Here is a 72,089-nt window from a genome sequence, read left to right as displayed (position 1 = left end):
GAGTGAAATGAGTTTCTTCACCATGAGGAGCATGCTGAATTGGATAAACAGCCATCATAGTCATTCAGTATCCTAGAGGCTGACCCTAGGTGGGTCCTCTCCATGATCTCGTGGACATGGGGGTAAACATGCTCTGCACTAAATCCTTCACTGTAGACCACAGCGGCTTCCAGGTCACCAAGCCTTGTCTTCATTCTTCACTGAAAACATGAACTAAGATTCAAGAAAACAATGTCTGTCTTTTTAACAAATATGGGCAATAGAATCATCCAGAGGATTTACTCATTAAAGAACTTGTTTGCCAAGTCTCAGCCTGGTCTTTGGAGCATCCCATAATTTCCTTTCATCATTGCCTTCGGACATTCCTTAGCCACAGAGGACCGCTTAGAGTTCTTAAGTGCAGAAAGCACATTACCCTCACAGTTATTCACTGTATCGTTTATCTAGAGAGGCATCCCCTCCTCTTCACTCCCCCTTCCTAGTCAGCTTCCTAAATTCCCTTGCTGTTGTTTTGTGCACTCCCTTAATTAAGCCTATTGGGGAATCATTTCTCTAAGTTTACTTTTTGGGCACTGATTGAGATCCCATTTCTCATGCATTTGGCCAGGCCTGGGGATACAAAGGAGAATATGGCGAACCTTGGTTGCAAAGAGCTAAACATATAGAAATGGATAGAAGACAAAGAACTATCAGGCTGACACTAAGCAGGGAAATGAGCATCCCCTGGGGCACAGAGGTGTCTAACCAAGACTCAGAGCAGCAGGGAGACTTCCCAGGGTCAGTAGGGCTAAGTATAGTTTTCACAAGGCATGAAAAATTGTCTAGGGTAGAAGGTATGAGTTAAAGCTGCACTTCCAGTCAGGGGATGGTGAACACAGCCCTCACCAGTGATGTGTTTCAAACTCATTAACTTCCCACAATTATCATGATGCTTGCATCGTTCTCTGTGTGTGGCTTAGAGGTTATGTGAACTCATTTTCTTCTTGCACATGAGTTCGACTCTTTCCATGAGGGAGCTGCTTGGGAAAGCGTGTTCCCCTCTATTACCAGTCAAATGCTGTATTGGGAAGTGATTGATTTATCTCCAAGGGGACAGGGCAAATCCAGGGTATGTTCTCCAAGCAAAGTCCACTGTCCTTGATGTCCTTTGATGAGATCTGCCCTTTGCCAGAAAAAGCGAGGCGGCCAGAAAGCCTTCACTGTAAGGCTTTCTCCTTGCTCTTAGCTCTTCACTTTCTCAAGCCTGCGAGGCTGGAAGAGAAAGTATGTGGTTGTAAGCCACAGAGCCCAGAAGCCCCAGGAAGGGGGAGGTTCTCTTCATCCAGAATCTATCATGCTGCTTCATCCCTCTACCTGCGAGGATACCTTCAAGTTACATAATGGGGAAAAGCATCAGTAAAGACTGGTGTTTTCATGCTTCCAGGAAAGACAGGTGCGGTGCAGGTGGATTTCCGGTGCCAGGAACTCTGCTCAGGATAAGGGGTGGTCACTGGAGGCTCCTGGTCTAGCAGGTTCTTTCTCTCATTCCGTGAATTGAAGAACACAGGTTGTTGTGAAAAGTGTGGTAAGACAGAGAACAGAGCTGGTGACTGTGTACTCACACACAGATTTTGCACAGACCCAGAGCCAGAAGTGATGTGTTCAGTCTATTGATTACGTTTATGTGGGAACCACGGGAGAGCCTTCCTCTCAGCATGGGTGCAAGTGAGGGATTCGGCAAACATCGGAAGCTTGATGAAGGCTCTCTGGCTGTCAGGAAGGCTAATTGGCTGGTATTTTTCAATCCTGGCAGGGATGGCTTTTTTTTTTTTTTAAACAAAGTAGAAATATCACAATAATTCAGCCAATAGCATTTTTACAAGGCTCTGGAAGGCTCTCTTGGGGACTTCTATTTCTTCTCTTCCAAAATCCCTTAAAGGTTATCTTTTTATCAATAGAATGCTCATACTTCATTTTTCAAAGGTCTCCAGTGCCTGTACAAGAGTTGAAATAACATAAGCCTGGAAAAATATGCTTTAGGGACAATGGTGACATTTCTTGGCAAACAATTGGCAATTTCCGATGTTCAGTTTGCCTTTGATTGGTAATTAGTTCACAGCGTTCAACTCGGTTCACCTTTGAGGAAGTTGGGGAGATAATACCGTTCTATTGCCTTTTAATTATTTTAGTCATTAAAACTTCGCACAGACACTTGCTGCTCTCATTTTGTGGGAGTTGAAGCTTGTCAACTCAGAGAGGGAAGCCAATTTGAAGCTAGCAGAAGCAGATCAGTAAGCTCCATTGTTAATTGAACAAACCCTCATTGGGCACCTCCCATGTGCCAGGCCCTGTGCTTGAAGCTGGGGAGATATAAAAAGGAATTAGGCACACTGAGTACCCTCCAGAGGCCTGCAGGCACACACAAGCCACCATAAACCACTCGCTAAAGACCCAGTTCTGCTATCTATCCAGAAGGCATGGTGATGATGTGGAGACTGAAGTATTCCATCCCGCCTGGAAGAGCTGGCAAGGCGCATCACTCCATACCTTCTCTCGGTGGAAGATGCCCCGAAGCACAGCACACACCGGATTATAGAGTCCAAGAATGTTTCTGTAATTGGGGTGCCGAGACGACCAGGGGTGGGGCTGCACTCAGGGGCTGAGCCGACCTCAGCAGCCTCTGCTCGTGCTCCATGTTTGTTTCCCAGGTGAGAGTTTGCTTCCTTCTCGGGTCCTAGGCTGAGACAAGGTGGAAGCAACAGCTACAGGGCTGCACTCCTGTAGTGAGAACCGTGTGTGTGTGTGTGTGTGTGTGTGTGTGTGTGTGTGTGTGTGTGTTTCAAATTAGGCCAGTGAGAGCCAGCAGTCGGGCTGAAGGACGTGTCTACTCTATCCAGACCTTCTGAGCTAAAAACCTTAGAAGATCAATTCCCTCGCACACTAAGACAAACAAATACATAAACGAAATCTCACTACTGTCACATTTGAATAGGTGTGTGTGTGTGTGTGTGTGTGTGTGTAAGAGAGAAGAAAAATGAAATGTATGCTTGGTGTAGAAGTACAAAGAGAGTGTGAAGCAGGCATGCACAGAGAGAGACAAATACAGGCGAAAGTACACACACACACACACACACACACACACACACACACGACGTTTTTATTATTTCCATATGCAAATTCATGTACAAACCCAAAGCAAAAGAGTGAGGATAACAGTTCGTGGGTGGAAACGAAGGCATCTTGAGAAAGCAGCCATCATTCCAGGACTGGGGTTATCGAGAGGAGAGTTTTGAAGGAAAACCAAAGTGCCAGAGGGTTGATCATCATCTTACGGTCAAGACATCTGTGAAAGGGTTGGACTTCAGAGTACATAGGTTGTTTGTTCAGGGACCAGCGCACAGGATTGGGGACTGGGCTCTTGGAAGAAACTCCTAGCAAACACCTGGAAAGGAAGACACACAAACGTGGTAGAATAAAGGGCCTGAGTTGCTCTGCGTGGTGGCAGATGTGGTGTTTCATCTTGATGATGAGAACCAACTAAGAGACACACGTCTGTCTGGGTGAGTGTGTGAAGGCATTTTAGAAGGATTAAGTGGGAGGGGAAAACCCTCCTAGAAAAATGGGGTGCACCTTCTGTTGGTTGCTCAGATACACAGAGGTCTCAGGAAAAGGTCATACTACTTACTGCTTGCCTGTCTGCTGGCCCTTACCTCCCGATGGCCATGCGTCTGTCCAGGCAGCCACCTTCCAGTGCTATCAGAACCAGTTTCTGTGGTCTTCCAAGATGGACTGGAGATAAGGGCTCTTCAGGGACCCTGTACTATGTGCTGAGAAGCCCCAGGGTTCTCTACCATGAACAGGTGACCGTTGTTGGTCTATCCATCCTGTATCATGTGAGATAACTTAATTAACTCCCTGTTAGTCATACATACATACTCTTTTTACTGGGTCGGTTCTTCTGGAGAACACTGATTAATATAACATGTTCAAGTAAATATTCCCAAAGCCATGTTCGGTGCCTTTCTCTCTGTCATTTCAAGGTGAAGGGGTAGTTTGTTGCCCCAGTGAGGTTTTCAGTGGACTAGGAGTGATTCTCCATAGTGCAGTACTCCCAAACATGAGTAAACCTTACCCTTTCTGAGTCAACAGTAGAATCCACTCTGCAGCTCACACTTGTTTCAGTCAAACACAGATGTGTGTGAGTGAGCTGTGTGTGTGGACATATGCATGTTGCATCCCTACTGGGTCTATACAATCCTTGTCATCATTGTACACAATATCATATAACTGCCTTTATATTGTGTGTGTGTGTGTGTGTGTGTGTGTGTGTGTGTGTGTGTGTGTGCCTACTTGTCTATATGTTTGTGAACCACATGCATGCAGGGCCCATAGAGGCCAGAAGAAAGCACCAGAGTGTCCTGAAACTGGAGTGACAGATACTTGTGAGCCCCCTGACATGAGTGCTGAGAACTGAGGCCAGGTCCTCTGCAAGAACAGCAAGTGCTCTCAACTGCACAACAGTTTCTGCAGCCCCTAGGAGTACAGGTATTGTCAGTCATCTAGAGGTGATTTGACTCACACAGGATTGTGGGCAAAGGTCCCATGGAGAAAACACCCCACAATGTCCACGGTGGGACAACTGTCCTGGTGATAGAGAATGGGTAAGCTTTATACGTGTTTATTTCTGCCGCTTGCAGACTTCACACCTTAAACATTATCGGGAAACTGTGAGTGTGAAGACAGGTTCTAAAGGCAAACTGTGGTTTAGGGAGTTAAAAAAATAAGGCATGGTGATTCTAATGTAATGTTAGAACAAGAGAAGTGTGTGTGTGTGTGTGTGTGTGTGTGTGTGTGTGTGAGAGAGAGAGAGAGAGAGAGAGAGAGAGAGAGAGAGAGAGAGAGAGAGAGAGAGAGAGAGAGAGAGAGTGCTAGGTTTACCTATGGTTACAATCTTCCAAATGTGAATGAATTATTTTTCTACCTTGAGCCTTGATGTTCATGTAGAGAAAGCAAGACTGGTGACCAAGAATACAGCTCATCTCTGGCAGGGGAAAGCTTCCACCTAGGTCTCTTAGCTGATCAGATCAAATAAGGTTATGGGTCCTGAGCTGCATGCAGCATTCTACCACCACCACCGTCATTGCCACCAACAATGCTTCAAATTTGTCTTTCTGATTCTTTCTTACATATGAGGTCTCAACTTTGACCTGCCAGCTGGTCCTTCTCTAGAAAGCAGAGATCCCACCAACACTGATGGTGTCGCATATTCCTGGGCTGCCCTGGGACCCATGGATACCTGCTGAGGGAGGAACCGAGAGGAGTTCCTGGCCTCCTGGTCAGTGCTCCAGCTTCACATTGGGGACAGAGGTTGACTATGGTCAGTTTCAACTTGACTGGAGAAACATTGGTGAGTGTCTGCATGATGCAGGCTCCTTTAGCTCTCCTGGGGTTCTTCCCTATCAGTCAGCCAGGGACTTAGCTAATTCAAGACAGTTCTGGCATCAAAAAGAGAACACCAGGCTTGGGGAAAGCAGGTTCTAACTATACACATGTGCTAAGATATCATGTCTCAGCACAATAAGGCATAAAACAATTGGTGAAAGACATCAGTGTTGACCTCTGATGTCCGTATACATACAAATACACATGCGCCTGAACACACACATACACATGCATGAACACAAATGAAAATTTTCAGTACAGCTCAGATATGTTTATTATAGGATATATTAATAGTTGAGTATGTATTTACACACACACACACACACACACACACACACACACACACACACACATATATATATATACTTATACATATATTATATGCCTGGTAGAATTATTGTGAAAGTCACATGAAGAAATAAGCAAGCAAAAAGCTCTGTAAAATAGGAAATGCATTTAAACATGAAAAATTACTACTATGTCCAGCAAGCAAGTAATACAACCCTTAGACACAGTCTAGACACAGGCAGTAAGACATGGTCAGCTTTCAAAAGAGGGATCACTACCACCTCTGTCTACCTTCTGGGCCCTCTTCAGTGACAGGGGTCTTTGGTAGCAACACAACTTAGCTGTGCATGATTTCCTTCCTGTCCATTATACAAAACAGCCTGTCTCGGGCAGTGATTCCAGGAGGGTCAATTTCACCGTGGAGAGACACTTCCCTTTGTTCCTTTATTTGTAAGCTGGCACAAAACTTAAAGAAAACTCCATTGCTTCTTCTGATTTCTGCTCTGCTGTCACAAAACTGTTTCCACAAGCAATTTCATGTCCAGAATCCCCATGGGCTCATTTTCTAGGTCCTGTTACATTTTTTTTTTTATTCAGAAGCAGAAGAAATAGTACTACATTCCCCCTCTCCCTCAGTGCACACTTAAACAAACCCCCACAGACTTGAGATTGGTTTGACATTTAGATTTCAGCATCCATGCTGATTCTAAATGCAGTGAAGAGCACCCTTCTCTCTTTCAGTAAATGAATTTTCAATTTTACCAATAAGAAAATCACAGTATTGGACTCGGAGAACCTGTCTCAACTTCGCATTTGTTGTATAATTAATATTAATTGAATATGCATTGATTTTGTTCTTTGGACTAATGGAGTAATTTTAAAAGAAAAGCCTGTTTCAGTAATTAAGCAGATTAAAATAGATAACATATATTTCTTACTTAATCAGTCCAATAATTGAGTTCCACTAGTTTAAATTCGCATCTACTTTTTATTTAATCAAAGCTAAACGCTCTGTATATTCTAAAGCTAAATAATACGTGGACAGTCGACTTAATTCACAGAACAGCATTCCAAAACCATGGCTAGCACATTTGTGCCACTCTTAAAATTTATCAGAACTTCATTTTTCTGTTCAGTGTTTCTATTTAATTAAAATAGAACTATATCAGCCCCCCTCCTCCAACACCTCCCAGGACTTCCCACCTCCACTCCCTCTCAAATGCCTCTTTTTTTTTAAATTATTATCCTCGCATGCATATGTAAGTTTATACATATATAAACGCAGCCTGCTGAATCAGTTTAGTATTGCTTACATATTTTTAGGGCTGACACTGTGGTGTTGGATAACCATTTAGGGAGCTTATCTCTGTAGAAGACTCATTTTCCCTCTTTCAACTGTCTGGTTTCCTATGGTTTTTCATCTAGGGATGGGCCTCTGTGAGATGTGCTCCACCCATGCACACTGGCCTGTGAATGAGCATTGTCACTGTGTGGGTCTTGTCCAGGCACCCACACTGCTGAGATTTCCTAGGCTCAGCTTCTCTGTCAGACATAAGAAGCTATCTCACAGCCAGCTTTCTGGGGTTCTGACTCCTACCATCTTCTGAATTCTGCCATCCCTTCTGAAATGTCTTCCTAGGCTTAGGTGCAGAAGGTGTGTTGGAGATTTATCATCATAAATGCTGAGCACCCCATAGTCAGTTGTCCTTTGTATTTTGACACAACTGTGGCTTCTGTCTGCTGCAAAAAGAAACTTCTTTGATGAAAAGTGAGAGCTGCTCTCCCTGGACTTCCATGCCAAGCAGGTAGTCTGGTGTTTTCTTTGAAATGTTCAACATGGTCTGCCATGCTTAACAAAGTGACCCTAGGCAAGTCATTGAGCCCTTTTCTGTGCCTCAGTATCCCTGTTTGTGAAACAGAATCACAATGGTACCTGACCCACTAGCTTTTGTGAAGATTTAACAAGGGAGCAGTCCTCAGAGTCAGTGTCAGGTAAGAATTCAGCTAGTATTTCATTCTCTCTTTTCTCATCTTTTCATTGTTGAATACCGTTGGAAATTCTGCAGAACATCATTGAAGTCAGGAGCCACAGAAGCCATGGGCCTCCATTTTTCTGGAGAAGTTTGCCTTGCTCGGAGGCATAGGTCCAGAGAGAAGTTGTCACCCATGTGTGACTTCTCTCCCAGAATTATCTCTTTGGGAGCAAGTTCCTGTATCCTGGATCAGCATGACTCTCATTTGACATGGCAACTGCCATGCACAGATCATTTCAATCTAACTGTGGAGTCTGATATTGCTCAGTTTTACATGGGTGGAATAACCCTGAAGTCCCATCCATCCCCTCACATATGGAAAAAGTGAACAGACTTCCAGACCTTGCACAGTACAACTCAGATCTCCATCTTGTTGTCAGATCTGCATACTGTACAGTGGCTCAGTGTGTTTTCTGATATTTAACTGGTAGAAATGAAATATAATTTAATTTTTCTTTTACTGTGAGAATTTTATTATAAAACCTAGCAAATTGTGCAGTTCTCACTGGGGAAGAAAACCTTTTTAGCATCTAAAATTCATGAGAGAAGACACTGTTTACTGTTGCTCTAGGCTGCAATAACCATGGCTCTCTAGAAGGAGAGCAGAAGAACCTGGTCCAGTGTTGCATACATGTTTTCTGTCCATACTTCATGTCCAAAAGGTTGTTAGATGATCTTTCCTTTAAACTTGAATGTAAAATGTTATGAAATGTTAAAAGTCAGTACTTTAAAAAGCGAGTAGGTGAAACTACCAGAAAATATTTCACACATGCACACACACATTACATACTGTGGGTGACTGAGGGAAGATACTTTCCAAGTGCACCATGAGAGTGTTTCAGGATGGGTTTGTTCAATTACCAGCACGAGGAAGGCCAAAGACTAGACAGAAGGTGAGTATTCTTCCTACCGACTACAGTCAGATAATACTTTCAGAAATGAAAACTCTATATTCTTAGTCTAGTGGCCAAGTGAATGGATGAGCTCTGATCCCATTCTACAGCTGAACTAACTGCACAGGGACCAGTGAGTCCCAATGGGACTCAGCCCTCAGCACAGTCCAAGGACCTTCATGCTCAGAGCAGCCCAGTGTGGTTTATGTCGGGGAACTCAGAAGTGTGGGCAGAAACAGGGCATGCTCCATCCTGTTCCTTTCAAACATTTTGATTAGAACAATAATGGGCGTCGTCGGTAGGCAGTGGTTCTCTGCTTCATTGATGTGGGTTTTTACCCTGACTCGGAGCAGAAGGCTGTCTTGGGCACTAGACCGACTAGGGCACTAGACTGATTGGGGCACTAGGCTGTCTGACCCATTCACATTTGACTTGTATGCCTTCAAGGTATCTTAAATTGTGGTTAGTAATACAGAACACAAAATGGGGGTATTAGGTTCACCTACAGATGCAGGTGTGTGTGTGTGTGTGTGTGTGTGTGTGTGTGTGTGTGTGTGTATTACAGAGAATAAGTCCACTCCAGAGGAGGAGCAGTATAAACTACAGTCTGAGTTTTACAATATTCCAGACAGAAGATTAAATAAAGGGTATTATCTTCTTCAGCCTTGTATCCTGTTGATGCCTGAACAGGTGGGACTAGGCTAGCTCACACTTAGTCTAACCAAATGCAAACCTTCTTACAACTGTGCATATCTAGATAATGCCCAGTCAGATACCTTGAACCTGCGAGGTTCAGCCATGTGGATACATAAAATTAACCATGATAACTAACCTATGTGAACAGAGATTCAGAGATCCCCAAACCAAACCCAGGACGCAGGGAGCCTCCGGAGTACAGGGAATGACAGATATGGTGACTCATGGGCACACAGAGCCTTGACAGAAGGGGCCAGCGAAGTGCTGCATTTGATTGGAGGGGAGAAGAAAATAACAGCTCTGCAGTTTACTGACGTTGGGTGAAAAGCTGAATCTGAGGTCTCGATATGCCCTTCACTCAGATATGAGGAGAATTCGGCATGTTAAGTCATTCAAAGGTAGAAGTCAGTCTATTGTCATTACCATGTACATTTCTCATGTTTGCCTATGAAAACTGATTGTAATGCAGCCATCTTCCTGTTCACAACATCAGGTATTACCTTAAAACCGGCCACTTAGAAGCCCATGACACTGCACTGTTTGTAAGGATTCAACCAGAGGAGAGGTGCCTGCCATTGTCAGCGTTTTCCTTGAGAACATGACAGCGATGTGTCCAGATCACCTTTGTCCATTTTTATTACTCAGCAGACAATTATAACTTTCACTTTTTTAAAATGGACCATGGAGCTTAACTGAGGTTGCTTGCATGTGCGTGGATGTGACGTTACTCACAGGAACACAGGCAACTTACCAGTAAGTACATCACTAAACAAAAGGCCTTCCCCTACCCAAGCACAATTAACTGCTTCAGATGGGGTGAGGCTTCATGAAACCCACAAACACCCATGAGAGAATGTTGACAGCAGGTGGCACCATCTTGTACAGGTCTTAAGCAAACCACCACAGTGACTGAGAGTTCATGAGTGGAACTACCATGTCCCATATTTTTTCACACTCTTTCTGGCTCCCACACCCTCTCGACCCCCAACCTCCACCCTTGGTAATAAGGAAGTCACGTGACTGATGTAATACATGTGCCCTGACTGTCAAATACTATAGTGCCTAATGCTTGACTTTTTCAGGATCTGACCAATTCAGGGTGTTCTGGCTCTCTCATTACCCACAACACCCTCTGAGGATATCAGAACACCTGTTCTCAATGCTGCAATTAGTCACTCCTAAACTTAGACTCTGCTTCTCATCTTGCCTGGCAATGGAATTTTACTTGCAAGTAAATGCCTTTCCACTTAATCCTAAGAAACAATGACTAAATAAAAATTAGAGAAATCTATGAGGGACGGGAGTACACAGAAAAGTGGTAACAAGAGGAAATCACCACATAGAAAACTGGGAACTATACTAAGATCACATAATTGAGGGACAAGGGTTTTCTGGAACACCCCACACCCTGTGTCTTAGCAGGCTTTGTGACTTAATCGCCAGCAGAGCATGGAGGAATTGACACTTGAGATCAACTGAGAACTATGTCTTAACAGACTGACACTCTCTTCTTCTTGGCTGTTGCAATTTTTGCTCTTTAAATATCATCGCCATGCTGTGAACAAGTCAGAGGAGAGGCCCACGGGCAGAGGTGATGAGCCCCAGGCCAGCTCCCTTCATAGCTGTTACTGGCTCCTTTGTCTGGGTTGGGGAAGCATCTTGGAACAGACCATCCAGCTTTGGCTGCGCTTGCCATAAGTAGACAATCCATACTGGCCCAAGCTGGGCTCACAGGAAACATAAATGGTTGCTGCGCTATGAGCCACAGAATTCTGGGGTGGTTTTTTATACCACAACAGATCAGGGACCAGGAGCAGTGGGGGAGGGCTCTTGCTTCAACTCCAACAAGAAGCCATGTGGAATCTTGTGATGCCATAGAGCTATTTCCACTTTCAACTAAACTACACAGCCGGCTTCAGATCCTTAGACCAACCAAGCAACGGCCACACATTTCCCTTGCTGGTAGAAACCTGCAGCCCAGCCACGCCCCTGCCCGAACCCCTTTCCTCTTCTTCATGGTATATGCGAAGTACAGGCAAACACGAGGAAATGAGGAACAGATTTCTCATCCAGGAAACCCAGAGCTTTACATAATAACAAACATCTAGCTTCCTGCTTCGTGTGCCCTGGGGGACCGGTGGAGATTGCACACGTGCTCATTCAAGTCAAACATTCTGGAACTCATTCTGCTGTCTATGTGTGACAGATTGGCATCTGGACACCTTCCTCTGGGAGCCGTCTCTCCCTACTTCCTGCAGGGGTCCACATGTGTGTGTAGCTGTACGCAGATGTGGGTGCTGGGCCTTCCAGGGAGGCCTCTCTGCCAGGCTGGATGTCACCTTAGCTGTCGCCAGGTGACTCTAAGGACTCTGTAGTGTTGAAGAAGCAGGTCGACTGCAGAGTAAGTCACAGGGCAGGGATGAGACGGTCAGGACAGATGAGCCCCTGGGGTTCATCTCAGTGAAAGCAAAAGAAGAGGCCAATCTGAGGATGATGCTACAGAGGAAGAAGTAACTTCTTCAATCCTTTGCGCCCAGGCCTAGAATAACCAATGTCATGGGTTTTCTTTAAAGTTACATCCATTTAAGATCAACCACCCCTACCCCAGTTACTACTTCTCTGGTCGCCAATCTAGAAAGATCTATTTGGAGACAAGTGCCACTGGAGGATTCCCCTCTGTGCCTTTTACAGGATGCATCACTATTGACCATTAAACACATCGCGTTCTGGGATTCTATCTAACTCGGGCAATTCAAGGATCTGATTTCAAAGAAAACTATTCTGTTAATTCTTCAAAATTAGAACCAATGATCATGTTCTTTTTCTTTCGGGAAGCCAGAATAGGTCACAACATTAGGATAGAATCTGACCTTCTGGTCTTGACAGAAGGATCAACAGTCCTGACCACCTAGTGGCCGTGCTCTCCCGTGTTGGTGTGAGAGAATAGCCTGCTGCTCCTAGACCAGGCTGTGAGCATCAGACCCCCCAAATGGAAAAGAGCAGAGTCCCACTGACTGGGATTCTCACCAACCAGCAGATGTGGAACATGGCTCCTGGATGTTTCTCCCCTTCCTGATAGACTCTGAATCTAGGGCAAGAATCTAACTGAACCAGACTAATCCTGTCACCTTCCCACTCAAGATGTGTCCCTTTGTCCCTGTGGCATCCCGTTAACTCCTGCCAGGATCGGCCCCTGGGCTACCTGAGGTCCTTCTCTGCAGGAAGAGAAGTCTCTTGTCTCTTTCCTTTGACTTTGGAAACTCACTCTGACTGCACAGATACTAGCACCTGGGCTTCCAAACGCCTAACTGTGGCAGCTTCATGTTTCAGCTCACAGAACCTGCCAGCACACATCTCAGTTGCCTCGCAAGCTACCTAGAACTTCCCAGTGAGATTGAGACCATTGGCATCTGTACCAGGAAGACTTGAGTGCATCTGTCTCTCAGGAGTTCTGATGGTTGGCAGAACCAGTATTCACAGTGTTCTCCAGACTGTATGTTCTATGTATTTTTTCCATAACAGCAGCTACACAGTGACAGGGGTTGGAAGTGCAATGTCCCCTCAAAGGCGCACATGCTTGAAAGCTTAGTTCTCAGCTGCTGCTGTTTAGGAAGGGAGGTTGTGGAAACTTTTGGGAGTGGGGCCTAGCTGGAAGAAGTAGATTACTGGGAGAACAGGCCTCAGATTTATAGTCTGTCCGCTCTTCTTGCCTGTTGTTGTAGAATATTTGTTTACACTGTGTGAAGATGTGTCACTGTGATTGGTTTAATAAAGAGCTGAGTGGCCAATAGCTAGGCAGGAGAGAAGAGGCCAAATTTCTGGGGAGAGAGAAGACTCTGGGAAGAAGAGGGGTGAGGAGATGCCCCAAGATGAGGAAGAAGTCAGATGTACAGTACAGAGGAGAGGTAACCGAGGCATGTGACAAAATGTAGATTAATAGAAGCAGGTTAATTTAAGTTATAAGAGCTAGTTGGGAAACAACCTAAGCTAAGGCCAAGCTCTCATAATTAACAAGTCTCTGTGTCATTATCTGCAGACTGGTGGTCCAAGAATATCCGATGAGAAAACTTGCCATAATCTGTCATCTGCTTCCTTATCTGTCCGGCTACTAGTAAGGTCCCATCACCATGCCCACACACCTTCCTACAGCCTTGCCTCCCCTGCCAGGATGGACCATACACCCTTCAACTATGGGCGAGGAGGATCTTTGCTCCTTTAAGTTGCCCTGACCAAGTGTTTTATCACAGCAACGAGAAAAGTAGCTAAGATGTTAGTCAATCCTATTATAAAGTCATCGAGAAGTCCCTTTCTCCTACTCTTTGTTCTTCAGGCCTGTGCTCTGAAGATTCACTGTGTACTCATACAGGGAGAGGGAGTGTTTGTTGTCTTTATATAGAAAATGTAGTCAGAACTCAGGAAGTGCCCAGCACACATGCATCCAGTATTAACATTAGAGAACTAACACCATGTGCAACAGATGGCAGACTTCTGTAGGTTAGATCAATTCATGAATTTAAAAGATAGCTAGATTAACCTTGCACAGGGTGGCTCACCTTCACTGTTGAGCACTATGTAGGAAGAGATAAGACCTGGTTTTCTAGATACTTGATGAAGAAGTTATCCAAAGCAAACATCTCCAGTTCATTTAAACTGGGGGTATTAATGTGAGTGAAGTTGAAGGCATTAGGGAAGACAGTCAGACTAAGTTTTAAAAACATTTAAAACAAAGCAAAGCAGTAACAACAAAATCTACAGATATAAGGAGGTCCAGAGAGAACTTGTTGAAATGTATAGATTAGAGTGATTTGCATAAGTATGGGCATTGTTTTCATGCAAATAAATGTCAACTGTCAATTTTTTAAATCTATAGAAGAGCTTTTAAAATTCCTCTCAAATGCTGTTTATTCTTTAAAAGAAGAACTTTACATTAATTTCTGCAAATAATGCAATAAAGTCTGTCTGAGTTGGAGTTTCTACTGCTATGATCAAACAATGACCAAAAGCAGCATGGGGAGGAAAGGGTTTCTTTTAGCTTTCACTTCTGCATCGCAGCCCATCATCAAGGGAGGTCAGAGCAGAAGCCTGGAGGTAGGAACAGAAGCAGAAGCTGTGAAGAGTGCTGCTTACTGGCTTTCTCTCTATGGCTTTCTAAGCCTGATTTCTTACACAACACAGGACCACTGCCCAGGAGTGGCACCAGCCAAAGTGGGCTGGGTCTTCTCACATCAACAATCAAGAAAACATCTGGTAGACCTGCCTTCAGGCAATCTGATGGAGGAATTTTCTAATTTATTTTTCCAGATAACTCTAGCATATGTCAAGTAATCAAAACAAAACAAAAACAACAACAACAACAATGAAAAACAACCAGGACAAATTCCAAGTCAGCAGAGTCTAACCCATGATGGTTAAATCCCACAATGAAGTCTGAGAAGTATCAAATTTGCAAAGTTGTCAGTTGCTACATGGTCTGATCTGGTACCCCAGTGAGCCAGATGTGAAGACACATCATCCAAGGAGGACTTGTTTTAGGGTCTGTCCATTGCCTTTGACTCTTAGAGTTCACAAACTTTTGAAATGTGCATTCTCATGAAGTAAACACCACTCTGCCATCCTACAAAGCAACAAACACTATTTCTTATGTATGAAAAGCTCACTTCCATCTTCTACTGCACAATCCACCTTAGTAAATTTCCAAACCAAGAGTGTGCCTTGGCAATGTCTTTATGTCCAACAGCAGCATTCCTCCAGATTGCATTCTAAGACTGTGGAGCAGGAGTTCGGGTCTGGAGAACTGTGAAGAGGTCAACGTTTGATTTCAGAGAGTTAAAATGATCCAAAGATTTTCAAATGAATTCTTGGGTCGGCTAATATTATTCTGGTCACTAAAAAAGCAAAAAGAAAACTCTTGGGTTTTTTCCTTTTGCTCTTAGTTTTAGAAAAAAAAAATCTATGGGTAGGGTTTAGGAAGTCTTACTATAACTATATTTGATACTTATATAGATCTATAGAGATAATGCAGGCATATGTATAACACAAATATGTAACATATATGACACACATACATGCATGTACACACACATGCAAAAAAAGAGGGTTAGAGAACATAAAGTCTAGTACCCAGATGTCCAGGTTTCATCTCCAGCCTTCTGCCTAACTGCAACTGTAGGTAGTTCTCCTCTTTCCTTTTTCCTCTCTGAATGTTGGAAATCCTTCAGCCATTCTTGAAAAGACTTCTGTCGTTGTTGCTTTGCAAAGATTTCTGACACTTCAGGATGATGGCATTTCTGCCATCAGGAAAGCCAGGCTTTGGCAGCAATCAAGCATCTCAGGGCTCAGGTGGCCTTGAGTGATCCTGAATACACCCAGCTTTATTGACATGCAGTTTACTGTATGTTCTCTCCATGTTGCGAAGAGTTAGTGAGCGTCCCTGGTGCAGAGGGCATGTTTGTGAGAGGTGCCGCTCTGTGTCTCTCTTATGATGTTCTCCAACACCAAGACTTCTCCTAGACATCATTTGGGTGAATATATCAATTATAAAGCCCAAACCATGCTGGTCAACTTGAAGCTACTTGATCAAATATTATTCTCACATAAATAAATTCACTAAATTCATAGCATATATACACTACTTCCATGTAGTTCTCTTCAAGACTTTCTGACAAGTGTTCCATTTTTTTCTCCTCATCTCACTGCTCTCCTTCCCTCTTTCTGTCCTCCAGGGAAAGCTTCCTGATCAGGTGAGCGACTAGCCACAAGCTAGCCCTTCTTGCCATCAGGGAGAAGAAAAGGCTGCAAGCTTAAGACTCTGAGTACTATGTCAGCATGGTGATGTGGTGAGCCCTGAGTGGTGCTCTGTTGTATGATATTTTGGTTTTTACTCTGACAAATAAAGCTTGCCTGGAGATCAGAGGTCAGAGTTAGCCACTAGTCAATCACAGAAGCCAGGCAGTGGTGGCTCACACTTTTAATCCTAGTGCTCGGTAGGTAGAGACAGGAATATAAGGTGGGTAGAGACAGGATCTCCCCCCTCTTCTGGTCAGAGCATCAGTAGAGGTAAGAAGTGACTATGGCTGCTTTTTGCTTCTCTGATCTTTCAGCTTTCACCCTCCATAGCTGACTCTGGGTCTTTATTGATAAGACTTATTAGGATCACACTTCACTGTTCTCTGAGTCTTTACGCAGAACCATCTCAAATGACCAGAAATAAGTCCTCTGTTGGCTGTCTAAAGGAACCAAAATAAGTGATGTAATGTAGCTGCCTCCTTCCAAAGGACTCTCTGAAAACTTTGTTGAAATGTTCCCTCTGCATAGTTTCTCTTATCTTAAGAGGGGTTTTACTCATGGATATTAAAAGTTTTTATCAGCTTTATTGAGTATCCTGCTCTTTCCCATATGACCTGGCTTCTTTGACAGTGGGCTGACGGCTTTTCCAATGGTTTTCCTTTTATTTACCATGAATGATCAGAAAACATGAAAAAGTTGAAAGGATGGACTGTTCCTCTTTGCTAGCTCTTCTTGAAGAGCACAGCACTGTGTGTATTGTCCTAGATGACATCTAACCTCATTATTTCCGTGTATTAAATAATAGCAGCAAGCCATATAATTGGCTCATGCTTACCATCCCATTATAAGAGAGGATGAAGAAAGAGGATTTGAGTTCAGTTTATAGCATGTAATGAGCTCCAGAACAGCCTGTGTGAGACCCTTTCTCAAACAGGACAAACCAAGTTAAACAAAAGAAATAATAATTAATAACATTTGTAGATAGTCTAGAAAGATGTACCATCTCATCTGCTTAGCTGGTGTGTAGTGGATTGCTCTTCTGTCTATGACCTTGAAGCACCACCCCTAGAGATGCGGCAGGTAGCTGCTCTTCCTGCCTATGACCTTGAAGTACATGCCCCTGGGGCGTGGCCTCTCGGCTACCCTTAAGACCGAGACACATGTAGGCACTCTCCTCTTCCCTCTCTCATGGACTTGGATGCGGAACTGATTCAGATGGCCAGAATCGTGTGAGACTTTGCCCCAGCATTCCAGAATCTGTGACAGTTCTGTTCTGTACAGTGAGTTTTTCTCCTCTAATAAATTCCTTTGCCCTTTAAGCAGACTCCATGGATTTCTCGCATTACGGGTGCTTAAGTAGCTCTGGCAGGAAGACTGAGGGTTTGCATGACCAACCTTTAGCTTCCACCCAAGGAGCTTTATTTATCAGATTCACATTTAAGATACTTAAATGTGCATTCCAAATTCCATGGAGACATTAAATCTTGTCCCCTATTTTTCTGCAAGAGGTCAACAGCAGAGTTCCAGGGTGCCCCATGACAGAATTGATGGTTACTCTCTGCAGCTAGTGGAACCACCTACCCATTCAGGTCAGCACCAAGCTAAGCTCTAACTTCAATTCAACCTTCATGATGCACTGAACTCATGGATTAAAAGAGGGAGCTTCCTATGACGTCAGTGTCTTCCCTGAGTGCTTCCATCCATTCAAGTCCATTCCACACCCTAACTTGGGCTTCCACCCTTCCCAAGTTGGTTTTCCTTCAGCTGAACCCTATCTATGTCTATGAAGAGGCTAGACATAATACAGTTTCTCTTGTACCTGTGTTCTTGTTATCATAGAATTATTTTAAGAAAACAGAGCCTGCTTTTCTACAGTACAGATGCTTTGTTGCTATATTTAATTTGTTGTAATGACCACAGTAGAGGCACATTCCATACCATGTTAAAGTCAGAGCAAAGAAAACATTGTTACAAATGGTTTTGTGCTCAGTATATGCACAAGACACCACTGTGCTCTGCGTGACAGGCTGACCGTCAGTACCTGGTGAATACTGATTATTTTAACGACAGCTCTAATGTAGAAGCATTTGTAGACACCTTCAAATATAGAGTGATGCTGTGAGGGGAATGCTAGTTTTACATAATGTAAATATAAGCACAAATCAGTGCCTTAGAGCTGGGGTTTAAACCAAGCTCTGCCAACGTGTGCATCCCTGGCCTCTATACACCTGGCTCTCTGTCTTGCATGTAGGCAAGGAGGATTGTGTTAAACATTCATTCTCAGATCCGGTAAACCCAAACTCAAGGGTCTGCACACGGGCTGAGTCCCGGGCACCATTCTCAAATCATACTTACAGTGGCAAGGCTGCATGCTCATTGTTAAATCAAGCATCCCAGAAATGTCTTTCTTAATGCTTTCTTTTTCCAATAGTATTTTCAGATCCTCTAGGATAACATCTAGAAATCTGGGAAGCAGGTTGTATACCTTTTTGCTTCATGAGGCAACTGAGGGGGCTTCAGTGAAAATCAGTTCTCTGAATTTCAACACACACAAAATCACTAGCAAATCAAAACCTAGCTTCTAATGTCGCAGGGTCCAAGCTTTGTGCTTCCAATTGCTGTTTGTCTACCTGATATTTGTATGAGTTTATATGACTTCCAGGTTCAATGAGACTCTGTCACAAAAAATAATGTGGAGAAGCATGGAAGAATACATTCAACATCAACCTTTGGCCTACACAGAGAAACACACACCAACACATACAAGAATACACTCTGTCACTGTGCTAATGTGATTTTGTCTCCTGGAAGTACTTTGTGTCTGTTTCTGGGTGGGTGATCACTTTGCAGTTGTTGGTTTTAGGTTTTATATATTGCAGAGAGTCTGACACTACGCTACACTTGTAGCAGAAAAAAACATTCTTGTTCACTTTAATTTTTCATTTATTTTATTTTGTGGGAGAGGCACCTCTGTGCCTCAGCAAGTATGCGGAAGTAAGACAACAACTTTCAGGAGTTGGTTCTTTCCTTCCACATGTGGGTTCTGAGTATCAACTCTTATCTTCAAGTTTGGTGGCAGAGGTTTGGATACCCACTGAGTCAGGCTCAATTTCCATACTTTTAAGAATTTTCACAGCTTAGACTCTCTAGCCATGAGTATTTTTGAAGCAACACACTTCTAGCTAACTCTCAGGTTGGAAGATGAGGAAGGTACTGACCAAGAAGTTTAAAGGGACCATGAAGAATCTTGGCAGCTTTCATATTCTCCCCCTACCCTTCTGTCTTGCTGTGTAACCCTGGCTAACTAGGAACTTGTGATCCTATTGCCTCTGGCTCTCGAGTGCTGGAATTCCAGATGTGCATCACCATGCTTTGCAACTTTTAGATTTGTAAGTTTTATTTCTTATTCTAGCCAATAACAAAAGCAATTTTAAAGATATTAAGGAGACAACACACACACACAAATGCGCACAGGCACACATACATGCACACACACACACACACACACACACACACCACACACACACCACACACAAGCACCAGCAATCTGATGGAAAGGCATGGAATTTTGCAGAGGTCTCTTAGAGCAAATGGCCTCCAAACAGGAAATCTGATGCCATCAAACACTAAAAGATGTATAAAAAGGGGATTTTTATGGTAGTTCTTAGCAGCTCAAGTCCTGATTCTGAAAATTTACTTGTAGATAATGGTCCATTATCATAGTTGGATTCTGAGTGAAGAGGAATCAGAGCTGTGTGGAACTGTTTATTAAAGAGAAGTCTTTTGTATCCAGATAATGAGACAGAGTTGTGGACAAGCTGGGCCTTAATGAATGCTTGCTCTTTTAAAGCCTTCAACTTGTAATGGAAAAGAGGAGAAGAAGACTTAGTTTTTAATTTCCCAAAATATCAGGAATAAAAATCTATTTCTGATCAATAACTAAGCTGTTCATTGCAGAGTGTTGCACTGGTTTCTTTAAGGTTTGAACAAATATTTGCACTGTACAGGATAGTACTTGTTTGTTTGAAAAGAGTTCCCAATACATACTTTTCAATTAAAAAATAAAACAAGCAAAAGATTGTAAACAAGTGTGATTACTGCTTCGACTCATGCCGTTTGGTATTTACAGCCTTAATAAGCATGTGTACTAACAAGACTCCTTCCGGGTGAGGGTGAAGTGGGTGCCATGAGCTGTATCAGATACTTGAAGAAATACAAGATATTCGATACTCAAAGCAAGGCCTGCTTTGCCCAATACTGACAAAATGAGTGAAAGTCCACATCATAGAACAACTGCAACCCAGACCCAGAAAGACAAACAGACTATGTATTCTAGTGTCTACTTATAAGTAGATACTAGCTGTAAAGTAAAGGATAGCCATGCTACAATCCATAGACACAGAGAAACTAAGTAACTATGAGGGCTCAAGCATTAATTTCTCTGGGAAGGGGAAATAGAATAGTAAAGTGGGGGGGGGGTAGGGATGGGAACAGGAGAGATCAGGTTGAGGGAGGATATAGGAAGAGAGTACTGAGAGAGATAATTGGAATAGGGATTGGAATCCAGGGCACAGTAGAAACCTAGTGCAATGGAAACTTCCAGGAATCTATAACGATGACCCTAGCTAAGACTCCTTATCCCCTAGTAATGGGGGATAAGGAGCTTGAACCAGCCATCTCCCGTAACCAGAAAAAATTTGCAGTGGAGGGATTGAGACACACCACAAACCTTCGACCTACAAGTTGCTCCCCCTGCAAGATGTGCTGGGGTAAAGGTGGCACAGAGATTGTGAGAGGAGCCAACCAATGACTGGACCAGTCTGAGATCCATGCCATGAGTGTGAGCCCACCCCTGACACTGCCTGGAGGGCCAGGACCCAAAGGCTGGATGGCCCAGACACCTAGGATAGATCCAAACAGGATTGGGGGTGGGGGAAAGTCAATGTAATGTTGGCCAATAATATTCCACTTTTCTCATAGATTGGTGCCTAGCCCAACTGTCATCAGAGAGGCTTTATCCAGCAACTGATGGAAACAGATGCAGAGACCCAAAGCCAAACATTAGACAGAGCTCAGAGAATCCTGCAGAAGGGGAGGAAGAAGGGTTGTAGGAGCCAGACAGGTCAAGGACATCTGTAAATAAAACCCACAGAATCAACTAACCTGGGCTCACAGAGACTGAACTGACAACCAGGGAGTCTGCCTAGGACAACTTAAGCCCTCTGCATATATGCTACAGTGGTGTAGCTTGGTCTTCTTGTGGAACTCCTAACAGTGGGAACAGGTGCTGACTCTGACTCTTTTACCTGCTTTTGGGACCCTGTTCCTCATACTGGGCTGCCTTCCCCAGCCTTAATATGAGGAGAGATGGATGCCTAGTCTAACTGCAACTTGATATGCCATGTTTGGTTGACATCCATGGGAGGCCTGCCCTTTTCTGGAAAGAAATGAAAGAGGAGTGGATGGGGGCAGGGAGCTGAGGGGAGGTAGGGAGGAACTGACAGGAAAGGAAGGAAGGGAAACAGCAGTCAGACTGTAAAAAGAAAGAAAGAAAGAGAGAGAGAGAAGAGAGAGAAGAGAGAGAGAGAGAGAGAGAGAAAGAGAGAGAGAAAGTGAGAAAGAGAGAAGAAAGAAAGAGAGAGAGAAAGTGAGAAAGAGAGAAAGAAAGAGAAAACCTGTCACACCTGCACACGTGCAATGCTCTCAAATGTATATGCTCCATGCCTCCATGTCAACACAGACATCAAGACCGGACTCATTTCGATAGCTTTTGAGAACTGGACACTGAAATTTTTGAATCATGGCTAAAACATGATTTTCATCTTGTTTCAATAAAGTCAGGTAAGAACTTTGTTTTAAACTTACAATTCTTTTCCTTCTGGATATCAGATTTTGGATTTTTTTTTTTTTTGATACACACCTTTTTGGAAAAAGGGTGTGGTTGTTGTCTTTTTTAAAGTGGGGGGGGGCATGTGGGCATGGGTGACACAAAGCAGATATGGAGGTCAGAAGACATCTTGCAAGAGTTGTCTCTCTCCTGCTAGCATATGGAACTCAGGGATCAAACCTACATCATCAAGCTAGGCAGGACAGACTCTTACCACTGAGCCATCTTACCAGCCTATGCTTTTGTATTTTCAGTGGCATACTTTGAAAAGCAGAAAATTTTAACTGAGAAAGGTGAGTATATTTCTTCATGCTTTGTGCCCTTTTGTCTTATCTGAGAGAGATTTGCGTTCTTCAGAATTACAGTCTTTCTCTGTACAGTGTTTTCTACAAGAAATTTTAATTTCTATGTTTGGGTATATGTGAACGCAAGCCTTTTAAGTCAGTTGAATTTGTCTGCTGACTTTCTCAGCTCCTCAGGATAGCTGGGTACTCTATGCTCTGAGCATTTACAAGTTGTAAGTATAGTTTACCAACTGCCTCAAAAAACTTTGCTTAAGTTTTGATTAGGAACATATTTAGACCGCAGCCCTACGTATCCAGAGTGGGCAATAGACAACATTTCATGCTTCACTGTATAAACATGACCTGTCTCTTCTTTTGTAGGCTTTTCCATCTTCTCTTGGCAATATTCACCATCATCTTTGAGGTTTTGTTTTTGTTTTCTGAGGCAGGGTCTAGTTACATGTGTCTGCCTGGAACTGACCTGAATCCCTCAATCTTTTGACCTCTGCCTGCCCAGTTCTGGGATTTCCTGCGAGGCAGCACCTTGCCAGCTAATAATCATTGCTATAGTTTTGTGTATTCCTCACAAAACATGTTCCTGGGTATTACTGCGTCGTCTGTGATTATATGCTGTGATTGTTTCTTCACGATTTGAGTTTTATGTGAAATGTTATCTTACAGTCTTGTGAAATCCATTTAACTTCCTCAATATGAGACTTATATTCCTTAGAGTGCTGCTCATAGACAGCTTGACCATCTGTGAAAAGAAACACTAGCTACTTCTTCCTTTCCCTTAGTTATGTGCATCCTCTTTCCCTGCTAGCGCCCTAACTATAACCTCTGCTGCACCCTTCCACATCTCAGCTGGGAGACCTAGCACCTCACTTCATTGGTTGTTGCTGTTTTTGTTTGCTTTTTCTTGTATGTCTGTGTGATAAATATGGTGACCAAAAGCAACTTGGAAGAGGAAAGGGTTTATTTCAGGGTATGGTCCCTCATGAAGGGAAGTCAGGGCAGGTACTAATGTAGTGGGAGAATTGTTTCTACAGCCACCCCGCTGTGCCAATAAAGCCACCTTGAATCAAAGGGCAGAGTCAGTGACTAGTTGATCAGGATTAGCCATTGAGTTCACTAAGGACTGAGGAGGTCTGCTAGAGAGGATAGGAAAAGAGAAGAGAGGATTTCTGAGGGATTTCTGAGTGCTGGTGGTTAGGGAAAAACATGGAGAGAGGATCAGCTAATTGACTCTCCACTGTCCTTGGATTTGTTGGGTCTTTATCTCAATTTCTGACTCCCGAGTTTTTATTATACTGGAACAACTTAGCTATTCACTACAAACTGAAGCAGGAGCTGTGGAGGGGCTGCTTACTGTCTCTCTCTGCATGGCTTGCTCAGCCTGCTTTCTTAAACAGTCCAAGACCACCTACCCAGAATGAGCTGTCCCCTCCCACATCAATCAGTAACCCAGAAAATGACCCCACAGTCCTGACTGCAGGCCAATCTGAAGGAAGCATCTTTTTTTCTTTAATTAAGATTTCCTGGCCGGGCGGTGGTGGCGCACGCCTTTAACCCCAGCACTCGGGAGGCAGAGCCAGGTGGATCTCTATGAGTTCGAGGCTAGCCTGGGCTACCAAGTGAGTCCCATGAAAGGCGCAAAGGCTACACAGAGAAACCCTGTCTTGGGAAAAAAAAATATTTCCTCTTCCTGGATGAATATAGCTTGTGTTAAGTTGACAAAAACTGGCCAGCACAATTACTGAAAGTGAATCGGAAGCTACTTTACCCTCCCCTCTGCACCGAAGCAGGTTTTTTTTCTTATTGCTTTGATGAGAGTTTTTTTTTTTTTTCAAATTTTATCAGGAGTGGCTAAGCCCTAGATATTAGTGAGTTTGCAAACATATGGAGAACCTTCACAATTCAATGTGGGCAGTAATAAATAGGAAATAATATTTAAAAAAAATAAGCATCAATCCCTCTAACTAAATAATATGTGCATATCTAGATTTATTTGAATTTACAAAACAGTGATAAGTGACTTTACTCTGGAGCTCTGCCATACAATGAAAGAAGTGACCAATACACCTGTGTGTGTGTTCCTTGATCACGACTGGGAAAAAATAAGAGGCCTCAAACCTGGATGCAAGTCCCTCATCTCATGAGGGAGTCCCTCTTGGCACCTGGTAAGGGAACCAGCATGGCTAGGGGATGCTGAGTCAGGGTTGTGGCTGTTGCAGTGACTCCCACGGGGTCGTATCCCTCTCTGATGACCCACAACTCCTACCCTGCAAGCCCAGTCATGAAGCAAGCTTGGCTGGGATTCCCCCATGGGTGGCACACAGATCACTGCCTGCCCAGCAGCTCCAGGGAGGGCAGAGACAGCGCCCGTGTCTTCAGGAGATGGCCTCCTGTGGAACGGTGCCATCCGAGGACAGGCCTCTGTTCCTCCCTAGCTACTTCCGTCCTTGGGCTTCAAACAAGAACAACTATTGTGCATGTGCCAATGTGAGTGCAGCCCACCTCATGTCCTCATTGTATGTGGTGTCCCTCTGCTTCAGCCAACTGGGACAGGAGGTTAAGACAGGACGGCCACCGCTGGATGGCTACACAAGGGTGAGAAAACTACCTGTGTCAGTCACCATGACTAGCACACGGGACTACACTTCTAGGAACTTGAGAGGAGGCCGGCAGGGAGAAAAGGGATGAGTATGTATTGGATCTTTGTGGGCATGTGGGCTGGCTAGATTTATGTCAGCTTGACACAAGCTATAATCATCTGAGAGGAAGGAATCTCAGTTGAGAAAATGCCTCCATAAGATTGGACTGTGGGCCAGCTTGTAAGACATTTTCTTAATTAGTGATTGATGGGAAAGTGCACAGCCCACTGTGTACCATCTTTGGGCTGGTGGTCCTGGGTTCTATAAGAAAGCAGGCTGAGCAAGCCATGGCGAGCAAGCCAGTAAGCAGCACCTCGCCATGGCCTCTGCATCAGCTCCTGCCTCCAGGTTCCTGCCCTGTTTGAGTTTCTATCCTGACTTCCTCAGATGATGAATGGTAGGTGATATGGAAGTGTGAGCCAAGTAAACCCTTCCCTCCTCAACTTGGGTTTTGGTTATGGAGTAGAAGCAATAGAAACCCTGACTAAGACAGTATGAAACTTTCTGTGGCCACAAAGCCCTGTCCAATGGCTGACAGCGTCTAAACTCTGCTGCATGTGATAAGGAGGTCCACCCGGAAACTCAGAAAAGTCTACACGGAGATAGTTGAGGGTAGAGCTGCAGTGCAAGTTTAGAGTATTTCTGGCTGTGCATGGAAGATCAAGGCTACAAGGCCACCCAAGGATGCCATAGTATGCCCCAGCCCCCAACCCAGGGATGCAGGACCTTCCCTGAGTGTGGCCTGCTGAAATGTCTGCAGCAGAATTAAACTCTGGAGATCTGTATCATGGTTTGCTGTGGTGGTGTAGCCCCACAGCCTCCTGCTCAGAGCACAGGCATGGAGCACTCTGCAGCCAAGACCTAGCTATTCTCAGTGAAGCTGGTGTGTGCATTTGCAGTTTTGTGATTGCAAGACTGAAATAAATGAATGAATGAATGAATGAATGAATGAATAAACAAATAAACAAACAAACAAAACCAACTCTGACCCAAATCAAAGAACTTCAGTGTGGGTGAAAAGCCTTGCCTCTAGATGTGGTGAGCTGGTTGGGCTTTCCGGGAATGACCTAACACTGACCCTCAGTACTAAGAATCGCTGGTTCTCTCTACAACAGCTGTTCTGGGCTGGGCATAAGAATGTGAGCAGAGTGTGTGCAGGACAGCAAGGAAGGGTGTCTTTGGGTCATACTTAGCAGATCAACAAGCTGCTTTCATGACTGAATATAACCCCTACCATGATGCATGAGGGTACACCTTTCTCTTAACATCCATTGCTTTAACACAGTCATAAAATGGAAATTATCTGAAAACCTGAATGCTACAGGTTAAAGATCTTTAGAGGTAGGGGGCCAAACTCTTTATGGATAAAGTGTTTTTGAGATCCCTGGATGAGACCAGAAACCTGACAAAGGTAATTTCCTAACTCAGCCTCAGCTGCTGTGGGCAAAGTTATTGTGTTTTGTTGGGCCATATCACATGAAGGCTGATGACCTGAAGTCATCTGTGTTAGTGAATGGGTGAGTGGGGAAGCAATTGGCCCCCCATTGGCACTATGGGTCTTCAAGGAGGGCAGCTTCCAGAGACATAGTCCATTTTTCCCTGAGACCTGGATATCCTTAAAGCCACTCTACCCCTCAAAGTCTCTGTCCTTGTATCATAGCTGCCTGATCTCCAGGATTCCTGATTCAGGAAGGAGCAAGGAGGGGATGTGGGAGGGAAAAAAAGCAGAGGAATGAGGACACAGCAGCCCCTCAGCTTCACATTTCCTTCTTGTCCAAAGCCTACAGACCTCTCAACGTTTTCCTATTCCTGGCTGAGGCAGCACTCAGGGTGCCACACCCGGGATTTTCCAGGGATCATGAGCAATTAAAGAGCACACATTTCTTTCCACTTTCAGCAGCAGGTCCCCAGGAAATCCCCGGAAGGCCAGAAAGACACCTCCACAAGAATGCAGCGACATCCTTCCTAGAAGGAAGCATTAGACCCCATGTGGCAGCTGTGCCCTGGGCCCACCCTTGTCCATTCACTTCATCACGTGGTGGCCTTGGAACCTGTGGATGTCACTGTGTATGGACACAGATGCCTGTGGTCATAGCCAGCAGAGTCTTCGGAAGAGTGGTTCATAGTATTTATAGCTGTTTGTCAGCCACCCTTTCCCCCCTTTGTCCAACAAAGATCTGTCAGAACGTGAATTCTTTTTTTTTTTTTTTTTTTTTTTTTTTTTTTTTTTTTTTTTTCGAGACGGTTTCTTGCGTAGCTTTGCGCCTTTCTGGAGCTCATTGTAGCCAGCTAGCCTCGAACTCACAGAGATCGCTGCTCTGCTCCGAGTGCTGGGATTAAAGGCGTGCGCCACCACCGCCCGGCCCCAGACGTGAATTCTTACCTGCCCCTCAAACACAAACAGAGAACACAACTGTCCTACACAGCTTTACCCTGCTCACTGCAGGTTCACCTGTTTCTACTGTCTTTCCCATCCCTGGGAAGGAAGAAAAACAAACAAACAAAAACAAACAAACAAAAAACAAAAACTGGAGGTGCCCCAGTGTCCTGCCCAATGGCTGTACACTCTACAGTGTAGTGAGGCCAGGCCAGGCGGTCTGGGGACCCTTGAGGGGGACTTCCTTGCTCCACTCCTGTATTAGCTACCATTCTGATGCTGTCACCAAGTCCCTGGAATGAAGCAAGCTAAGGAAGGATTATGGCTCTCAGATGGAGGGCACAATCCATCTGGGCAAGCAAGGCATGGCGGCAGGAGTGTGGGGCAACTGGTCACATGAAAGCCACAGTTAGGAAGTGGAAAGGGAGAAACAAGATGTTCAGCTCACTTTCTCCTTTGTATTCAGTCTGGGATCTTAGTCCAAGGAATGGTGTCCCCTGTATTGGAGGTGGGTCTTCCTACCTCCATCAAACCAATCCAGAAAACAGGCCCAGAGGTCTGTCTCTTTGTGTTTCTAGATCCAGACAGCTGACAATCACCATTAACGATCCAAGTTTCTCATCCCTATATCCAGGAGATGGCTGCCCCCAGGCAGCCCCTCTGTACAGGGCAGTAAAGGGAGCTCAGTCAAGACGTCTTTCTCACAGAAGAGCAAAGCGGACTCCCCAGGTTCAAAGATGGCTGGCGCTGATGGGACTTCCATGAGTCATGCAGAGAATTAGGTACACTCAGCCATGCATTTCAGAAGAGGTGGGTCCAAGAATCAAAGTCTTCACTGGATGTACTACCACAGTGGGTCATCACTATGTTTTGCAAGCTCTGGATGATAGCTCTGGGAGCTGAACCTGGTGCCCAGCCTCGAGAACTTGGGGATGACCATTCTGCGCTTAGTCTCCGCTTTCAAGAGAAGTTGAAAAAAATTCTAAATGATTTCTTCAGCAAGTCAATAGACAGAGGACTCAGGTCGATGTACAGTTGTTATGAAAGGTGGATGGAAACACTGATCTTCGTAGAAGAGAGGGTTTAACCGTGATATCTGTTGTCTGAACCAAGACGATCTTGTTTGGAGCCCATGATGAGTTAAGTTTTAACACTTTCATCTGATCCAAACAAGGTGTCTTTAGCGGGTGACAAACTTGTCATTCTTCTGCGTGAAGGTCTAAGAAAAGAAGAGGGAGTGTGGGGGGTGATTCTCAAAAGTGGTGTTGTTATAAAGAAAAGCTCTAAGAATTGTGTGTTTTTTAGGCAGATCTCAGAGTTCCGCTTTCAGCACTGTGAGAAGCAGGCAACTCCCACCACCACCACCACCTCATTCTGCAGGAATCCCCATCATGTGGTCATAGACAGCTGTTCCAGGGCATCAACACAGGGAGCTGAAGAAGAGGAGCGAAGGGGAAAAAATGTCTCCGTGAAACTGGATGCTGATTCACAAGACGACAGGACTATGGATCTGGGGTACCTAGGCTTATGGACAGTCGTGATAAAAACGACTCCGGCTTGAGGACAGAGTCCAATTCCATGCGTCAGTCGTGGCGGCACAAGGGGAGGGTGGCCGGTTCATTCTCGGTGTGTCTCTGCCTGAGTGAGGGTGAGGGGTCTACACCAGCAGTGGGCCTCAGCTCCACCGCAGCGCAGCTCTCAGGGCAGGCACGGCTGTAGGTTGTCGTAGGCACCGACACCGGCTCTGCCTTCTTTGCTGCCTCCCACACAGCAGACGGATCGACTACAGAACACACAGGGTGCCTGCCAGGAGAAGGCTCGGCCTTTGGATTCCAGCTACTTCCATGCTGGATCTGCCCACACAGGCCGTCTTGGCAGGGTACAGGGTGTCACATCTGCAGCTGCCACCACAGCCCTGTGCCCTGCTGAAGTCTCTTGAGAGTGCCCGACAGCCAGCATGTGCCCCCAGGACAGAGGACCCTGCCGCCCAATGCCTGCCTTCCTGCTCTTTGACACACACTGTTTAAAGAGTCTGCCTCGGAACTGGGCTGTGAAGTATTGAGGAAAGAAAAGGTGAGGTTACGAAGAACATGAAGGTTATCAAGGAACCCCTGAAGTGGGAGATGGCCTAGGCCGGGGGAAGGAAGATGATGGGACCATGCTGTGAATACTTCCTGTGAGTATCGACAGTTGCTGACTGAGGGCAGATCTCAGTCACGATGAAACCCTCTGGCTTTCTGAAATCGGGGCACAAGAGTGCTCTGCACAGCAGGCTGAGGATGAAGATGAATTAGGCCCCTCCCCTTTTCTCCACTGTCAGCAAATGGTGACTCTTTGTCCTGGGACAGCCAGGGAGGCAAGGGGTGAGCAGGCATCAATAGCCCACTTATTTCTAATCTTATGTGTATTTATGTATTTTGTGTGGGTATGTGCACATGAGTGCAGGTATCTGTGAGGGCAGAGGTGCCAGATCCCTTGGAAATGGAATTAGAGCTAGCTGTGAGACACCAGACGTGGGTGCGGTGTACTGAATTTGAACTGGCTGCCCAAGCAGTGCATGCTCATAAGTACTAAGCCATCTCTCCAGTCCTAAGAGTCCCATTTTATGGCAAGTAAATATTTATCACCCACTGTAGTATATCATTATATCATTCAACGCTTACAAAGAGCACTTCGGAGCCTGTCTAGGGATTCCAGAGTGTTGCCTAAGCCTATCAGTGCATGGACTCATAATAGTCCTGTTCTACTTGTGGTAAATCAGAAACACAGGTTTTCCCAAGGTCAGAAAGGTGGTAAGGGGACATTCAAAGATGACTTGGGGCCACCAGACTCAATGTGTTTAGAGCCCAGATTCTCCCTCAACACACCACAGCCACCCAAGCATCTGCAATTACAGAATCCAGGAAGCAAGCCAATGAAAAGGAATAAAAGAGATGACGTCTACCCACAGGACCACGGCACTCATTCCAGATAATGGAGGGTTTCCTCCCGTGTACCAGACTAAAGTTATCAGATGAAGAATGACCCGAAGCCAGCCGGGTGGGCTAGCATGTGCTTGCAGCTTAGGAAACAATGGAGACAGTATACTTGCAGAATCCAGCAGGCAAAGGTGTGTCCCCTGCACCACACCTGTAGACGCTGCAATGTCACCTCCATCACCGCATGGTGTGAAAACCCACGGGTATCTTTACAGTGTATGTCTTCTGATCACACTACAAGTGTCTGGCTGCCTCTCATCTTAGGACGAAACTAAAGACCTGGTCCTGAGCATCACTCAATAAATAGGAGCTGATCAACCGAGAATTGCTTCATTTCTCTTTTTCTGAAGGCTTCGGATGTGGATGGGTTGGTTTTTTTCCTGGTGTAGTAATATCATCATTGAAAAAAACAGTCAACACACAGGGTGGGTGTGTCATACAGATGTGTTGTTCTCTTGTTTGGAAATGCAAACAGCTCCACTCAAGAAAAAGCACTCGAGTTAGCTTTCCTTACTCACTACAAGTACCATGTGACAGAAATAAACAAAACTCAGTGCTTTCCTTCTAAGGAATTTATAGTTGAAAGAAGAAACACAAATTTGAATGAAGAGAGGAACACAGGCAAAACTACTAGAGAAGATATCTGAAGGGGTGAAGGTGTCTGGAATGTAGCCAGCCTTGGGGCTCTGCATGCACAGGGAGATCTGTCATGGTACAGAAGGACAGAGTGTTGTTGACACCCGGTGTCCATGCTGGCTTGGAGGGTGCTAGCACCCCATTCTGCAGAATTTCCTAAAGGAGCTTCATCTGAGCCAGAGTTTACCAGTTAGGCTTCCTGGGAATAGGGTGAGCTCTCAGAGAGAGAAGCCCCTCCCCACTGGTGCACAGGACTTGGTAGCTCAAGGACCCAGAGAATCCTGCTGTGTGTGGCTGACAGTCAACATAATTTCCCTCATAGATATACAGTTCTTTATACCATATTAGTATAACCACTCAGAGTCATTTTAGAAAATGCTGGAGATGAAGGGACAGTGATGGAATGAGCCCAAGGAGGACCATGAGGTGGAATGCAGCCAATCCACCTCATGGTCTCTTTCTGTTGCTGATTTCCCTGAAAGCTTCAGCCTAACATAAGGACCAAGCTTCTGGGCATGGGAAGCAGAAATCTTCCTGACCGTGGCTATATCTCTCTGTTCCTCCACTGCTCCCCCTAAATTTTCTGTAATAGCCATGGAGCCTTTCTTAATAACCTTTCAGCTTCTCCTACAAAACAACTTCATCCACGCCACTGCAAGGTAAGTGCCAGAGTCCTGCATGCCACCCATGAACATCTGTCTGGTCATCTAACCTATAGCATCCGTTTTTCTTCATTTCTTATGGGTGCCACACAACGCACTGTAAGCTAAATGACTCAACCCAACAGAAACTGATCGCCTCTCAGTTCTCAGTGCTAGAGGCCCAGCTGTGTCAGGCAGACTGTGTGCCCTTTCCAGCCTCCGGTGGCTCTGTATCCCAAAGATTGTTCACACACATCTCACTCTGTCTCTTGACTGTCTTCCCATGGTGTTTCTCATATCATTTCCCCTCAATATCATCTGTCTCTATATTCATATGTCCCCTTCTTATAAGGACAGTAGTCATATGGGGCAGAGCCCACCCTACTGTGGACTTCATACTTCCTAAGGATGCTGTGTCTATCTAACTTTACATCACACTTCTAATGGACTTTGGACAAAGCTTAGTTAAATGCTTAACACCATTCTTCACACCTTTCACATATTTGATTTTCTTTAAATTATCCTAAAACTCTGTGAGTTTGATATCATTGTGTCCCCTTTACACAGGATAAGAGCAAGCTGTAAGGAGGCTTGATGGTGCCAGGCTTGCTGGTATGCGCTGTTAATCTTAGCAGATGGACCCCTGTGAGCTCAAGACTAGCCTAATCTACACAGAGAATTCCAGGACAGCTGGAGCTACACAGAGAGACTGGATCTTGAAAACAAACAAGAAGACTTGGTGCTGTCAAGCCCAACTCTTAGAGAATGCTAAAAGATGCCATTAATCTGAATCTCAATGACTCTATTTTGTCGACTATTCTATAGCCTGGTAAACGTCTATCATTCTTCAAGACACAATCCAAATGTCATGTCTTTCATAAACTGTGCCCAGGAAGCTGAGGAATAACTGACAGGCACGTTAGCATCGCTTTATTTCTGCTCTTCTCAAGCCTTTCCCATGGGAATTGCCAGTGACACGTCCATATGTTCCCAGGCTCCAGGCCTCCTCACCTGTGTGTCTCTGCCTACAGGAACCACACACCTGACAGGCATGCCAGGGTTCACGAAGCAATCACCACCCTGTTCTTATTTAACTTGGCCACTGTACAAAGTGATTTTGCTTGTACATGACAAAGTTCAGTGAAGTACGGCTTGTCCTATTCCTGAAGTCAACTTGATTTCTTCCCATTGATGCTATGAAGACAATACTGTCAGTGAGAAACACATGCATGTGTGCACACACAACATATGTGTGTGTGTGTGTGTGTGTGTGTGTGTGTGTGTATGTGTGAACTTTAAATTAATGTTGTTCTTGGGTCCTAAACAGAAGACCCCTAACACTTGCATTAGCAGATATAGGAACTGGGTACCCCCCAAACAAGCAGCCACCACAATTTACAGACATCTGGATTCAAATTCCACCTATGTTGCCTCTGTAGACTCAGACCATTGAGTTTATAGGTTTATAAACCCTATAGATTTATAGGGTTGTCCCTCTATGAAGAAATGGCCCAGAGTATTGCTGTTGGTAAAGGTCATCTTAACAGCTCACATTTCCTGGCATACCAGGTGCATTGATCCTCGAGACAGAACAGAAAACTTGGAACGCAATCTGGGCAGTGAGATAGTCACTGCAGAATTGGGAATGGGCTCAGCAGCCCACCTGGAAAGGCAGGAATGTGAAGGTTTCTTTGCTCCTAGAGAAGTTGCCATTGTTTTCCGAGGGAGATGAATAAGTCCAACCGATGTACTAATATTCTTTAAAATCAGTCTATTGAGACATACCATCATACCTGCACCCTCAGGGACGTCACAGAGTCAAGAAGCAGAGGAAAGGCACAGAAGAGTGGCAGGGAAGGAGGTTGAAGGACAGAAGTGTGATGTGCACAGCCACAGCAGGACTCCCAGGCTCTTCTCCAGTGTGCCCTTACACCCTCATTCTGAAGGAAGTCTGCTGTCTAGGAAGGGTGTCTCCCATCAGACAGGAGAGCCTGCTGTGGGAAGGCTGAGGGAGAGATGGCGAGTCTCCCAGAAAGAGATGAGGGAGGTTTAATCAAGTCTTACTGTAGGATCCTAGGAGTAGGGTGGGAGCGACAGAGTCTTGCTCTCCTGGAACGTTAATTCACACACAGCATCCTTGAATTCACTATAATTCTCTCACCTCAGCCTGCTGAGTGCTGGGACTATTGGCGTGTGTGGTGAAGACAGGCTTCCTGCCATTTTTTATTTATTAGCTTTACATTTGTGTGTGTGTGTGTGTGTGTGTGTGTGTGTGTGTGTGTGTGTGTGTAACAGTCTTGCTACTGTACTTAGTCTGACCTCTGATTTGCAATCCTCCCATCCCAGCCTCCAGAGTGCTGCAATTACAGCTGTGCTCTGCTAGACCAAGTTTTTCCAATTGTTTCAAAACAATGAAAACATCCAAAAGTCAGGTCAGGAACAACAAACCCGAAGGAATAAACTAGCTTTGATGTAAATGTCTCCTCTTCAGAGTTTCTCCATCAGAATTGCCTGGGATCGTGGGTGGAAATGAGGTGGCAAACCTCCCTCGGGTCCTGACTTGAAATGGGAACTGGGAGCCTGTAATGTTGTTTATGAGTCTCATACACTCAGGACAGTCCTTTCCACCTTGACATCCAAGCAGATGGTGAAAGAAAAACCATGAGCCAGGTAGTGAACTCCACTTTGATCTCTGAGACAAGGGACATGAACCAGGTGTCTCTCAAGGCACTGCTTGCTCCCTGGGTCAGATCTCTGTGCAAGGGGAGATCTGCAACCACAGCTCAGCCTCCTCCCTGCTCTAAACAGGTAGAAATGGGAAAGAAGGAAGCCCATGCCTCTGGATCAAGGAACAGTACACTGGGTGGAGAAGAGTGAGACACAGCAGAAGCCCTGCAGCGCTCTCGCTCTCTCTCTCTCTCTCTCTCTCTCTCTCTCTCTCTCTCTCTCTCTCTCTCTGGTGAGTCCCTACATGGTGTGAAGGAGAAATTGCCCACACTCAGGGAATGACCATCCATAGGCAGTAGGCAAGTCACAGGAGAGTGGGTGACCACACTCTCTAGGAAGAAAAGATGTAACAATATGTGGGGTTCCTGGGAGATCTTGGGGTACTACCTTAGTAGAGAGACCGAGTCAGCACTAATCTAAAAGCTGCTAGGGCCCTTCCCACAAACGCCCCGAGAAATCTTTTAAATGACCCACTAGTCACACAAAGTCACCTCTCTGGGTCCAAGAACACTACGCACAGAACACAGCAGAATCTGGGAATCAGAAGTGTCACCGTGTCTTCTACGTCTGTGGTCAGTAGAAATGGGTCTGGGATGTAAAGATGAAAAGTGGGTGTCTCACAAACAGGAGGAAAAAGGATTTATAGGAACAGACCCAGAAGGCCACAGGGATGGAACCAAAGGAGAAAAATATTGAAACCCCAGGGGTATTCCCCACACGAGTGTCAAGCAGGCAAGTGCTGAGAGCCACCAGCAGCCCTTCCTGCACACTGCTTCTCTGAGCCACGGGCAATCGCTGTCACCTTCTGTGATTTAAAAAAAAAAAACAAGTCCACACAGGCTACATCCTAGGCCTTGTTGAGAACGGTGTAGTAAGTGACGACTGCTCTGGTATGTAATTCATGTGCTCTATTTTAGATTTGATGGGCCTTTGACCAGCTGATTTTATCTTGTTTTTGGTGTAGAAAATGCAGACGGTATATACCCCTACAACTATCAACAACAGTACAACTAGATTTATCCAGGTTTGGCTAATGTTGAGAATGTGATCTACAAATGGAACCAGCCTACTTAATCTGCATAAGAAACGCATATATTATTATTATCATATGAGAGCATTTTCTCCAGATGCGCTGATTGTTTGATCTACACTGATATTTCCAGTCTTGTTTGCATGACATCAAAATTTTAATGTTAGTTGCAATATTCATTTTTTTTCCTTCTGAGCATTTTTTCCCCTTCACTTACTTCCTTTTGTTTTTTTTCCCTTGTCATTCCAGAAGATCTCAGAATTTATCACTAAGTGGTAAATTTCAATTTTATGATGCAGAATATGTTCAGTGCCTGCCCTAAAGACTGTTTTTTGTTTCTGTTTCACTGTTACCTTTTCATATTCCATTCCTTGTGTCTCATTCACTAGATGCCCGTCAAAGGTTGCCTGGACTAATAGAGGACTTTGATGTCCTCTACCTGATAAATCCTTCTTAGTATACACATGCAGGCAGTTTGTTATGAGTAGATCTGATAAATCCTTTTTGTTGTTGTTGCTTGTTTGTTTGGGACAGGGTTTCTCTGTGTAGTTTTGGTGCCTGTCCCGGATCTCACTCTGTATACCAGGCTGGCCTCGAACTCACAGAGATCTGCCTGGCTCTGCCTCCTGAGTGCTGAGACTAAAGGACGTGCACCACTACCGCCAGGCCTGATAAATCCTTTTTAATGCACACACACTTGCAGCAAGTTTGTTATGAGCAGATTTTTTTTAAAGGAATTTGTGGTTTCAGAAACCTTCTAAGGATACAAAAAAAACCTAAAAATCTTCCTGTGTGCCTAGAACTTATATTCTGATGCCAAAAGATGCACATTATACAAGCAAGTTAGCAAACTGAGTATATCCACTTATGTCCAGTCATCGAAACTGCTGAGCTTTGCAAACAGGAGAGAGGATCTGCTGATGGGGAAAGTGTGTGAGAGAGAACCCCAGAAATCCCAGAAGACAATGAATGACCTTAAAGTTGGACCTTGCCTGGCCTGCCTGAGGATGAAGAAGGTTGATGTGGGCTGTGGAAGAGGGGCCCACTTAGGAGAAGAGGCATAAGGCAGAACTATACAGATGGGCAAAGCCCTGCAGCACACTGTGTTCCCCTCTGTGTAAGTCTGGAATCCAAGAGTGATGGCAGCTTAGACAGCGATAAGGAAGGAGTCGAGGTGATGGGAACGTGAACTCAAGGAAATGAGGTGACAGGCTTCTGTGGAGAGAAATCGAGCAGAGGAAAATGGAGACTCCAAGAATTTCTGCTCGAGCCATTGGAAGAGTAGGGCGGCTTCTTAGATGTGATGGTGAGGTAGGCAGAGGTGGTGAACAAGGTGTCACCACCTTGGGAAACGGTGAACTTCTCATGTGCAGTAGAGCACATGACTGACCTATCATTGGCATGTAAGTAGATACACACAGATGAAGTCACAGGCATGAGAAGCCCAAGGATGGGGTCAGAGGATGAGGCTACAGATTCTGTACTGGATAGTCCTTGTCAAGATGACACCAATACAAGCTAGAGTCATCTGGGAAGAGTAGACCTCATCTGAGAAAAACGCCTCTATCAGATTGACTTATAGCCAAGTCTGTAGGGTATTTTCTTGATTAATGGCTGATAAGGGAGAGCTCAGCCCAGTGTGAAGAGTGCCATCCCTGGGAAGGTTGCATAGGAAAGCAGTTTGAGAAAGGCATAGAGAGCAAGCCAATCAGAAGCCTGGCCTCTGGCTCCATGCTTGCCTCTGGATCCCTGCTTTGACTTCATGGTAGACTATCAGATGTAACAAACCTTTTCCTCTCTGAGGTGCTTTTTGCCATTGTGTTTTATCACAACAAGAGAGAAATAAACTAAGACATATCTTGAGTCTACAGATGGAGTCCAGCCTAGAGAAATTAGCTGGAGGTTGGTTTATATGCAGATAATATTTAAAATCATGAGAATAAGTGAGATCATCAAGAGAATGAGTTGGAAGAAAACAAGTCCAAAGATTAAGTTCTTGAAGATTTCAAATGTTGAGGGTCAGAGGAATGAGGAGAAACCGCTGAAGAGGACTAAGGAGGAATGTCTAAGGAGTAGGAGGTCCAGCAGACTTGCCTGTCTGGAAGGTGCAGTCATGAGCCCCTGGACTGAAGGCTGTGTGAGGCTCAAGCAGCTCACTACTGTCCTCTTCTCTTTTCCTTTGACACAAGTTTCTGTTTGCTCTCAACGGGAAACATATTTTCTTGTGTCCCACTGAGGATGCTCAGCAGATTTTTCAAATTTTACTCATATTTCATCCCAATGACGAGTGGTAATGCCTCCTTTTCCTGGATCTTTATTTTTTCACTCAAACCCTGTAGATGTAACCAACCGTCTTATTAAATAAGAAACACAGAACCAATGCAAAGAAGAAAGCCAAGAGGTCAGAACTAAGAGCTAAAACCTTACCCTTCCTCCTGCGGTGGTCCTACCTCTCCGAACCAGAGCTACTTCCTGTGTTAAAGTCTTTATATAGAGTTTCTGTTCTGCCTTCTCATTGGTTGTAAACCCAACCACATGACTGCCTTGTCACGGCCTGTCTGTATAGACCTCCAGGTTTTCTATGGTTGGTACTGAGATTAAAGGCATGTGTATCCAATACTGGCTGTATCCCTGAACACACAGAGACTTACCTAGCTCTGTCTACCAAGTGCTGGGATTACAAGCGTACGCCACCACTGCCCTGCTTTCCTATGGCTTGCTAATAGCTCTGAACCCCAGGCAACTTTATTTATTAACATACAAATAACATTTTAATACAAATAAAATATCACCATAAAACTCAGTCTGGGCATTTTCCTGACTTTGAGCATGAGCTGTGCCTCAGACTTCAACCACAGCCCTCTTGGTTAATGATCCAATCCCTTTCACAGACCCACAGCTGCATGTGAGTTAATAACATCTGGTCCAATTTTGAAGGTCTAGTAAGATTTCCCCTGGTGAACTGCGATTCTACCGAGGCGAGATTTTCTCTAGCTGTCATTGCCTCACTCCGCAGTCTGGATGGTAAATTAAATTTAATCTCTGTGGACAATTCTGCCTTGTTTGTTAGTCACTGCCTGTGGTAGACACAGAGGAGATGTGTGACGCCATGAGTGAAGGCCAGCCTAGGAAGAGCAGTGTACAGTGAGAACAGTTAGTACATCTTGCCATTGGTGAGGGGTAGATGCCTGCTGACCTTGCTGTGGCCAGCTTCTTCCTGCTCCTGGCTGGGGAGCAGATGTGGAGGTAGAAACTGGAAGAATTCAAGGGGAGGATGACCTGTAGTTAGGTCCCCAAGAAGTCATTTCTTTCCCTTCTCCAAGATTTAATTTATGTTTATTTACGTCTGTGTGCCCATGCATATGTACACATGTGTCCACGTGCCTTTCGAGGCTTTATGAGCCCCCTGACATGGGTGCTGGGGATCATGCTTGGGTTCTCTGGAAGAGCAAGAAGTGCTCTTAACTGCTGGGCTACCTACCTCTCAAGGGCCGACCTGGAATCTCAAAATTGTAGGGACTGCTCCAGACATATATGTTCTTTCTTTCTTCCCCTCTATAATGTTATCCCCCTTACACCACACGCAGAAACTGCAGGTTTGAGAATAGATGTATACAGAAGGCAAAACAATAAGTGTGTCAATGACCTTGCCTGTACTTAAGTATGGCAGACTTTCTGGGGAATGTCCCTAAATAGACAAGGCTCAAGGATGCATGTTCCACCCATGTCCACCGGCCAATTAGACTCGATGAATTTCAGCATGATTTGGAACACTAGTTCTTCCTCTTCAACATGTTTGTGAATTTTCCCCATGCAGAAGAGATTATTTTCTTGTAGTATCCAATCATCCAAATGCATTAAGTTTTCTTTGTCTACCTCACCAGCCCCAACCGCTACCCTTCCATCCCATAACTTGAGCTGATATTACATCTGCTCAGCTTCTGTCCTTACTTCCTTTCATTCTACCCAATGACATTTTGCCAGTGTGATCTTTAAAAATATAGAACATGTAATTCCCTCTATGCACACACATACACACATATGCACAACATGCATATGCACACACACATTGTGCTAGTCACACTTCAGAGAAAAAAAAGCCAATAAGACATGTGTGAGAGGAGATTTAGTATGGTAATTGGAAATGTTTATGATTAGCTACGCAGGAGTTAAGAACCTGGAAAGCAGGTAAGGTAAACCAGTACAAGTCTAAGCCCGAAAACCAGGGGAACCAATGGCCCATTCCTCCTGAGGATGCAAACATCCCAAAGCCATGTCCCCAAATACTGGTTTCTCACATCTTTTAACACCATCAAAGGGACAAATGGCCTTAGCCAGCTTATGCACATACCCTGCTTCATGTTTGAAATCCTCCACTTTCCAAACCTTCTTAGACAAAATCCAGACTTCTTAAGCTGGTCTATAAAACCCATTCTACTGAGGTCTGGCCACACACCCAGAGTTCAGGAGAATCGCCTCCATCTCCAGCTCTCTGCCTTCATGTCCTCTGGCTTTCCCTCTGCTGTATGAAACCATTAACCCATTCCCCCTTCAAGACATTTGCTTGTTGCTGTTGTTATTGTGTCTGAGATAGAGGAGTCCATGTTCAGCATGATGATGATCTTGGCTTCCCTTCAGTTCTCCAGAGAGGACTTCTCATGCCACTGTGCTGAGAGAGGTCCCAGCCGCCAAAGCATATGCCCTGTTGGCATCATCTGTAGAGAGTGCTCGTCACCAGGCGTTTTTCTTGTGTACTTATATGGGTTGTGACATGGTTCTCTTCTCTGTCTTAGCACATTGGATTCTTTTTTCTTTCTTGGTTAGAACTTTGCGCATCTTCTTCATCACTTAATTCCCAGCATTTTTACCTCAACAGGAATAAAATAACATCCAACCAAATAATGGCTGGACAACCTAAGGGATGAAAGAGATGGATGATAGGTAGGTGGATAAATGGAAGAACGGATAGAGTTGTGATAACGACTTATGGTGGGTGGATAGATGGATGGATGGATGATGATGAATGGTGAATGCATACATGCATATTTGGACAGATATATAGATGGTAAATGATTGCATGGATGAATGGGTGAAAGATAGATAGATTTGGGGACATCTCTCTTACAGCAGTTTGGCCAGGTTCCAATGCAAAGCAAATCTGTTTGTTAAATTTTCTTATGCAAAGTTATTGTTCTATTGTGATAGTTTGGATACTTTGTATGTATCTAGTATATAACATACTATGTTTCCAATTATTTAGATGACAACTGATGCCCAAACACAAATATTGTTCAAGCTTTAACAAATATTGCTCTCACCAGAGACACCTACCATTTTGATATCATGATCAGAAAGCTAAGGCAACTGGTGTTTTGTGGAAGATTATGACCAGGGATTAAAGCTTGAGTGATATTAACTAATTAGTTCATTTTTATTAGAGATCTACAAGGATCTCAATACTATGAAAAATAGTCATCAAAATCGAAAGAAGTTAAAAATACAGACACTTACACTGATCCATCCAGCCTAACTCTGTGGAATTAGAAGGCCCAGAAGGAGGAAATATTCAAACTACCAATTTGGATGCCCGATGAGTGTGAGGGTAGGTGTCGGCCTCAAAGATGATCCAGCGTGGGCTGAGTGGGCTAGGAAAGGAGTCGGTGCAACTGCTCTTGAAGGATGAGAAGTTAGGAAGAAGGAAATGTATCCAAGGGCAACAGTTCATGTACAAAGACAAATATCTTCTCCCTATCTCCCATTGCCTATACCAGCAGTCACTGATAAAAGATTACTTTGTTTCCTTCAGTTAATTCCATTCTATAGAGATTTTACACAGCCCCAGGGCATGAAGTTACAGAGAAACACCATGGCTGCCATCAACCCTGAGCCCCGCATGCTGCCACCACTTAAAGATCCGTTTCTCAGTTTAGATTCCGGCATAAGGTAAGGGCTCTGTGTATTGACCCCAGCCTGTCAGGGTTGCCACAGTCAAGCCAGTGAAGCTCTTGAGACCAGAGAAAGCCCCAGTGGCACACTAGATGTTAGCCTGATCCTCTGTGTGGCTGGGGCTCTGCATCTGTGCTTAAGGAAAAGGTGTGTGCTGTGTGGAACATCTCAGACTGACACCCAAGATCTAATACTGTTTCTACCTAACTCATTTCCCTTCCATGCCAGGGCCAGGTCATGTCTCCTAACTGAATCTCTCACATATGGAGAGTATGCGGTTTATGCCTCTGCATACCTAGAATACACATCTCATCTGGTGTTTAATCAGGTGTCCGCTCTTACTACATTACTGAGGCTTTTCCCCAGCTAGCCAGTCACCAGCTGAACTTCAGACTCTGTCAAGTAAAGTCAAATGCCACACATGTTAATTTACATTGCAAGTTAGCACATGCAGAGGGTCAGCCGCCCCTGTGGTCTGTCTCCACAATCCTGTCTGGGCATTGGCCATGCCCTGTCAGTAGGCTTTCTGGGAATGGAAGTGGTATGTGACTTATTTCCCTGGTGTGTCTGGCATGTGTCCTCAGATGCCTGGAATTCGGAGAGCAGTGTTATTATGGTGCAGCTGGTCCACTCTTCCAAGGAAACACTACAGGACACATAGATACACCCAAAGGCAGCTGTGTACACAGGGCACAGGAGTTCATGGACAGAGGCACATATTAAGAATCACACCACCTCTGAAAAGCAACAGAGGTGCTTTCAGATGGGCTTACTGGGACATTATCCTGATTTTGACAAACCAACAGAAGTCCTGTTTTAGATGAACAGTCTTCCCAGTCACTCAGGAGGCTGAGCCAAGAGAAATGAGAGTCAAAACTCAGCCTTGGCTACAGAGTGAGTTCAAATCCACTCTGCAATTTAGTGAGACTGTGTTTTACAATTTGAATAAATAAATAAAAAGAAGACTGGGAATATGCCTAGGTTCAACACTTAACACCCAAAATATCAAGGTCCTACTTCATGATTACAACACCTGGTGAAATTTCTTCTGAGAAACATTTATAAATATAAGCTACAAACAAAAGGTAATTGAAGGGCCTGGCTCCACAGCAGAGCTACTAAGAACCTGCATTCCTAAGGTCTGAGGCATCAAATGCTGGGCAGGGAGTTCCATGCTTTCCTTTCCCAAAGGGAAACTGTTGTGTGGGAGTCAGATAGAAGAAAGAGCAGCGTGGACACTTACAACATTCGGCAAAGAGTGCTCACAAGTGACCTTCATAGGACAGATGAGGAAACATCACCTGGGTCTTGGGGATGCTGTAGAGGTGGGAGCCAGTCTCACAGAGGGCAATCGAGAAAAAATACAAGCTCCCACACTCCTCTCTCCTCGTCCTCCACAGGATTCCTGAACTCAGCCTAATGTTTGGCCATGGGTCTCTGCATCTGCCGCCATCAGTCGCTGGATTATACCTCTCTGATGACAGTTGGGCCAGGCACCAATCTGGTGACAAGAGACAGCCAGTTCAGGCTACTTTATCTGCTATCACTAGGAGTCTAAGCTGGGGTCCTCCCCATAGACTCCTGGGAGATTTCCGCGCACCAGGCTTCTGCGTGACCCCAGAATGCCATCCTAGCAGTCCCCCTCAGCACTGTTCCCCTCCGTCTCCCCCACCTGGCCACTCGTGTTCCCATCCCCATCTGCCCTCAGTCCACTCAAGAAATTGACTCATCCGGCAACTGGTGGGAACAGATGCAGAGCCACAGCCAAGGATACCACAGGAAGGCTCACACAGCCAGTTAACCTGGACTCACAGAGACTGAACGGACAGTCAAGCAACCTTCATGGGACTGACCTAGGTCCTTTGCATACATGTGACAGTTGCGTAGCTTGGTTAACGATGATCCTCAACTACGTAGACCATCCTGGGTTAGAGATCCCGTCTAAGTAATTTTAGAAAAACCAAATGAATCCATGTTTAAAACAGAGGTTGAAGAGAGAGACTGTAAAGTACAGGCCACACAAGCATGAAGACTTGGAGTTGATCTTAGAACGCACACAAGATGAACGGGGGCGGTAAATGCTGGCAATCCCAACTCCAGGGAGAACAGACCGACCCTTGGAGCTCTCTGACAGGCCAAGGCGGCCAAATTGTGAACTCCAGACCAACAAGACAACCTGTCTCCAAAAACAGTATGGATGGAACCTGAGAGATGATACCCGATACTGACCTCCACAGGCACACCCACAAGTGTGCACAGGCACCTGCACACACATGAACTCCCCACAAAAGAAAAGTTTATTGGATAGAAGGTAGCCATAAACAAATTCTTTAAGAAATATTACTTACATTCTTAAATTTTTCTATTTCTTGCTTTGTGTGTGTTGCACATGAGATGCTCACGTCTGTGTGTGTGTGTGTGTGTGTGTGTGTGTGTGTGTGTGTGTGTGTGCTCCTGTGCATGAGTGTGGAAGCCAGAGAAGGATGTTGGATGTTGTTTTAAAGACCTGGTCTCTCTAACTGATCTAGAAGCTCTCGATTTGGCCTAGGCTAACTGGCCAGTGAGCTCCTGGGATCTACCAGTCTCTACCCTCCAACTCTGGAGTTACAGACACTTACAGCCATGCCCAGCTTCTACAGGGCAATAGAGACTGGCACTCAGGTCCTCACACTTGCATAGGAAGTGCTCTTATCCACTGAGCCATCTCTGCATCTGCATCCTTGGAAATGTCTGAGAAGGGAAGTAAATGCCATACCACATCCAGAGAAAGCTGCTTTTCCACACGAGGACCTTTTTTTTTTTTTTCTTCCCCTAAGAACTTTCCATAGGCTATATTTCCCAGAATTCAGATCACTTTTGGGGAAGAGAAAAATCCAAGTGCCTTATGGAATGGCTAAAGAATATCACCACCCACTGCCCTGAGAACCCAGGCTGCTCCTGCATTGTCTAAACTCTTAGGACGATATCAGGCAGCATTATGGACTGGGCAGACGGGCAGACACTCGGAGGAACCCACCCCCCCAGGGCTCGCCCTGTTGGTTGAGTCCTCCACTGGGGGACAGATGGTTAGGCGATCCAGTGAGCCTGCTGCACACACCTGCCCACACCCCTCCTCTGTAACTGCTTCTTCGGTCTGATTCTCACTTTACTTCCAGGGGATGATTGCCATCTCCAAATGTCAGATTTACAGAGCATCTCAGCACCGTAATTGGTCATTGTGGCTCTGTTCACACGCCGGTCTCAGAATTTTCTAGCAGAGATAGTCTTTCCAATGAAGTGAAGCTGAAATATGGTGGATTACACAAGGGGATTCTCAAATGGATGGCGTTAGGCAGCTTTCCTGTTCTGGTGTGAGATAACAAGGCGCCCTCCCCACCTGTACTCCCCGGGCAGTTTTTATGTTTTCTTTCTTCTTTGCCTTTTTTTCTTTTTCTTTATTAACCACTAAAGCACTTGACAAAATACCCAATTACTAAGCAGTGTTGACAACGAGATCTGGTACAAAAATCACCTATCATTCAAGGACTCCTTGTTTGGTGTATGTTTACGGGTTCTATGACCTGGTACCAGGTGTGGAAAGCCGAAGGTTGAAACTCTAATCATGCTACTTTTTATTTTCCTTCTTAAAAGCCTTGGCTGTCCTAAAAATTGTCTCCCAGGGATTACACATCACAATCCCCTGGGGTCTTACAGGAACATAGGCTACTTCTGTGCTTCTGAAAGCTGACCAGTAGTGCTCACAGCACAGCATGGGTGCTAGGACATCTTGACCTTGGTCCTGAAGGTTCCTCTCGCAGCATTCAGCCACAGCCTCCTGTTTGTCAGTGGCATAGAATTTCTGAAAGCTCTCTGCATATTCAGGGAAGTTAGTGTTTTGTGATCTTTATAGGCACTGTTCCTTCTAAAGATACTCTTGCTCTAGCATTCCTAGAAACTCCCTTGCCCCTCTCAGAACCCATTGCCACCCAGGAAGCACCTGTAATACACTGTGACTGGAGATTCGGTCATCCCGTGTGCTGACCTTAGCTCTGCATGTCGCTGTCTCGTTCACCTCCTTTTGTTGCCTGATCCCTAAAACAGGATATCACGTCTGCAGATGGTAACCACAGAAGTTGCTCTGACACAAGAGTCCCTGCCATGGGAGAGCAGTGTCCATGGACTGACTCTTCAGCCTTCATTGGGGAAGGGCCATCTCCAGCAGAGGCACAGGGTACTTCTCATTGCCAGTGATGGGATACCGTTTGCCTTAAAGCTACCAGTGATGATCCTCCTTTAGTAAAGCTTGAACACAGGCACCATGGATGTCTACTCTGACAGCCTGACCTCAGTTGAGTTCTGTCCCTAAGGCTATCTCTAAGGGAACCAAATATACAGTCAACAGACAGATTCTTGAGTGGACATGGAGAATGAACAAAGTGGGCAAATTTGCATTGAGCAGAGAGGGCAGAATGCTAGTAGAATGAGCCAGAGAATGTGATAAAGGGTTCCCTCCCTCATCCAGGAGAGCCACGTGAAGAATTAAAGGCTTCATTTAGTTCTTCTATGCTACCCGTACCTTGGACTACCATGGCAAACCAACTCTCTCTAACTCTGGTTCAGTGCAAGTGATCTCTACCATGGATTTCTTCTTGGCTTTAAAGGTTAATCTCTGACTATTCTGAGAATAGTACAGACTTGAACACAATCTGAAGATGGAAATGTCTTTCTGAGACATGCGAAGTCCATACCCCACATCCCTCCATACCTTGCTTGCTCTGTATCAGCTCAGTGCAAAGCATCTCTCTCCTGCTTCCCACTTCGGCCCAACATGTCCTACAGTCTTGATCCTGATAAAAATCCCCTGGCCTTCCTCAGGACAGAACTCAGCATCAGCTTCTCTCTTAAGTTCCTCCCTTATGACTGAACTAATTAATTTCCTTTAACATCTTATTCAGGGAGGCAAGAACTTCTCAGGGGTCATTCTGCAATCTCAACCAGACATCTATGGCTCTGACTAACAACCTGAGAGTACATAGGAGGAGGTAGTGTCCATACCATTGGACACACCTGTCCCCTTTGAGGCCTGGGATAATTAGGAGAGCACAAACATGTCCTTCATAGTTGTCACATTCCCAAATATATTTAGTATGAGCAAGTCATTTATCACAGATAATAAGTAAACCCTAACACTGGAGAGAGACGTACTCTCGGATAAAGTGATGTTTGAATTACTGACCATTAGAAACTGATAAAGCAAAAGGATGAGAGGATTTGGGTACAGAACCCAGCATGAATCCTATCAGCCTCCTGAACCTTGTATTCACAAAGGAATTCAGGCCACACAGAGTCTAACTTCCTTTGTAAACTGGGAAAATAAAATATTGTCATCATAAGCCCATTTACTTCCTTGAAATTGGGAAGAATGCACAAAAATCCCGTCTGTATAACCTGTCAGACACTAAAATATCGTGGGTGATCAGAACTGTTAGTTGAATAAATGTGTTTTATCTATTTTGAAGAAATTATTACTTCTAATTTATATCTCATAGTCACCAGTAATATCAGTTTTTGACAAACTGCCATAATTTCCTTTGTATCTGACACAAAGAATTGAGATTTGTTTCCCCCCTCCCTGCTCTTTCAACATGCCACCAGCACCCCCGTACTCTGATCTTCTCTACGAGTACTTACTAATCTTGAAAATTGTTGTTAACTTACTAATGACATCTGAAACTCTGGAGAAATGTCAACTCATTCCTCCTATCTGGTATACTTGCAGATCTATGCAGCTTTTGTAAATCACATTTCACCTAAATCAACCTCTAAATTTATCTGAAGCATATTGGAGAGAAATAGTCCACACACAACTGGTAGGTAGCCTGAGGTCCTCTGAGGATAGGTGCTCTATTGATTCTTTCAGAATGCCTTGTGGTTTGACCATCTCCTCATAGATGATCCGTAGTAGACTCAGAAAGCCTAACTAACTACCTGACAGTGGCTGGCTCTCCCTTGATGCAATTTTACTCATCAAAGATGAAGAGATAAGACTAGCCCTTCGACTATAACTAAGGTGAGTTGTGCCTCCAGTAATGCCAGGCTCTGGAAACTAATGTCTCCCATCCAACAGGACAGGAAATGGGAGGTACCCACCACTTCCATTTGGCCATAATTGCCTTGAGGTCAAGGACCCACTCGATTTGCCTTTGCACTTCCCTAGCTTAACTAGTGACACTGTGTGGGCAAGAAGAGCAATCGTCATCAAATTTAATTGATATTTGATATACATGCAGTGTATTCCAGAATTAGTAAGGCACAATGTCATGTGGTTATTCTGTTCAAACATTACAGAACCCAAAGAAGATAGAGCAAGCATTCTCTATTTACTGAGCACAACACTGAAAAAAATAAGAGTCTCCCAAATCATTGTACCGAAATACCTCAGATTCAACCTCTCGTCAGTCACACACAGAGCCCCTGGTGGCTCCCAGTGTCCCTGGTGGACAACAGCACTGATTTGACTACATAGAAAACTAAACTCTTTTTCATTTTATTTCAGATCTTTCATCTCTAAATGACAAAGTAATGAGTTAGGATTTCACTTATTTCTCTGGTTCTTGTCTCTGGAGATCCTACAGAGCCAAGGGATATTAAAGTATTAACAAGGATTATTGGCCTAGTTTTTTTTTTTTTTTTTTTTTTCATTGTGTCTTTGCAGCCAGGGCTTATACAAAGGAGTTCTTTTTCCTTGTTTCCCTCACCACAGGTGGAATATTTGCTCTGCTGGCTATCTCAGTCCACAAGCATCCCACCTCACTCCCAGAGACAATCTCTCCTCACATCATTCCTCAGGGGATTTGCATCCTCTGCTGCTCCTGAAAGTCAGTTGTGTGTTTCGTACTTCATCCTGGGAGGAAGGTGAGCAGTGGTGGGAACAGCCTCAACATAGGCAGACATCCGTGAGACAGATGTCCTGTGACCTGCATGATTGTGAACTGTCCTCCACAGATATCTCACCTAGAGGAAGCAGTGGTGATATTATGATCTCTCAGGCTCCTGTGGCTCTGAGATCCTGAGGTATTTGCCTGGCCAGCCAGCCAGCCTCCACCTGTGACAGGAGCCATAAGCCTAAGTGACCCTTGACACACATGCTGCCATATTTGGGCTTCTCTCCTCTTTTTCCAGATCTAGGCCTTGCTTAAATCTCCATAGCACCAGAACCTCTTCTCACAAACCCAGAACCTCTTCTCAGAAATCAGGTGACCGAGCTACAGTTAGGAAAGAATAGATAATCCCCATAGCAACATTCCCTGTCGACTGAAAAACCCATGATTAAAGTCCCCTCCCTGATTGCACCCCCCTTTGCCCCCGCCTGTATTTGCCTTAAGAGGAAAATAAAATTTTGGAGTTTGATCAGACATCCAGTCTTGCTCTCATTCTTCGTGTCTCATGTCCCTCTCGTTTGCTGACCCTCCTTCAGGTCTCCGTTGAAGACCTTGCTGGCCGGGGCACACCTGTGCTCACAGGTAAGTTTTACTCAGTCAGCCACTCAATGGTCATCACCGGGGCATGACCTCACCCTGAGGGCCGCTGCCCTGTCTTTCACATCAGAATGAGCTGTACCCAGGCCTGTGTGCCAAGTACAGACTTCTTCAGCTTCAATGCCATGCAATCATTCCTTCACCCGAATGTATCACTATTTGTATTTTTCTGAGATGATCACATCTGATAGACACAGGGAGAAGAACCTCAACAATCATCCACCTGAAATCCCCCCATTCCCTGTCTTCTGGTCTCCTCCAGCCTTTTAGCTAACCCTACCTCCATATTGTTTCTTCCCTCCTGTTGTCCTTTCCTCCCCTCCAACCGCACTTCTGTCCTTCCTCCCATCCCTCTTCAGTCAGGGGGCCCATCTCTTTTCCAATAGGCAAGTCCCAGCTCAGGAACCTATGCTCTTGTAGATGGATGCCTTATATCCAAGTGTAAGTATACTTACAGGACTCAAGTACAGATATTCCTTATGCCCACAGGAACAAGGTCAGCTACCTCTGTCATTCATTTCAGAGCTCCAACAACTTAGATCATCACTGTCTAGCTTGGTGTCATCCTTTCAGCCCCTCCCTGTGCATTTAAGGGATTCTAGAAGAGCAGAGGAGTAGGGTTAGAGGTTGTTCTTGTCCAACCTGCAAGTGGAACCTGCCGCCACAGAGGGAAATAAATACAGGGAGTTAATTTGTCTGCACAATCTAATTGGCCAGTGCGTACATGAATGAATTCAAGAACGCAAAAGAGGTAAACACTGGAAGTGTCCTGGGCTTTGTCTAATTTCTGTACCCTATTGCTAACTTGCCCATGGCTGCCAGGGACAGAATCACACAGATTTACAAAGCAGTAGAATCTGGCTAGCTCAAGGAGAAAAATGAAGATTCCCTTGATTTAAAAAAAAAAAAAAATGTCCTTCTGAACTAATCAAGATCAAAAAACAGGGTCGGAGACCAGAGCATGTGTCCACCCAGCACTGCTTAGAGCCAGAGTGCCATTTCTTGCTGATCAGCAGTGAAAAGGGAAGGGAAGGATGTGGCAGGTTCCTGCCTCTTAAATGCCTTGATCTGAGAGAAAGATGCCTGCTTCTAGTAGGAACCAACAAGAGCCCTCATAGTTCTGTGGTCACAAACAGCTGCCACAGGCTCTGGGAAATGTTGACCCTGCCCAGCAACCAGATAACCCAAGCTCAGTGAGAACTCCTTGGCTCTCCACCAGCAGATATCATGGGCTCCTTCCTCTGTCCTCTACAATGTTCACCCTTTTCCAAGGGTGACAAAGAAGACCACACCTATCTTTGTCTGGATTCTGGACAACCTCAGCATCGCCAGCAGGTCCTGGGAGACTCTGGGGGTACAGCCTCATGGGTTGCGCATGACTGTGTGCAGATACAACCAAATAAATGCCATTGTCTAGCCCCATGCCCAGTGTGCCACAGTGAAACATAATTAGAATAAGACCCAGGAATCTGCCTTTTGAAGTGGAAATGGTTTTGAAATGCTGAATATCCTGTTGTCAACTATAAGGATATCAGGTTTCAGAAATAGAGCCTGGTTTTTATTACACAGTTTTCTATACCTAAGCCCTGCCTTGCCATTTATCCAGAATCTTTTTATGTATTCTGTTTTGTCCTCATTCATTGGGTGTATTGGAGAGAGTCTATACATTCACACATCTGGACACCCATGGTCCCCTAGGCTCCCTCCTGGCCCCCAGATCAGTGCTGAGATCACACCCAAGCTAGGCAGCTGCGCATCTTTGGTGTGGAATCTGAAGAGGGAAAGGAGGAGATGAAAGAATAAAAGAAGGAGAAAATGTGTAATTATGAAACCTTGGAATCCATGGCGACCAGGGAAGCGCACTGCTGAGAGCCTGTGAGCTGGCAGCACTATCGAAACCACACATTATCTGTTAGGATTTTAAACACCAAAGCCCTGACAAAATGTCATTTTTATTCTTCTTCACAAATGGGGTAAGATTTTTTTTAGGGCTTCTTTAAGTGGCAGAAATAGCAGGAGGGACTTGGGGCGAAATCAGCAGCAAATGGGCTGCAGGTTAATGAAGAGAAGGCAGGCTCCCCACCAGCTGGTTGCCAAGGCAACCGTGAGCTGGACAGCACCGTCTTCTCTTTCTTTCTCATCACAGCCCAGAAGAGCAGGGCAAGGATGATGGAAACACTCCACACTCCATCTTGTCAGCACTGTTCCCAAGGGCAAGGACAGGTACTTGGGCGATGTGGTAGCCGCCTGCCTGCGCCACCAGACTGTGTCTCCTAGGATATGTGGGGCCCATTAGACTGAAGGAGGCAGTTCCAGCTAGAGAAGTGGATTTCCAGGAAGACCGTTAGGAAAATGGCACAGCTAGAGAAGGGTCAGCAGTGACCATCATTGTGTCATTGTTCACAACCTTTCCTGGGTCTGGTCCTGAAATAAGTCATTTTGTGACTCGGTGGCTAAGAAGAGGCGTGGCTGCAGCCAGGGGGACCTGAGCCTGGAAACTAAGCTAGGAACCCAAAGCAGGGTCAAACTTAGGAGTTTAAGTGCAAGTTGTAGGACATGTAGGTGGTGACGCAAAGCCAAGGCAGGAGATCTTGCAGAACGCAGAGGACCCAGGGACAGGATAAGCAATGAAAATCCTAAAAACCCTACAAATAAAACACACCATGAATATGAAGCAGAGCTGTGACCCCAAGAATAGCAAAAGGCAGGGGTAATAAAGTCCATAGAACTAGTTATCATGTGTCTGAAGTCTGTTGATTAATAAATATATTTTAAGTTTAAGACCTATGACATCCAGAATTCATCTCTGACTGCCACACACATGTACACACACACACACACACACACACACACACACACACACAGTAGAACTAAGGTAATGTGACGACATAATGATTTTGCATAATGAACACTTTTGGTGTCAGTCAGCAGGAAGCCAGCTTTGAGGAAGGAGTCTTAGTTTCCTTAGGCTCCGACTCCTGATCCCAACCCCCATTTCCCCAATGTATTTGCCAAAGGGCTCTCAAAGAAGCCAGCAGGCTCAATCTAGGATGGCACACACCTGTCTATAAGACCCAGGTCTCCAGAGGGGATCCTGAATTCAAGACCAGCGTGAGCTACATAGTAGTTTGTGGGAGTCCATTTTCAGGTTCCTCGTAGCTTTACCCAGCAGGTCAGCATAGAGGATGATCAGGACCACGGGCCTGAGTGCAGGTGTCTGAGATGGTCTGCACTTGGCTGTGCTGGGGGAGGAGGTCTTTTGCTCCACCCCTCGGCGTCTCTATAAATACCCTGGGCCAGAGACAGTTGGGCCCGTTGGCAAAGGTTCTATGCCCTCTCGAGGCTATCCTTTATTTTCTATCTGTTTATCTCTGCAAGATTCTCCACAATAAATCCTTCTATCTAATATTTCCTGCTGCTCACACTCAAGAAAACTCTGGGGAGCTGTGGGGTTGGTGGGTCAACGCCCCACAGTAGTTACAGGTCAACTAAAGGCTGCAGAGTGAGATCTCCCCCCAAAGAAAATAAGAAAGCAGGAGACTCAGAAAAGATCTCACAGATGCAAATCCCATATTTGTATGATGTTTGGTGACTCTTCCTGATACAAATTTGCATAAGTACAACCTAAATATTCCCTGTATCATTTCCCACTGGGCGTCTCTCAATGCCAGGGGTTTCTCTGTTTGGGCTTTTGGTTTGTTTCCTTGGTTTTCCAAGCAGTTGCAATCTGTCAAAATTCTATTACAGATTTGATCATTAAAAATGGAAAAATATGCTCTGGGGAGATGGATCAGTGGGCTGTGTGCTTGCCCTGCAAGAATGAGCATCTAAGTTCAAGCTCCAGTACCCATGTTAAAGCTGGGCATGGCTACACATTCCTGCAACTCCAGGCTGAGGAGGTGGAGGCAGGAAGTTCCCTAGGCTTTGCTGGCCTACTGGCTTATCTAAATCAATGAGCAGAGGCACTAAAGAGACTCTGTCTCAAAAAACAAAGAGGAGAAAGGACTAAGGAAGATATCCAGAATTGACCTCTGACTTCCACATGTGTGTGCACTCACAAACAAGCACACTCCACTCACAGATATGTGTATACACACACACACACACACACAGAGAGAGAGAGAGAGAGAGAGAGAGAGAGAGAGAGAGAGAGAGAGAGAGAGAGAGAGAGAGAGAGAGAGAGAGAGAAAGAATGTGCATTGATCACAGTGACAAGGGACTTGGCATTCAGATAATTTTCACCTTCTTCTGGTTGTTAGTTTTTGGTTGTTTAAAGAGGACTTGGAGATGCAAGGAAAGTCCTTGATGGCTCTCTGCGTCCCCTGCTCACCTCTGCAAGGTTTACTGCAACCGCTTAGGATGCTGTTGGTTACAGAGGAGATATTTCTGGTCCCCACCTTTGAATTTAAGCTGATAAATAGGATGGGGCTGCACAGGGGTATGCTGAATGTGATTCAAATATCCCACACGTGAAACACGGACATCATCTTAAGGTTTCATCTCTCCTAGGAGGTAGCCCCAAATCCTGTGGAAAAACGCCATAACCTTCCAAAAACTGCCAAACACATAAGAAGTGAAGCTCTCGGCTCCAACTGAGACCCAGACAGCATCAATCTTCTCTTGCCAGACGACATCACTACTCCAGCCTAGAACTGTTGCCATTTCTTCCCTAAACTGACAAAGCTGCCGGGCTCTTTCTTTGCCTCCTTTGGCCATCGGACCAGAACATGATGTACTTGCATCTGCTGTGTTCAGGTGCTGTGGTCACACCCCCAAACAGTGCAGTGTCGAAGGTAGCTCCCCATCCCCATCACCTGGGTTTCAAAACAAATGACCTGTTCCAAGAATAAGATCATATGCATATCATCTTGCTTGGATTTATGTTTAAGTGTGCATTCTGGATATGGCGATCCAATACACTGCAGATATTACAAATTAAAAGGAGATCTTCTAGAGAGAGTGTTGTTAAAGCCCTTCCTTCCTGGGTGACCTGTTTGAGTGCAGGCTGCCGGTCCACTTCAGCTTTTCCTGACAGCATGCATCTCATCAGAACTCAACTCAGCTGCTAAGATGGACACGTTGGCTGAGGGACAGGTAATTGAGTATGGAGAGACAGAGCTTCCTGGAAAAGGCGCATCATCTGTTGGGGTGAGCAGCGCGGCCCGGGAATAGCAATGGCTAGCATCTCACAAGCACTGTGGCTCCTATCTACCTCATCTACAAGCACCATCAGAGTAGAGATCATGGCACCCAAATTTTTTTTTTTTTTTTTTACCACAACAGTGAGGCCCCTCTGTACACAGAAAGCTCACAGGCTATGTTTCCCAAGGCAGTGTTTGCTTTATGACATTCTTTTTTAATGAATATAACATTTAATGCATTTAATTTTTCACTTCATTTGTGCCTTTATTTCTTAGTACCTATTATAGTTCCCCTGACAAAACACTCAGTGTAATAAGCTTAGAAAATAAAGAAAAGCATGAAGAAGAAATTTCTAACCCCCTGCAAGTTGCACATTCTGAAAACAATGGCCGTTGACATTTGTGGCTGCCTTTCAGAGTTATTGGCACCTCACAGGAACCATCATACTATGATTTTTGCCTCCTACTCTTTTATTTTTATTTTTATATAAATTCTTCTATGCTATTCCAAACTCATTGAAGGTATTACTTTAATGACCATTGCAAATGTGTTCCATCATTTACTTAGCTAATACCCTATTGGTATGCATTTAGACTGCCTCAGATTTCTCCTGTTATAGAAAAGGTAGCAATATATATTTTTATATAAAGTGTTTTCAGTAGTGCAGATTCTTAGGATGGATTCCCACCAGTAAAATGGTCTGGCAATCAGTGGATCCTCACACTAACTGTCCAAGTGCTGTCTGCCACAACTGCATCATGAACACTGTGTAAAGAGTTTCTATATCTAAAACACTTTGAATATGTATTTTTCGTTCAATATGAATCCTGATTATTATTTTGAAAATTATCTTTACTTCAAACATTTCATGGATTAGACTTGTGTATGGCTTTTCTAAAGAAAAAAGACTTCACACATATTGATGAATGCAGAAACACTTTCATTAGAAAGAATGTTAGTGGGTCATATTGTCTTGACGAACAGCATAATTCTGCACCTAATATAATTAGGTATCAGAATCCTATTAGACCAAATGTTCCACTTTGAGAAAAGCAGTCATTCAAGCTCACAGGTTCACCTACTTTTCTGCTCAATCATTCAACTGATGTAGCTGACTGCTACAAGAAATGATCCATGGGCCAGCCCCCTCTGCCACCTTCATGGACATAAAGACAGCCAGACCATAAACTCCAGGGCAGCTGTACCAGATGTTCATTGAATAAATGTAGCATCAATCCATAGGAGACTAGTGACAGCTTCTACAGAGAGGCTCCTGACAAAGGAGATAGGCCACCCAGCTCTAGAGAAGGATCTGCAAAAGCTTCCAGGGGAAGTGGTCAATGTGTGGCTGCTTATTTAAGATAAAAAAAAAATTAAAGGACACTAATGGCCTTCCAAGCCCACAGTTCCTCTTCCTGGAGCTAAGATAATAATTTTATAAATCTGAGGAAGACCCATGTTTCTCCCCTCCTCATGGCACCACTCTGCTCTGTCATTTGACATCCTTCCAGTGGTCAGTCTCTGATGGATGATCTATGGCTCCAACAGGGACTCTTCTTGTACTCTGAAAGCATATCTAAGTGGAAATTTAGTTTGTAGGGTGTCAGCACTGTGCTGGCTGGTTTTGCGTGTCAACTTGGCACAAGCTAGAGTCATCAGAGAGGAAGGAGCCTCAGTTGCGGAAACACCTCCACGAGATCCAGCTGCTACGCATTTTCCTAATTAGTGATTGGTGAGGGAAGGCCTAGCCCATTGTGGGTGGTGGCATCCCTGGGCTGGTGGTCCTGGGTTCTACAAGAAAGCAGGCTGAGCAAGCCATGGCAAGCAAGCCATTAATCAAAATCCCTCCATGGCCTCTGCATCAGCTCCTGCCTTCAGGTTCCAGCCCTGCTTGAGCTCCTGTCCTGACTTTTTCCACTGATGGACTATGATCTGGAAGTGTAAGTCAAATAAACCCTTTCCTCCTCAGCTTGCTCTTTGGTCATGATGTTTCATCACAGCAATAGAAACCCTAACTAAAACAAGCACTCCTCAGACATTTTACCTTTGTTATTGTCCTTCCTAAGATGTAAATATAACCCTAGTGTGGTCAAAATGGAGTCAGTTTGGCTTCCCCTTCCAATACTGACACCCAGGTTGACTATAAGGGCCAGAGTTCTTCTGGGTGGAAAAAGGACTCTGTTAGAGCCTTGTGGTGGTCATGTAATCCCAATGACCATTGTGGGATTCTATCTTATGTGGAGTCATAGCTCCTCAAGGTGTTCTGTGTCCTTACCTACTCACTTGTGGTTATGATGCTATTTGGAGACAAAGTCTTAAAAGACAGAGGTAATTATGATGGACCCTAATCCACCATGCCTAGTATAATTAGAAGGGAAAGCACAGATATACAGGAAGATAATGGCACCATCATTCCAGGAAAGAAACCTAAAGGAGGAAAGATACACTTTGAAGAAATAGTCCAGCATGAAAGAATAGTTCATGGCAATAGGAGCAGGAAAGAGCTGGTCATCACATGACATCCACAGTCAGGAGGCAGAGAGAGATGAATGCTGGTACTCAACTTAATTTCTTCTATTTCAGTACAGGCTCCCAGTCCATGGGGTGAAGCCACAGCAATGGTGCCATGGGGGGGTGGTGTTTCAATACTCAGCACCCACATGGTGGCTCACATCTGTCTGTAACTCTAGTTCCAGAGGATCCAACACTCTCACACAGACATGCATGCAGGCAATACACGTAATACACAATGCACATAAAATAAATAAATAACTTAAACAAACAAATAAATAAATAAATAAATGGTATAGTTAAGAATAAATTTGGCCTAGAATGGAAGCTGCTCAAGATGTGACAGTTATAACAAAGGACCCAAGATGGTCCTTGAAGATTTTTTTTAACTGCCAAGCAAAACAGAATTCAACACACTTTAAAGGCACATAACAAAGCACACATGCAAAAAACATAGCACTCATGGGAAGTGTCTAGAATCTACACAAAAATGACCAAGCAGGAATAGAAACTGAAAAATGCCAACATGTTTTAAAATTAGAGACTGGTTATGTGGCTGAGTAGGAGAATGTTTACTTAGTATATTGCTTAGGTTTGATTTGGTAATGCCTTAGGTTTGATTCTTGGCACAGTGAAATAAAAAATTAATTAATTAGTTAAATAATTAATTAGTATTGGCAAATAGGAACAGATTTAGGAATGATAAGAGTAATACAGTTATCAGACAATCAAAGCTTTTAAAGATTATAACCATGCACAATGGTTTAGAATGATATAGAAACATGAGCAAATAATTTGAAGACACTAAGAAGAAAATCATAAAGTTCTTTTCAATAAAATTTCTTCCCTGTGTGGAATAAACAGCAGAACAAATACAGTGAAATAAATAATCAATGGGATTGAATTCACTGAAAGGAAAAGAAGAAAAAGTCAGAGAACAGAGCTCTAATATTCCATAGGATTATATCAACTGTTGCACTGGGCATCTATGCTGAATCCCAAAATTCAGGCATCCATCTTCAGATGTCTGGGGTCCAGTTGCTTACAGTTTCTGGGATAAAAACATTTTCTTGAGAAATTGGTAGTTACAACTTTCCATATTTGTAAATACGCGGATAGAGTCGGGGAATGAGTGCAATTTACCCAAAGGTAAGTTGAAGATGATAACACTCTGGTGACAACTGGACTGAGCACCAATCTAGTCACAGGAGATGGCCAGTTCAGACTACATGTCCACTGTCTAAAGGAGTCATCACGGGAGATTCCCTTGCACCAGATTTTTATCTGACCCCGAAATACACCCCCTTTCTAGTAGTCTCTTTCAGCAGCTCCTCCTCAACCTGATTCCTCATGTTCCCATCCCCACCTGCCCTCAGTTCACTCAGGAAACAGATTCATCCAGCAACTCATGGAAACAGACACAGACCCACAGCCGACTTCGGGGGAATCTTGCAGAAGAGCGGGAGAAAGGATTGTAGGAGCCAGAGGGGTCAAGGACATCACAAGAAAACTCATAGAATCGACTAACCTGGCCTCATAGGGGCTCACAGAAACTCAACCAACAACAGAGGAGCCTGCATGGGACTGACCTAGGCCCTCCGCATATATGTGCCAGTTGTGTGTCTTGTGGGACTCCTAACAGTGGAACAGGTGCTGTCTCGATTCTTTTACTGACTTTTGGGACTCTACTCCTCAGACTGGGTTGCTTTGCCCAGCCTTAATACAAGGGGAGGTTCTTAGTCTTTGATATGCCATGTTTTGTCAATATCCATGGGAGGCCTGCCCTTTCCTGAATAGAAATGGAGGAGGAGTGGGGGCAGGTACCACAGAGGGGAGGGGGGAGGGACTGGGAAGAGAGGAGGGAGGGGGAAATGCAGCTGGGATGTAAAATAAACAAACTGATTATAAAAATAAATAATAGTAAAAATACAGAAATTTTAAGAAGATAATAACCCAACAAATCAAGCCATAGTCAAGTTGGTCAAAGGAGACGATTGGAAGGAGATCTGAAAAGCAGCAGTCCAAACAGAAAGTAAGAGAGTCCACAAGCAAAGAAATGAGAAAGTTCATCACAGGCTTCTACCTGGTCAGCTCTGATATGGCCTGGAGTTATCTGAGAGGAAACCCTCCATTGAGGAAATGCCTAGACCAGATTGGCCTGTGGGCATGTCTGTGTGTGTGTGTTGGGGGGGGCGCTGCCTTGGTCATGAATTGATACTGGAAGCAACAGTCCATTGCAGAGGGTGTCACCTCCAGGCAGGTTGTCTCAGGCTGCATAAGAAAGCTAGCTAAGTATGAATATGCAAATAAGCCACCAAACAGCATTCCTTCACAGGCCGCCTCCAGGTACCTCTCCCTGGACTTCTACCTCAACTTCCCTCGGTGAGGAATTGTGACCTGGAAGTGTAAATCCAAACATGTCCTTTTCTTCCGAAGTTGCTTTTGGTCCACAGCAACAGAAAGAGATTAGAGCCATTTTTATGAGGAATAATACAAGCCAGACAATAATAGGCTGACATCTTTTAAGTATAGAAGAGGAAAATTCTGTAAACCTCGAGTTCTGCATGGTATGCAATTGAAGGCAAAATAGAACTCTCCTGAATAAAGAGAATATGAGGCAAACCATCACCATGAGGTCTGCACTGTATAAAAACTGATTTTTCTAAAGCTAAGCAGACAATGATACGGGAGAGAAAAATTGATTCATACAGTGAAATAAAATGCATTAAAGATAGCAGATAAGTAGGTAATAATAATCTCATTTTTAATACATTTGAAGAATTCACTTAAAATTGAAAGTCATCAGAGAAATTGCACTGACATGTATATTTGTAGGGAGAAATAAAATGTGTGAGGACAGGAACATGGGAGGGAGAATGGAGAGGAATGTGGTCTGGTTCTCACACTGTAAGAGAAGCAACATATTTTATAAATGGAAGTACAGCATGAGTCTCCTGTAAACATGAGGGGCTGAGTTTGAGCCCCAGAATGTACATGAAGCCAGATGTAGCAGTAGCATGCATCTATAATCATGGCACTGTCTGTAGAAAGATGGTCAGAAGAATCTCAAAGGCCAGCTAGCCTGGGGCAGACAAGAAACCCTGCCTCAGAGTGGAAAGACAAGACTGACACCTGATATTGGCATGCATGTGTCCACAGTCACACACACACAAAAACATATACCCATAACAAGCACATACTATATGCATGTATGTATATAAATAGGCATGATTTTTTTTTCAAGAAGAAAATAAAGTCAAGGTCAGGAAAGTGAGGCTCCACAGCTTCCAGTGGGGAGAAGGGATGATACCTCCAAGATTCATTCATCCCCCCCTCCATTATGATCACGAAGGAAGGGTGGGACACAAAGTGCAGAGCAGCCATGTAAATGGTCTGCTTGTCGTGGATAGGAAGGCACAGAGTGGAGGCGGTTGTCACTGGCATTGAGCAAACACTGAGCTGATCAGGGCCCTTTTACAGATAAAATTGATGGCCTTAAAGCCATGTGACAGTCCCAGCAAATATGTGTAAAAGACAACGGCTGTCCCACTCTGTTAGAGGTAAGGAAGCCACATGGCTAGTGGGTGGCTGAAATAAGATTCCAACCTACCTGCTCATCACAGACCAGGTCATCAACTTCTGACTAGCATGTGAAACTCATTGCATTTGAACAAGGCCCCACTTTAGCAATTTGACAGGAGGCCAGGTGTCTCCAACACAGCATGTGCTCATATTGAGTGTGTCAAGGTTTTGCTTTCTCAGCCTTCTTCACAACTTAGCAGAGACAACCTTTGACAGGAGCTCAATGCAGCAAGAAGGGCAGACAAGGTAAAAGATCATTTCAGAAATGAAAGAAAAATCTGTACACACACACACACACACACACACACACATATGCATGCATGCATGCATGTGCGCATGCACACACACACATATGCATGCATGCATGCATGTGCGCATGCACACACACACACACACACACACACACACACACACACACAATGTGTATGAAAGTGTTCCTGACAGCATTTTTCATAGTCAAACCATGAGACAACTCAAATGCCATTAATCAGTCAGTGGGAAAATAAGATGGGGGTCTATCCACAGGTTGGAATATCATCTCCCTGAAAAAGGAGGTAGGACATTGATGCATGTGACTACATGTACTGACCTTGAAAATACTAAGTTGTATGACCAAGGTCAGCCCCCAAAGGGCACATATTGTATATCATTGGTGTAAAAAGTGCTCAGCACATGCAAGTCCATAGGGATAGAAAGTAAATGAGTATTTTCCTAGGACTGGGGCTTTAGGGAGAAAACCTAATAGGTACATGGCTTCTTCCTGGCAATTTTCCAGCTAGACTTCAGACATCCAGTAGTGAAGTTTGGGGCATGAAACTTATAACTCAGCACAGTTACAGCTTCAGTTTTAAAATGAAAGAGTACATTCTGGGAGAGGATGACAGAAAAGCCAGGTGGAGCTGCCAGGGTGGATGAGTCCTTGCTCCTAAGGTCTGCTACAGTCACTCACTCCCCTGTCATAACTGAGCTGGGTAGCTTTCTTTGACTATGATGTCAGCTCCTTCCTGTGGTCCTGTTCTTGCCCATTTTCTGATCCCTGTTCTTCTAACCATGACAGACCTGGTTCACAGTCAATTAATTTCCTGTCTAGTTGAATCATGCATCATTGGATCCCCTTGGATGCCATCAGATTCGGTGCCAGACACAGGTACCAAGAGGGTGTTCAGGTAGCAGGTGCAGGGAAAGAGCAGAAACCGGGAATTGCTATTGTAGACTGCTCTGCTCTTAGGTGGAGAATGGCCTGGTATTAGGAGAATGATGTTGTAGAATATGATTTTTAAGATTTGTTACATTTGTTTGTGCTGTGGAACATTTGTTTAGTGATACAAAGCTGTGTTGCATTCTTTTATGTTGCATTTGTCTAACTGTGAAGCTGTGTTGCTTTGTCTGTCTAAAACCCCTTATGGTCTAATAAAGAGCTGAATGGACAATAGCAAGGCAGGAGCAAGGATAAGTGGGGCTGGAAGACAGAGAGAATAAACAGAAGGAGAAATCTGGGAGGAAAAGGAGAAAGAGCAAGAAAAGGAGGAGAGGAGAACACTAGGGGCCAGCCACACAGCCACACGGCTACACAGCCACACAGCCAACCATGGAATAAGAGTAAAAGTAAGATATACAGAAGTAAGAAAAGGAAAAAGCCCAGGGGCAAAAGGTAGATGAGATCATTTAAAATTAAGAAAAGCTGGCAAGAAACAAACCAAGCTAAGGCCGAGCATTCATGAGAAAAAATAAGCTTCAGTGTGTGATTTATTTGGGAGCCAGGTGGAACCCCCCCCAAAAAAGAGTTTAAAAAAAAGGACAAAACTGATGGTTATTTTGAATATCAATTTGATTAAAGTAAAGAGTATGTCACGCTTTAGTGAGGGATACCTTTGAGTCTGTCTTTAAGGGCTTTCCCTAAGAGGATTAACTGATGGGTGGATGTGGGTAGCACCACACATGGACTGGGAGTAAACAAAATACTAAGGGGAAAGGGAGCAAGGCAGCTGAGCACTAGAAGCCACTTTTCTCTGGTCCCAGGGCTAAAACCATGTGGACGGGCAGCCTCACACTCCCGATGAGAGCTCTTGCTACAGTCACACCTTCGCAGTAAGAACAGATTGCACCCTGAAACTGTGAGCCCACATAAGCCCTTCCTCCCTTGGGTCAGGTAGTTAACCAGTAACCATCCAGACATCTCATAGAACTATCTGCTGTGGTCATCTACTGTAAAACCGACATCACAGCCGACATGCCAAAGGAAGGATCTTAATGACCCTGGGCACATAAAAAGCAGGAGTCCCAGACATCCAAAGCTGCCTAAGTGCTCTCAGCCTTTCCAGTCAGGACCACTTCTGAACAGAACGTGAGTTCAATTCTGTAAATATTTTGGTGAGGACACGGACCTCACCAAGCGCCAAAGAGTTATAATGGGCAGGGTAGAAGAAACCTAGAGAGGTGTACCTGCAGGACTGGGCCATCAAGAACCTGGCAACCTCATCCTGGTATAGCTAGTTCACCACACACTGAATTTATGTCCATGTCAGGGCTCTTCCACAAAAGTTGGGGCATCAGGAGAACATGAGATCACAGAGCTGGAATGAGGGCGTGGAAGAGAATACAGCAAATTCACCTTGATAAGACAGTGTTGGAATCTACCCACTGAGGGACTCCTGCCTGGATCAAACTTTCTGAGGAACCTCTTTGAGCAGAGTATGTCTTTACAAGGAAGTCTCTTTGTCTCTTACGTCAATATTCCCAGCACTCATGAACCTCTAACAGCAGCCAATGCTGATATGTTTCAGGGCAATATTCTACAAGTGCAAATCAAGGATGATCTTCAGAGCCCCATTCTTTGGGCAAGCTCTTGCCCATTTTTTACTTTTTATACTTGAATCTTCTGAGGACTCTGCCTACCACCCAGCAAAGACTGTTCCTAGCCTGAGGCAGAACTTCTATCTACAGCTCAGCCATGGTGCTTGCTCACATGTTGTCTATGGCTACATTCACATTGCACAGTGGAGTTGAGGACTCCTGACATAGACCATACAGCCTGGAAAGTCTGTAGTGTTTACTGTCTAACTCTATACAGAAGACTAGCCAGCCCTTGGCATGGATCAAAGACAGGAGAACGTAATTTTACACCAGGCTGTGTTTAACCCATTGCTCAGCAATAAAAACTCTAGTTTCACAGTATTATCTGGAAGGGTTAAAAATCCTAAATGTTTTATGAGTTCTGCATATAGATGAAGCCATCTAAAAATCTTAGAAAAATGCAAAGTGCCACAGGTTTGATTCTGAATGCCTGCTCTACCTGTAGAGGTTCACTGAGTTGTATAGACTTTGGGTCTGGTTAACTTTGGCATAGGTTGCTTTTGTTTATTTGAAAGGTTTGTACAATCAAGTTTATAAAGAAGGTGTATTTCACTTAAATTTCTCCCATCCAAAAATAAATATTAAAAGAAAACCTCAGACTTACACAATGGCACCATCCCCACAAATTCAGGCAACCTAAAAGAAAACAAAAAGGCCCCCTCAACAAAGAAAATTGTCTTTGCTTCTAGAATATGCTTCTAGGCCTCATCCACATCCTCTCCCTCTGGCGGCCACTTGGGTGTTCAGGACAGCTTTTCCCCCAGCCTTCTCTTGAACCTTGGTTTCATTTTTCCTGCTCTTGAACATGGGTGCGTTTTTCCAGCTTGTCAGGCAAAATCAGAAATTGGGTCTTGCTGTCATGGTCGCACACCTACTCCAGCTGTGGTACTCACCAGCTCTGCTTTGACTGACACTGGGCATCTGGCAGTGCATGTGGTACTTCATGACATGCCTCATCAGCCCTGGTCTCACACATGACCGTGTGGCCCTCAGCCTCATGCAAGACTTTAATTGGCCCACCAACAGACATCTTGGCAGGAAGAGAATTTGACTGGGGCCTCATGCTCTTCTGTTTTGGCAAAGGTGTTGCAACAGTGAAGTCATGGAAGTAAAGACGCCCATTGCATGCTTTTATAAATCTAAAACATGATGTGATCTTATCATTTGGTTTTTCCTCACAATGTGTTCCATCATCTCAGAGTTAGTTCATCACCTGGCAGTGAGCACCTGTGCCAAAACATGTTGAAATGATGAGACATCGACAGGATGGGCTCTTCCAGAGGGTGATCCTAGTGAGGTGACTTGTCATCGTTGGGTGGTGGCAGGAGTGTGATCATCATGGCATAGTCTAAAGGACTACATCATCTTTTAATCAAAAATAAAATAACACTGCATAGTACCTTCTATTCAACAAAACCAATGATTCAGAATTACTCATTTGGGGGATCAGAATTACTCATTTCGGGAATCTGTCACCATTAACGGTCACATATGGTCTAACATTTGACCATATGTTAAGCTACCATGCTGGCCTATCACAGGTTCATGCTGAGAATGGAAGATGCAGGCTCTCATAGCTAAAACAAACTGATTCAAACCATATAGGCCAACATAATTTTTAAGATTCGATTGGTCTTCTGGCACAACCACAAGCCTAGGCCATGATGGAAACCAGACCCCACATTATGGAAACCAGACTCCACAATCTGTCCTTTGACCTCCACCTGCACCCCTATGTTCACACTCCTACACACACACACACACACACACACACACACACACACGCACACACATACACGCGCACGCACACACACACACGTATTCATATATATGCACAGTAAATAAAGTGCTAAAACGCTAAAATATGGATGCTTGCATAACACATTGTGCATGTCTATTCAGTGTATGCTGCAGAGATGACCACACTCCTGGCCTGTGCCGCATTTACTTAAGCTTGCAGTCACCTCACATCCATTTTGCTCTCCACTGAGAGATTCTCCATCCTGCTTTCCCTCTAAGTGCCCCCGTTTTTGCTTACATCTTCCAAATCAATTTCCCTAATCAATTGATTATATAAACAGAGTTTAAATTCTCCCTGTGTCTATTGATTTCTTTTCTTCAATCTTCAACCCATTGATCAAACCATGCAAAAAATGGAATAAAGTAGCTGGTGTTACTTGCCGTGCTTCACAGCCAGTGGTGCTTGAAGGGGAAGAATGCAGATGTTTCTTTTTATTCTCCAAATGATGACTGCCTTGAGTGAAGCCTTGGATGGACACATCAATATGCCCCCTGAAAGCATTCCTACCTGTTTCCTAGGCTGTATCCGGGGCTTAGAAGCATAAACAGCTAGGAAATTAACTTAAAATAATGTTTCTTCGCTTTGTGTAGGCTGTAGCCGTTCATCCAGCTCTCCCAGGTGCCAATCATGCTGCGTCATACCAATGTTCTTGTTCCATTAACTTGGCGCTCACTGCAAAGTTGGTGTACATTACAGAATGGTGGGTTCAAAAGGAAAACAGAAATAGAGGGAAGGAGCAGTGAGCAGAGGGAGGAAAGATTTCTCATAAACTTAGAGCAGTTGCCCCCATCTGGGCACATTTAAGAGCATGAAGAAGAAGAAAAATAAATATTCTTAAACATGATCTCATCAGGCCAGTCAACATTCCAGCATGGATGGGAAAGGGTGCATAAGCATAAGCCCCCACCCAAGCTGAGTGGGTGGCTGTTAGGGCAGAGAGTTTTCTTTAAGGGTATGGCCCCTGGTAAATCCACCAATCTTGATGGCTGGCCCCACAGCAAAGTGCATATGGACCAGCACAAATTGGACTCAGTGGATCATAAAAAAAACATCCTAAGAGAATATGGAATTTGTAGGGTGGGGGCTTGGGGTGGATCTGGAAGCACAAGGACATAGGGTGGATATGGGAAGGGTTGGGGGTTAGAGTAGGAGATCAATGTGACCCAAATAATGGTATACATGTATGAAATTCTTAGGAAATTAATTTTAAAAATATTAAAATGACCCCCTTAAAGTTACTTGCACTTGAATATTTTCTTTGATTCTGTCATATCCTCTTACAGAAGACCACTTCTCTGAATAGATATTGGGCAGATACACAGAGGATACCCATCATAGTAGACTCCTAACAAGCATGAGTCTCACAGTATACCCATGGAGGGCTTTCTGTAAAGGAGCCACAGCAAGCAATTCCCTCAGAGAAACCACTTCTGACCTCACATTACCATGGATCCCATTACCCTCCACAGAAAGCAGAACTATGTGGACCCACAGGGGTCTCCTCCCTGGAGCAGCATTTCCCAGAGAGAACTCTTGGGTCAACTCTGCTTTGTCTGCATGCCTCCAGGCTGAGAGCTTGTTGGGACGTAGATGCCTGAGTGAGTCCTCTGCAATATTCTGGAGACAACATGTTTATTCCTTCATCTTTCCAGTAAACACTAACTAAATGTCTGGTACATGCCACTAAGTAGAGAACAAAAGAGACAAGATCCCATACTTCTCATAGTTTATATTCTGAAAGAAGAGAACCCATGAATAAATAATAAGGAAAAAATATGTGCGCTGTTAGACACTGATCACTTCTGCAAAGCAAGTAAGGAAACAGAAGATCAAGCAGAGTGACCGATGGTAGTAAGACAGGGAAGCCTCTTTTATGGGGTGTTCATCTGCTGGGCAGATATGTGTAAAATGTATGAGTTTATGAAATTGAAACATGATACAACACACAATATATCCAATACACTGCATATATTATGATGACATATAGGAAGTATATGATACACTTAATGGTGTCACCTAGGAGAGATAGAAACTACAGACATAGTAACACGTTATTGTTGTTCAAATCTTAGATGGTCATTTAATAAGAACCCAGAGCCAGATATCAGGGTGAAAGCTGAAAGATCAGAGCAGCAGAGCAGCAGAGCAGCCAGCCACTAATTCTTACCTCTACGAAATCCTCAGCCTCAAGAGAGTGAGTTCCTGTTTCCTCATACCTTATATTATTATATAGTATTATATATATATATATTATATATATATATATATATATATATTATGCACATATATTATATAGTAATATGTCATACATTCTATATGAATTCAGCATGAAGATACTATGAGTCTCTGCTTCCCCCACACATACCCAGCATGGCACCCTACAGGGAAAGCTTCCCACAGGCTGCTCTAATAAAGCTGCTGGATTGACCCTATTGGAACCCAACGGGCTAGGTCTGTCCCAGTTCTGTTGATGTGATAAACACCATGACCAAAAGCAACTTCTGGAAGAGAGGGTTTATTTGGCTTACACTTCAAGGTGCCAGACCATCACTGAGGGAAGTCAGGGCAGGAGTTTGAGGCAGAGACCGTGGAGTACTGCTTACTGACTTGCTCTCTGGCTAAGTCTTATATGACCCAGGACTACTCATCAGAAGATTAGTTCTACCCACAGTGAACTGCACAGTCCTGTATCAATTGGCAATCAAGAAAATGTTCCCAGGACATGCCCCCAGGCCAATACAACAGGGATAATTCTTCAGCTGCGGTTCCCTCTTCTCAGGCATGTCAAGTTGACAACCAAGATTAGTCATCCAGCATTCCACACAGTAAAAGAAAACAGGACCAAGCTCTCCTCTCTAGAATTCCCAGATGGGGGAAGAACACACACACACACACACACACACACACACACACACACACACACACACACACACAATTTAATCCCAGTGTGCAGACTGCACAGAGTTATTTAGGGCACATTACCTCATCCAATGATTATCCAAGTCTAACAAATTCAAATTCAAGGCTGTAAGGACCTAGAAACACCAACCCTTTAGGATAAAGCCTCTAGAGCAGTGGTTCTCAACCTCCCTAACACTGGGACCTTTTAATACAGTTTCTCATGCTGTGGTGACCCCCAACCATAAAATATTTTCATTGCTACTTCACAACTTTAATTTTGCTACTGTTGTGAATCGTAATGTAAAGATCTGATATGCAGATGATCTTAGGCGACCCCATGAAAGGGTCATTCAACCCGAACGGGATTGAGACCCATATGTTGAGAACAGCTCCTCTAGATGTTACTAACCTTGAAGTGACACCACAATAAGGAACTCTCAGCTAGAGTGTCTTGATTTGAACAATTCCAGTCCACCAAGCAATCAACTCAAGATAGCTTTCTGTGAGGGCAGCCCGGGTGATTTTTTAGTATAACGCGTGATGCACTAGTGACTGATGTGACGTGATGGGGAGACTGCAGTCTCCCGTATCCTCCAGGGAATATTGGTGAGGAGGTGATTGCCTTTATTGTTGCTAGGGTTCAAAAAGCAGGATGGATTTAGGTCACATTCAATCAATACAATTTTCCTGCTGTGGGCATGGTCATTGTCCCTGGGAATTGGCATATGCATTTCTCAGCAAGGGCCGTCTGTGTCACCTGAATGTACAAACAGAATATTCATTCCTGTGTTCTGGTGACACACATCTGCCTCAGTTATTCTATTAACGTGCCTCACTACATCTTCCCAGACTATATATCCTGTGCTGGATGCTGAGGAACCCACTGTAGTTGAGCGATCTTGCCCTTAAACTTTTGAAGATGACAGAAGTAATATTTTCAAATGACCAATGGATACACAGCTTGCCTGTGGCCTGACCCTAGCCAAGACATCTCAGGAGTGATCCTAGATGCCTAGGTGCAAAATGAAGGTCAGAAATCCTTCTGGAGTTCATGGTATTTGTCTATTATGAACCTGGTCACGTGTGTTCGTACATTTGAAAGCCAGACATCAACACTGCTGTCTTTCTCAATGCTTCTCCACCTTATTTTTGACACCTTATTTGTTGAACCTGGGGCTTCTTGCTTTAGTTAGATTGGGTGACCAGTAAGCCCCAGGCTGGAATTGCACATAGGTGATGCCACACCCTGCTTTGTGTGGGTTCTGTAGAGATTACACCCAGTTCCTCACACTTGACACAGCAAGCTCTGTACCAACTGCACCATTTCTTCAGCCACTTGGAGTTGTCTTTGTTGTGACATAATTTAGAGAACTAGCGTGTGCTCCAGAAAAATCTCCTAATGCGTGTCTCGTGTTTGGTTGGTAACATTCTGCTGTGCCCTGATCCAGGTCTCTTTTCTTAAAACACCTTCAGCTCTGTGACTCTTTCGTCTTCCCTCTCCCAACACACATACAACCATTCCTCCTGTTCCAGAAGCCCTCCTCCATCCTCCCAAGTCACCAAGTGCTCACTGAGCTTGCAGACACCTGCCTTTAATGTTTATGTCACTGACCTAATTGTGATATTATCTTTCCGTTTTCCATTCTGCCTTACCTGCCACACCATGATCTCCTCGAAACCGAGATGATATCACATTTGCCTGAGTGTCTTTATTGCCTAGGAGGCATAGAGCAAGCTGTACAATAAATGCTTCTGATTAAGTGGATGGAGCTAGCATATGTTCACCTGTCTATGAAGATATTTAATCTAGAAGCCAAATAAAATGAAATCAAGGGAGATGCTCCAGATAGCAAGAGGAAGAGAAATTGAGTGTGGTGGTGCAATGTCCCTTGTCAGTTTGGCTTAGATGAGCTGTGAGACTTGTCCTGATCAGGCTCTGCAAGGCTGTGATGTTCACCATGACGCACAGTGGGGAGGTTTGTTTTGTCATGTCATGAGATGGGTTTCTCACTACATGGCAAAACAAACCTCCCACTGTGTGTCATGGAGATGGTTCCTAATCATTTAAATAGAGTGCCTTCACCTTGTTGTCTTTCTGAGTTAGTCTGAGCATTTTATAAATAACGATCAGACACTTTTTGCCCCAGTGGCATTTTAAAATGAGGTAGTATCTGCACACTTCTGAAATTGCATATTGCAATCTTATGGTCTTTCATAGAAAGTATTACATGCACAAAAATCATATAATATATATTATCCTGAACTGATATTCAAAATAATAGTTAAACAAACAACCCGCCTTGAGAATGTGTAGCACAGAGCTGGAGAAGTGAGGTTTTTTACTGGCAGTTTCAGTGGCAGTTTCAGCATACTATTGCCACCCCTGGCCACAAATCCCATCACCCCATAGGAGCAGGGTAGTGCCCCATCAACGTCAACTCCTCACTATTCTTCAAATATTTACTACCTACTGTTCTTCTGAGCCCCCTCATGTAGTGTTTAATTCTGTATTCTCAATTGGTTATGCCATTTGGATTATCCTGAGACTTATACTTTTTTTTTTTTTTTTTTTTTTTTGTTTTCTGAGACAGGGTTTCTCTGTGTAGTTTTGTGCCTGTCCTGGAACTCACTCTGTAGTCCAAGCTGGCCTCGAACTCATGAGATCTGCCTGCCTTTGCCTCCCGAGTGCTAGGATTAAAGGCATGCGCCTCCGCCGCCTCCGACGCCACCGCCACCACCACCACCACCCGGCTCAGCCATTAAAGGCTAGGCTCACAACCAAAATATAAGAGACTTATACTTTTAACTCAAAGTGAAGAAGTGTGTGTGTGTGTGTGTGTGTGTGTGTGTGTGTGTGTGTGTGTGTTCATATGTGTGCAAGTATTTGAGTATATGCTCAACCTCCAGTATATTTCTTCAGGTGCCACCCACCATAATTTTTGTTTTATACATTTTGCATATATATGTACATGTACATTTCAAATGTATAGATGCATGTGCACTTGTGTGCACATGAATGTGGACACTGGAGGTTGCTGAGACAGTCTCTCATTGAACTTGAGACTTGTCAGTTCTACTAGTCTGTGTAGCTGGAGAGTTTCTATCCGGGTCCCACCAAGCCTTCTGCAGTCCCACAGTCCACTTATAAAATAAACACACAGACACTTATATTAGCTTATATTATTTAAACTGTTTGCCCTAATGGCTCAGGCTTCTTGCTATCTAGTTCTTAGATCTTAAATTAACCCATATCTATTAGTCTATAAGTTGCCACGTGGCTCGTGGCTTACCTGTACTTTACATCTTACTTCTCATGGTAGCAGCGACTGACAGTGTCTCCTGACTCAGCCTTCCACCTCCCAGTCTTCTCCTCTCTTTTTGTCCTACCTATGCTTCCTGCCTGGCTACCTGCCAATCAGCACTTTATTAACCAATCAGAGCAACACATTCAAAGCATACAGAACATCCCACAGCAAGTCTGCCTAGTCAACTTGTTTTGGGGGGCCCTTGCCTACTCTTCCCAAGTGCTGGAATTATGAGTGATTTGCTACACTCACCTGGCTTGTTTTTTGAGATTGACTTTTTTATTTTTAATTATGTGCATTTGTATGTGTACATGCGTGCAAGTTCCAGAGGAGGTGAGAAGAGGGAACTGGATATTGTAAGCCTTCTGACATGAGTGTTGGGAATGAGACACCTAACAGCTGATTCATCTCCCTGGCCCTACACCCAGCTTTTTACATGGGTGCTAAATATCCAAACAGCAAAGACCTTGTCCACTGAGCCATCGCCTCAGTCCAGCCATCTTATCTTTTTGACTCAGGGTTCCACTGCCTTGGAGCTCACTGAGTAGGCTGGATCACTAGCAACCCCCAGGGGTCTGCATCCCATCACACCCAGTTTTTGTACATGGATTCTGGCAACTGACTCCAATCGTGGAGAGTCACTCTGTTTTTCTGATGTATACTATTCCCATTTGGTGAGTATAGCACACTCTGTTGATGATGTATGTATGACCTTCAGTGTTCTTGCTCAAGTCTCCTTGGTCCACAGGCAGGAATTTCTATCTACACAAAGGGATTGCTGGAGCTGCCCTTATGAGGCAAGTGCAAAGGCATCTTGGTATGGCTGTATCAAGGTATCCCCACAGCAAGTGAGAGATCCTTCACCCCACCCCCAAAGCCTCTGTGCATATTATCAGTGCAGGTGAGTGTGGGGGCATCCTAATGTGTGCATGCAATGGTCACTTCTGCACCCTGAGCTTGGATCTGCAGAAACATTTTTTTTTTTCCATTGGCTTCAAGGGGGTGGAGGGTGACTGGAGATGGGAACTAACAGGAAGCAGGCAGGAGTACCCTGGAGCTTTGCTTCTGACAAGGAACTTTGGCTTAGCCAAGTCCTCCATTCTTCTTAAAAGGAGAAACTATGAATGCGAATGAGGGTTCTGCTTTGCAAGCCGGTAATCAATGAGACACTGTGTGGTGGAAACACATGGAGTGCATGCA

Source organism: Peromyscus leucopus, chromosome 22 (genome assembly GCF_004664715.2).
Source record: "Peromyscus leucopus breed LL Stock chromosome 22, UCI_PerLeu_2.1, whole genome shotgun sequence".
NCBI lineage: Eukaryota > Metazoa > Chordata > Mammalia > Rodentia > Cricetidae > Peromyscus > Peromyscus leucopus.
The sequence above is the reverse complement of the archived record's forward strand: the minus strand, read 5'-3'. Positions refer to the sequence as shown.